Raw genomic sequence first — 51,616 nt, forward strand, 5'->3', positions numbered from 1 at the left:
TTTATATCTTTCCCCTCTCACCCTAAATCTATGCCCGCTAGTTCTAGACTCCCCCACCCCAGGGAAAAGACTTTGTCTATCTATAAAAGGTCAGTTAGACTCGAAACGTCAGCTCTTTTCTCTCCTTACAGATGCTGCCAGACCTGCTGAGATTTTCCAGCATTTTCTTTTTTTGTTTCAGATTCCAGCATCCGCAGTAATTTGCTTTTATACTTTGTCTACTTATCCTATCCATACTCCTCATGATTTTACAAACTTCTATAAGGTCACCCCTCAGCCTCCGACATTCCAGGGAATACAGCCCTAGCCTATTCAACCTTTCCCTATAGCTCAAATCCTCCAACCCTGGCAACTTCCTCATAAATCTTTTCTGAACCATTCTACTAGAAACAGTAATAATCTATTAGAAATAATGACATTATCTTCGAAACAGTAACTTTTTTTTAGATTACTTACAGTGTGGAAATGGACCCTTCGGCCCAACAAGTCCACACTAACCCGCCGAAGCGCAACCCACCCAGACCCATTCCCCTACATTTACTCCTGCCCCTAACACTACGGGCAATTTAGCACAGCCAATTCGCCTGACCTGCACATTTTTGGACTGTGGGAGGAAACCGGAGCACCCGGACACAGGGAGCAACGTGCAACCTCCACACAGTCAGTCGCCTGAGGCGGGAATTGAACCCGGGTCTCTAGCGCTGTGAGGCAGCAGTGCTAACCACTGTGCCACCGTGCCGCCCACAAATAATAATTAGTAACATTCTATTTGAAACAATAACAATCTGTTATAACTAGTGAGCTACTTCAAGGGATGATAGTGTACAGGCAATGCCAAACGTTTAAGAAATGCACGGGAGGACAGCAATAACTGCTTATTCCTGTCCAGCACAAAAATAAAATGAGTAAGAGTGCCAATCCATGTCTGACAAAGGAAATTAGAGGTAGTATCTGATCCAAGGAAGAAGCATACAGATTGGCCAAGAAAAACAATAGGTCTCAGGATTGGGAACAGTTTAGAATTCAGCAAAGAAGGATCAAGGGATTGATGAAGAAGGAGAAAATACAATACAAAAATAAGCTTGAGGGAGCATGAAGACTGGCATCTCTATCAGTATGTGAAGAGAAAGAGATGGGGACAAAGAAATGACTGAGCAATTAAATATATATTTTGGTTCTGTCTTCACAAAAGGGAACACAAATCAGATACCAGAAATGTTGGAGAACATAAGATTTAGTGAGAGGTAGGAACTGAGGGAGGTCAATATTAGTAGAGAAATGGTGTGGGAAAATATGATGAGATTGAAAGTAGATAAATCCCCAAGTCCTGATAATCTACATCTCAGAAAGTGGCTCTCAAAATAACGGATGCATTGGTGGTCATTTTCCAGGATTCGATAGACTCCGGAATAGTCCCTGTAGATTGGAAGATAGCTAATGTCATTCCAATATTTAAAAAGGGAGGTAGAAAGAAACCAGGTAATTATAGACCAGTGTTATGAAGTTGAAGGCTAATATAAAGTTAAAAATCACACAACACCAGGTTATAATCCAACAGGTTTAATTGGAAGCACACTAGCTTTCGGAGCTCCGCTCCTTCATCAGGCGGCGCTCCGAAAGCTAGTGTGCTTCCAATTAAACCTGGTGGATTATAACCTGGTGTTGTGTGATTTTTAACTTTGTACAACTCAGTCCAACACCGACATCTCCAAATGAAGACTAATGCTGTACCTTTAAGAGAAGGTGAAAGCTGTTTTGCACTGAGAGCTTGCAGGCACCTGACATGTAACTGACTAGCAGTCTCAGAGTGTACTGGAAAATTAAAAATATGCAACATTTGGCTGTGAAACAAAGACATGAGTTTTGGTTGCTTTGTTTACAACCATTCAATTTTAACCAATCAGTTTAAATTATGCCCCAGGATACTAAAACCCAATCAATTTTACATTTATTGTTTTGCCAACATTGAACCAATGAGACAATCCAATGTTTGGGGTATAAAGAAACAGACATTTTGAGAGTTTGATTAGATTAGATTCCCTACAATGTTGAAACAGGTCCTTCGGCCCAACAAGTCCACACCAACCCTCCGAAGAGCGACCCACCCAGACCCATTCCCCTACATTTACCACTGACTAATGCACCTAATACTACGGATAATTTAGCATGGCCAATTCACCTAACCTGCACATCTTCGGACTGTGGGAGGAAACCAGAGCACCTTGAGGAAACCCATGCAGACACGGGGAGAATATGCAAACTCCACACAGACAGTCACCCGAGGCTGGATTCAAACCTGGGACCTTGGTGCTGTGAGGCAGCAGTGCTAACCACTGAGCCACCGTGGCGCCCCTAAAATCAGATTCTACCATGGTGGGATTTGAACCCAAGTCCCCAAAACATGCGCCGAGTTTCTGGATTAATAGCCCAGGAATAATACCACTAGGCCATACTGCCCTATACATTTGTGAGAGAGTTAGTGAGAGAGAACAACTGCCATTGTCAGAGTAACTGCCAGCAACACACTCTCTATCAAAGGTAACTTTTTCATATGAAACATCTTAGCAACAAAAGACCAAAGACAACCCAGACAGCAAGAGGAAGACATACACCGGAGACGACAGCTGCTGTCTGGTTTTGAAATTAAGTTGATGTAATTTTAGTATGAGTGGTTATTGGAACAGTATGTAGTTATAGAAGTGGAGGCAGATAACAAGCAGTTAAGAGAAAGGAAGCTTAGAGTTGTGAATAGTTATTGTTTAATGTCCACTTTTAGAGTTAAAGAATAAATTAATATTTTTTCTTTAAATAGTGGAATTTGGGAGTTCTCTGTCACTCAGACTTTAACAGATTATGAGGCGAGGTGAGCTTTTCTGGGTGTTTGGTTTAATTAGCAGAGAGTTAACCGCCATGTCGTAACACTCGTAAGTCTAAAATCGGTGGTGAGGAAAATTCTTGAATCCATTATCAAGGACCTTATGGTGAAGCATATAGAAAGCAGTGGCAAGGTCAGACAGAGTCAGTGTAGATTTATGAAGGGGAAATCATGCTTGACAAATCTGTTGGAAGTCTATGAAGATGTAATGAGTAGAGTTGAAAGGGAGAGCTAGTCAATGTGGTACATTTGGACTTTCAGAAAACGTTTGACAAAGTCCCACATAAGAGACTGCTGTGCAAGATTACAGTGTATGGGATTGGGGAAAGTCTACTGAGATAGCTAGGAAACTGGTTGGTAGAGGGGAAAAGACAAAGAGTAGGAATTTATGGATCCTTTTCAAATCAGCAGGCACTAACTAGTGGGGTGCCACAGGGATCAGTGCTTGGACCCCAACTATTCACAATATGTAGTAATGATTTGGATGAGGGAACAAAATGCAACATGTCAAAGCTTGCAGATGATACCAAGTTGGGTGGGAGGGTGAACTGTGACAAGGATGCAGAGATCCTTCAGCACGATCTGGATAGGTTGGGTGAGTGGGCAAGCCATTGGCAGATGCAGTATAATTTGGATAAATGTGAGGTTATTCACTTTGAAAGCAGAAACAAGAGGGCGGATTAGTACCTGAATGGCTGCAAATTGGGAGGGGGAATGCGCAGAGGGACCTGGGTGTCCTTGTGCACCAGTTGCTGAAGGTGAGCATGCAGGAGAGCAGGTGGTAAAGAAGGCAAATGGCATATAGGCCTTCATTGCGAGAGGATTCGAGTACAGAAGCAGGGATGTGTTGCTGCAGTTATACAGGGGCTTAGTAAGGCCACACCTAGAATATTGAGAGCAGTTTTGGTCTCCTTTTCTGAGGAAGGATGCTCTTGCTCCCAAGGGAGGGCAGTGAAGGTTTCCCAGGCTGATTCCAGGGGATGGCAGAACTGAAGCATGAGGAGAGATTGACTAGGTTAGGATTGTTTTCACTGGAGTTCAGACAAGTGAGGGGGAATCTCATATTAGAAAATTCTAACAGGGCTATATAGGGAGGATGTTCCCAATGGTGGGTGTGTCCAGTACCGGGGGTCACAGTTTGAGGATTCAGGGTAGACCATTTAGGACAAAGAAGAGGAGACATTTCTTCACCAACAGAGCGGCGAGCCTGTGGAATTCATTACCACAGGAAGGAGTTGGTGCCAAAACATTCAACACATTCAAGAGGAGGCTAGATGTAACATTTGGGGAGAATGGGATCAAAGGTTATGGGGAGAAAGCAGGATTAGACTCTTGAATTGGACGATCAGCCATGATCGTGATGAATGCTGAAGCAGGCTTGAAGGGCTGAACGGCCTCCGTCTGCTCCTTTCTTCAATGTCTCTATGTTTCTAAATGGTGACATGTTATTAGAAATATTGACATTCCATTAGAATTAGTAACATTCTATTGGAATCAGCAACATTCTATTAGAAACAGTGGCATTCTGTTAGCTTCACTAATTACTTTTAGAATATCAGTGTTACGCAGAGCATGCATCCGTAATAGATACTGCCAAACCTCTGATCTTGACAGCACTGCAAATCTCCCACTGGTCAGACAATCGGTTTCTCTTTTATTCTTCCTGCCAAAATGGACAACTTGGTTTGCCACATCTGTGCCCACACGCACAGTCCGTGATGCTCCTTTCTTAGCCTCCTCACGTCCACATCACGATCTAACGTTCCTGCCTATCTTTGCGCCTACCGTTTATATGCAAAGTGCAAAAGGCTGAAGCGCTTGTTCTGGATCCTGTGGCACACCACTCATTGCATCTTGCCAACCAGAAAATGACCCACTTATATCAACTTGCTGCTTCGTGTTTACCAACAGGTAACTAAAATTCGGTGTAACTGGGTCATAACTGGTCCACTTCTGCTCCAAAGTCCTAAGTCCTGATCATTTACTTATTAATGGCTTAGATGATCGCATAGAGAGAGAGACAACTATCAAACTTGTTAATGTCTCAATGATTAGTGACATTTTAGCCAGTGTAGAATGTTCAGAGCAATTAACTGAGTGTATTTGGAGGGGTGCAATGTGTATTCATTGTGTAGAAAAGATGGCATGCACAGAAAAATTCTAACTCTACCATAGATGGAATCCATGTCAAACATAATATCATGACCACACAAGGGTGTATCAACCCTTTAAGACCATAAGATGTAGGACTGAACTGCCCCATCCGCGATTCTTTCCTTCTGTGAGCTTCCGAGAAAGAGTTGCGAGCTGTGAGGAATGCGTGCTTGTTGAGCTTCCTTACTTGGCTGCAATTGTCCACGTTTCATACTGATTCACGAACAGGCCACTGAGACCTCAGGCTCCAACAGCAGGTGTCTTCACCTTACGCATCAGCTCAATACTACTCCCTGCACGTCCCGTGAGTTTGCCAAAGGTGTGTGGCTCAGAGAGAAACTTGCATCTGGTGCCCTTGCAGACGGCAGAGGTTGCATGCTTGTATGGAGTCTTGGTGAGTTGCCGCAGTACATCATACTGTGGCACAATGGCTCACGGTGGCTCAGTGGTTAGCACTGCTGCCTCATAGCGTCTTAGACCCAGGTTCGATTCCCATCTCGGGCGATTGTCTGTGTGGAGTTTGCACATTCTCTCTGAGTCTGTGTCGATTTCCTCCCACAGTCCAAAGATGTGCAGGTTAGGGTGGGTTGGCTATGCTAAATTGTCCCATAATGTTAGATGCATTAGTCAGGGTAGGGGAATGGGTCTGGGTGGGTTACTCTTTGGAGGGTGTGAACTTGCTGGACTAAATGGCCTGTTCCATACTGTAGGGAATCTAATCAAATCGTGTGGAAAGTACACACTGCTGCTCCTGAGTGTCAGTGGTGGGGGGAGTGGATGTGATGCCAGTCGATTGGGCTACTTTGTCCCTGGATGGAGTCAAGCTTTTTGAGTGTTGTTGGAGCTGCCCCCATCCAGGGGCAAATGGGGAGTATTCCATCACACTCCTGAGTTGTGCCTTGTCGCTAGTGGACTGGCTTTTGGGGAGTCAGGAGGTGAGTTACTCCCCGCAGTATTCCAAGCCTCTGATCTGCTCTTGTAGCCACAGTGGTTATACAATGAGCCCAGTTGGTACAATGGTAACCCCCTAGGATGTTGATAATGGAGGACTTCGGTGATGGCAATACATTGAGTGTCAAGGGGGTGATGGTTTGATTCTTTCTCTTGTTGGAGATGATCATTGCTTGGCATTTGTGTGTGATGTGAATGTTAGTTATCACACTTTGAGTACTGTGAGCAATTCAAAACACCTTAACAAGGACATTTCCCTAGGACAAAGTGCAGTGTAGATTCTGAAAATTGTTGTTTTGACTCCATGGATTAAATTACAAGGGAAACTGACAAAATGGTCATCAACCTACAACTTCAACTTTGTTTTGCTCTCCCCAGATGCTGCCCGACCTGCTGAATTTCTCCAGCACTCTCAATTTTATTACACAAACTACACAAAATGGATTATGCTTCTGGCAATTTAGAACATTGAGCATCGAATTGAGTAAACTTGTCTATCTGTTAATGTGTGTCTGTGTGTACACATGCAAGCGTGTTTGTGTGTATCTCTCTCTGTTACTGTATCTCTCTGTTACTGTGTGTGTATATGTGTGTGTCTGCTACTGTGTGTTTGTGTCTGTCTCTCTGTTGCTATGTGCGTGTCTGTGTTATTGTGTGTGCGCCTGTGTGTGTCTATGTTACTGTGTCTGTCTCTCTGCTACTGTGTATATCTGTAACTGTGTGTGTGTGTGTGCGCCTGTGTGTGTCTCTGTCACTGTGTGCATCTGTTACTCTGTGTGTGTATATCTCTGTAACTGTGTGTGTCTCTCTCTGTTGCTGTGGTATCTCTGTAACTGTGTGTGTGTCTCTCTGTTATTGTGTATGTGTCTCTGTTACTGTGTGTATGTTCATGTATGTGGCTCTGTTATTATGTGTGTGTCTATTTCTCTGTGTGTGTAATTGAGTGTTTCTCTGTTACTCAGTATGTATCTCTGTTACTGTGATTGTCTTAGTGTCTCTCTGTTACTCTGTGTATGTATGCATGTGTATTTGAATGTCTGTCTGGTTTTGTGTATGTCTCTGTCTGAATGACTCTCTCCATTGCTGTGCATGTCTCAATGTCTTTCTGGTGGTATCTGTTGGTCTGTGTGTATGTGTGCCTCTGTCACTATAGGTGTGTGTGTGTGTGTATCTGTCTGTTAGTGTGTGTGTGTATCTGAGTGTCTCTGTTACTGTGTGCATCTCAGTGTCTCTCTGACTGTGTCTGTGGGTGTGTGTATGTGTGTCTCTGTCGCTATGTGCGTGTATGTGTCTGTATCTCTATGTTATTCTGTGTATGTATCTGAGTGTTTCTGTTACTGTGTGTGTCTCAGTGTCTCTCTGACTGTGTCTGTGGGTGTGTGTATGTGTGTCTCTGTCACTATGTGCGTGTATGTGTCTGTATCTCTATGTTATTCTGTGTGTGTCTGAGTGTCTCTCTGTTAGCCTGTGTTTGTCTGTGTCTCCACGTTATGCTCTTTGTGCATGTTGCTCTGTTATTTTGAGTACGTGCGTGTGTGTGATTCCCTGTTAGTGTGTGTGTGTGTGTATGTGTGCGGGCGCGCTTCTCTGGATTGAGGATTCAGATTATCATCACAAACTCATGGTTTGCAGAGTAGATTTGATGGGCTGAATGGCCTATTTCTGCTCTCTGTCTGATGGCCTTGTTGCCTTGCTTATCTGTGAGCGCATCTGTGACCTTGACTAACACACAGATCACCCCTGATTTCCCCCCAAAACCCATTCAAGTGAGAGCGCTGACCTGTTGGACTGGTCTCGATGAAGAAGAGGACCAGCAGGAGGTAGACTAGGAACATCTCTCCAGCTGTTAATGCTCTGTGAGGCGCCACATTTTCAATCGGTAGAGGAGGAAGGGACCTGAACCAGAGCAGGACAAGAAAAGGCAACATAACCTTAAAGAGACATCTCGTTAGATGGGTGAGAGGGATTGCTATCGGGGAAGGACCAGCACTGAGGACCAGTCGCTGTGATGTTACCCCCCACACCCTCCACGTCCATTCCACACCATTACCTCATAATCACCAGCTAGCATCATAATCATCATCCCACCAATAGGGGCCCAGAGTGACCTCTGCACCAGGTATAATAGGTCAATGGCAATTGGTACTGTCACAAAACACTGCAGCTGGACATGCAATGATGATTGAGCATAGAGTCATAGAGATGTACAGCACGGAAACAGACCCTTCGGTCCAACTCGTCCATGCCAACCAGATATCCTCAACTAATCTACTCCCACTTGCCATCATTTGGCCCATATTCCTCTAAACCCTTCCTATTCATATACCCATCCAGGTGCCTTTTAAATGCTGTAATTGTGCCAGCCTCCACCACTTCCTCACCACTTCATGCACCACCCTCGTGTGAAAAAGTTGCCCCTCAGGTCCCTTTTAAATCTTTCCCCTCTCACCTTAAGCCTATGCCTTCTGGTTTTGGGCTCCCCTACCCTATCCATGCACCTCATGTAGATTGGATCAACTGGATTACTGCTGGATGATGGTGCCTCCTGCGTCGTAGATCACTGGGCCACGTCATGTCAGGAGGGGTGCATCTGTTCCACAGATTTGGCCCATTTCCGAACATCTAGTCCAGAAAATTGCTGACCTGTGTTGCCGTGTACTATTTGACACTTGCTTCCACTAGGATTTCACTGGCTCACTCCAGGGTACACTGAGGTATGATGACTCACATTGGAATTTCACAGATTCTCACTGGGGTAAACAGGTTCCCACTGGTATGCATTTGTTCTGACTGGGATTTCACTGGCTCACACTGGGATGCGCGGACTCAGAGTGGGATATGCTGACTGTCACTAGGGCACACTGACTCCCACTGAGATTTTGCTGGCCCACACTGGGATATACTGATCCACACTGGAGTGCACGATTACACTGGCTCACACTGGAGTATGATACATGCTGGGATACACAGACTCACACTGGGCACACCAACTCACACTGGAGTATACTGGCTCACACTGGGGTACACTAGTTCACACTGGGGTACACTGGCTCAACCTGGGGTACATTGACCCACACTGGTGAACACTGACCCATACAAGAATACACCGACACACACTGGGGTACACTGACCTACAGTGGGACACATTGACCAGGACTAGTGTACACTGCCCCCCACTGAGGTACACTGATCCACACTGGTACTCATTGACCCACACTGGGGAATACTGACCCACACTGGGGTACACTGATCCACACTGGTACTCACTGATCCACACTGGGGAATACTGACCCACACTGGGAAACACTGACTCACACTGGGGTGCACTGACCCACACTGGGGTGCACTGACCCACACTGGGGTGCACTGACACACACTGGAACACACTGACCCACACTGGGGTACACTGACCCACACTGGGATGCACTGACCCACACTGGGATGCACTGACCCACACTATGAAACACTGACTCACACTGGGGTGCACTGACCCACACTGGGGAACATTGACACACACTGGAACACACTGACCCACACTGGGGTGCACTGATCCCCACTGGAACACACTGACCCACACTGGGGTACACTGACCCACACTGGGGTGCACTGACCCACACTGGGGTGCACTGATCCCCACTGGAACACACTGACCCACACTGGGGTACACTGACCCACACTGGGGTGCACTGACCCACACTGGGGTGCACTGACCCACACTGGGGAACACTGATCCCCACTGGAACACACTGACCCACACTGGGGTACACTGACCCACACTGGGGTGCACTGACACACTGGGATACACTAACCCACACTGGCGTGCACTGACACACACTGGGGTGCACTGACCCACACTGGGATACACTAACTCACACTGGGGAATACTGACCCACATTGGGGTGCATTGACCCACACTGGGGAACACTGAGCCATGCAGAAGTGCACTGTCACACACTAGGACACATTGACACACACTGGGGTGCATTGACCCACACTGGGGACACACTTGCCCACACTGGAGTACACTGACCCACACTGGGGACACACTGACCCAGACTGGGGTACACTGACCCACACTGGGGACACACTGACCCACACTGGGGTACACTGACCCACACTGGGGACATACTGACCCACACTGGGGAGACACTGACCCACACTGAGGACACACTGACCCACACTGGGGTACACTTACCCACACTGGGGACACACTGACCCACACTGGGGACACACTGACCCACACTGGGGAGACACTGACACACACTGTGGGCATACTGACCCACACTGGGGAACACTGACCCACACTGGGGAACACTGACCCACACTGGGGAACACTGACCCACTCTGTGGGCACACTGACCCACACGGGTGTGAGTGACATACACTGAGGTTCCTTAATCAGACTGAGGTACACTGACATACACTGGGGAACACTGATCCACACAGGGGTACACTGACCCACACTGGGGAACACTGACCCACACTGGGGACACACTGACCCATACTGGGGACACACTGACCCACACTGGGGTACATTGACCCACACTGTGGGCACACTGACCCACACTGGGGACACACTGACCCACACTGGGGACACACTGACCCACACTGGGGACACACTGACTCACACTGGGATACACTGACCCACACTGGGATACACTGACCCACACTGGGATACACTGACCCACACTGGGGAACATTGACCCACACTGGGGTACACTGACCCACACTGGGGAAGACTGACCCACACTGGGGACACACTGACCCACACTGGGGTACACTGACCCACACTGGGGAACACTGACCCACACTTGGGACACACTGACCCACAGTGTGGACCTCTGACCCACACTGGGAAACACTAACCCACACTGGGGAACATTGACCAGACTGAGGTACACTGACCCACACTGGGGACACACTGACCCACACTGGACACACTGACCGACACTGGGGATCCACTTACCCACACTGTGGACCACTGACCCACACTGGGATACAGTAACCCACACTGGGGAACATTGACCAGACTGAGGTACACTGACCCACACTGGGGAACACTGATCCACACAGGGGTACACTGACCCACACTGGGGAACACTGACCCACACTGATGAACACTGACCCACACTGGTGACACACTGACCCAGACTGGGACACACTGACCTACACTGGGGACACACTGACCCATACTGTGGAACACTGACACACACTGGGGTACACTGACACACACTGGGGTACACTGACACACACTGGGGGCACACTGACCCACACTGTGATGACTAACACACACTGGGGAACACTGACCCACACTGGGGACACACTGACCCACACTGGGGACACACTGACCCACGCTGGGGACACACTGACCCACGCTGGGGACACACTGACCCACGCTGGGGACACACTGACCCACACTGGGGACACACTGACCTGGACTGGAGTGCACTGACACACACTGGGGAACACTGACCCACACTGGGGAACACTGACCCACACTGTGGGCACACTGACCCACACTGTGGGCACACTGACCCACACTGTGGTGACAGACATACACTGGGGTACACTGACTCACACTGGGGACACACTGACTCACACTGGGGACACACTGACCCACACTGGGGACACACTGACCAACACTGGGGTACACTGACCCACACTGGGGACACACTGACCCACACTGGGGAACACTGACCCACACTGGGGAACACTGACCCACACTGGGGAACACTGACCCACACTGGGGACACATTGACCCACACTGGGGTACACTGACCCACACTGGGAAACACTAACCCACACTGGGGAACATTGACCAGACTGAGGTACACTGACCCACACAGGGGAACACTGATCCACACAGGGGTACACTGACCCACACTGGTGACACACTGACCCACACTGGGGAACATTGACCAGACTGAGGTACACTGACCCACACTGGGGTACACTGACCCACACTGGGGACACACTGACCCACACTGGGGTACACTGACCCACATGGGGTACACTGACCCACATGGGGTACACTGACCCACACTGGGGACCCACTGACCCACACTGGGGAACACTTACCCACACTGGGAAACACTAACCCACACTGGGGAACACTAACCCACACTGGGGAACACTAACCCACACTGGGGAACATTGACCAGACTGAGGTACACTGACCCACACTGGGGAACACTGATCCACACAGGGGTACACTGACCCACACTGGTGACGCACTGACCCACACTGGGGAACACTGACCCACACTGGGGAACACTGACCCAGACTGGGGACACACTGACCCAGACTGGGGACACACTGACCCAGACTGGGGACACACTGACCCACACTGGCGACACACTGACCCATACTGTGGAACACTGACCCACATCGTGGAACACTGACCCGGACTGGAGTGCACTGACACACACTGGGGGCACACTGACCCACACTGTGGGCACACTTACCCACACTGTGATGACTATCATACACTGGGGTACACTGGCACACACTGGGGAACACTGACCCACACTAGGGACACACTGACCCACACTGGGGAACACTGATCCACACTGGGGAACACTGACCCACGCTGGGGAACACTGATCCACGCTGGGGAACACTGATCCACGCTGGGGAACACTGACCCACACTGGGGACACACTGACCCACGCTGGGGACACACTGACCCACGCTGGGGACACACTGACCCACACTGGGGACACACTGACCCACACTGGGGACACACTGACCTGGACTGGAGTGCACTGACACACACTGGGGAACACTGACCCACACTGGGGAACACTGACCCACACTGGGGAACACTGACCCACACTGGGGACACACTGACCCAGACTGGGGTATACTGACCCAGACTGGAGCGCACTGACACACACTGGGTAACACTGACCCACACTGTGGGCACACTGACCCACACTGTGGTGACTGACATACACTGGGGACACACTGACACACACTGGGGAACACTGACCCACACTGGGGAACACTGACCCACACTGGGGACACACTGACCCAGACTGGGGTATACTGACCCAGACTGGAGCGCACTGACACACACTGGGTAACACTGACCCACACTGTGGGCACACTGACCCACACTGTGGTGACTGACATACACTGGGGACACACTGACACACACTGGGGAACACTGACACACACTGGAGACACACTGACCACACTGGGGACACACTGCCCCACACTGTGGTGACTGACATACACTGGGGTACACTGACACACACTGGGGAACACTGACACACACTGGGGAACACTGACCCACACTGGGGACACACTGACCCACACTGGGGTACACTGACCCACACTGGGGAACACTGACCCACACTGGGGACACATTGACCCACACTGGGGTACACTGACCCACACTGGGGTACACTGACCCACACTGGGAAACACTAACCCACACTGGGGAACATTGACCAGACTGAGGTACACTGACCCACACTGGGGAACACTGATCCACACAGGGGTACACTGACCCACACTGGTGACACACTGACCCACACTGGGGTACACTGACCCACACTGGGGACACACTGATCCACACTGGGGTACACTGACCCACACTGGGGAACACTGACCCACACTGGGGACACACTGACCCACACTGGGGACACACTGACCCACACTGGGGACACACTGACCCCACTGACACACACTGGGGACACACTGACCCACACTGGGGTATACTGACCCACACTGGGGACACACTGACCCATACTGGAGCGCACTGACACTCACGGGGGACACACTGACCCACACTGGAGTGCACTGACACACACTGGGGACACACTGACCCACACTGGGGTACACTGACCCACACTGGGGACACACTGACCCACACTGGGGTACACTGACCCACACTGGGGACACACTGACCCACACTGGGGTACACTGACCCACACTGGGGACACACTGACCCACACTGGGGAACACTGACCCACACTGGGAAACACTAACCCACACTGGGAAACATTGACCAGACTGAGGTACACTGACCCACACTGGGGAACACTGACCCACACTGGGATACACTAACCCACACTGGGGAACATTGACCAGACTAAGGTACACTGACCCACACTGGTGACACACTGACCCACACTGGAGCGCACTGACACACACTGGGGACACACTGACCCACACTGGGGTATACTGACCCACACTGGGGACACACTGACCCATACTGGAGCGCACTGACACACACGGGGTCACACTGACCCACACTGGAGTGCACTGACACACACTGGGGACACACTGACCCACACTGGGGACACACTGACCCACACTGGGGTACACTGACCCACACTGGGGACACACTGACCCACACTGGGGTACACTGACCCACACTGGAGCACACTAACACACACTGGGGTACACTGACCCATACTGGGGACACACTGACCCATACTGTGGAACGCTGACCCACACTGGTGACCCACTGACCCACACTGTGGACACACTGACCCACACTGGGGACACACTGACCCACACTGTGGAATGCTGACCCACACTGGGGACACACTGACCCACACTGGGGACACACTGACCCACACTGGGGACACACTGACCCACACTGGGGTACACTGACCCACACTGGGGACACACTGACCCACACTGGGGAACACTGACCCACACTGTGGACACACTGACCCACACTGGGGTACACTGACCCACACTGGGAAACACTAACCCACACTGGGTAACATTGACCAGACTGAGGTACACTGACCCACACTGGGGAACACTGACCCACACTGGGATACACTAACCCACACTGGGGAACATTGACCAGACTAAGGTACACTGACCCACACTGGTGACACACTGACCCACACTGGAGCGCACTGACACACACTGGGGACACACTGACCCACACTGGGGTATACTGACCCACACTGGGGACACACTGACCCATACTGGAGCGCACTGACACACACGGGGGACACACTGACCCACACTGGAGTGCACTGACACACACTGGGGACACACTGACCCACACTGGGGACACACTGACCCACACTGGGATACACTGACTCACACTGGGGACACACTGACCCACACTGGGGACACACTGACCCACACTGGAGCACACTAACACACACTGGGGTACACTGACCCATACTGGGGACACACTGACCCATACTGTGGAACGCTGACCCACACTGGTGACCCACTGACCCACACTGTGGACACACTGACCCACACTGGGGACACACTGACCCACTGACCCACACTGGGGACACACTGACCCATACTGTGGAATGCTGACCCACACTGGGGACACACTGACCCATACTGTGGAACGCTAACCCACACTGGTAACCCACACTGGGGTGACTGACCCACACTGGGGGACACTGATCCACACTGGGGGACACTGACCCACACTGGGGGACACTGATCCACACTGGGGGACACTGATCCACACTGGGGACACACTGACCCATACTGTGGAACACTGACCCACACTGAGGACACACTGGCCCACACTGGGGACACACTGGCCCATACTGTGGAACACACTGGCCCACTCTGGGGACACACTGACCCACACTGGGGACACACTGACCCACACTGGGGGACACACTGACCCACACTGGGGGACACTGATCCACACTGGGGACACACTGACCCATACTGGGGACACACTGACCCACACTGGGGACCCACTGACCCACACTGGGGACACAGTCACCCACACTGGCTGCACTGGCTTCCCCTTGACGGTTTATTCTCTCTCAGCGCACGCACTCCCCTGCCGTGTTATACGGCAGTTCTGTCACTGTCGGTGAGTGATTTTAATTCGGTTCCCTTCTCCGTCTGGGCGGCCCTCCCTATTAACGTTGACAGTCTGGTCCGGTCACCTCTCAGCCTCTGGTTAAATGCTGCCATTGACTTGGCCACTTGCAACAACTGCCTTGTCGACTTTGATGCAAAGACCTCTCGCCCCACCACCGGCCTGACCCGCCCTTCAGTCTCCTTGTTCTGTCGTGGTGACTCTTGAGCATTAACCCTGCTTTCCCTCCACAGACCTGCTGAGTTCCTCCAGCGATTTATCAGCCCCATATCTCTCGCCCCATCTGTTTGTCCCTGTCTGGCCTGTCAGTCTATTTCTATATATAACCACATAGAAGCCTGTCTTTGTCTGTTTATACGTGACTCAGTCTATTTATAAGACTGGATCTTGTCCACTCTCACGTACACACAGCCTGTGAATTGGGAAAGTTGCCTGCTACGTTTCGCCACCCAGTGCTACATTTGGAACCCCCCCACCCCCCCAACCACTCACCACTCATTCAAATCCCGCAGCTTCTGTTCTCTCGCTCGCACTTCCTGACGGATTTATCACATGCAGCCTTCCCCCAGCACCGTCCGGGGACTACAGACGTACCTAAAACTTTCAAACATTAAGACGTCAGGTAAGACACGAATGTCTATGAAGATTTGTCCTGAGGGTCTCCCAGCAGGGTAAGGGCTGAGGGGTCGGTGGGGAAGGGGGAGCCCAGAAGCGAGGTACCACCCTTTTGATATGTGGGAAAGAGGTGGGTGGGGGTGGTGGTGTGGTTAAACGTGTTTTTAAAAAGATACACCCCCCTTCCTCACATCTCCCCCTCCTCATCCCTCTGTCACTGGGAGACAGAGCTTGGGAGAGGACTCTCTCTCTCTCCCCCTTACACACAGACACACACACACAGACATAGACGCACACACAGATACACACACTCAGACACACACAAACCGGTCTATTGAACGTGGCAGGGAGAAGGGTGGGAGGATTTAGTTCTCGTGAGGAAATTGTCTGATTTCAAGCTACACTTGGTTTTTGGGGATGTGGAGATGTAGAGACGGTTGCTAAGCGACTGCATCACGTCATTAGATGCACTGGGCCCTACAGGAGCAGACAAGAGACAGAGAGAAAGAGAGAGTGGAAATAATTAGGAAAACAGTTTAATTTCACAGTGGGCAGATAAAGCTCCTGATCCTCTCTTGTCTGCACCAGGCGTGGATTTGGTTAATTCTGGGGTGGAAGAGGAGGGGGGGTTGGGGTGGGGTGTATTGGAGGAGAGGAGGCATTCAGTATTCCTTTCAGAGAACAGGGCCTCCACCCTAGGAATATTTTTTCTTGTCTTATATATATATTTCTAAAAAAAAACAAAGACGAGGGAGAGATCTGGGAGCATGAGAGAGCGGACAAAAGAAACCAGCACCGCGTCTGTTCCCCCAGCAGCTACGTCGGTAAGTCGGAGACTCGGCGCGAAATGTCTTTTCCTCTTGCTATTTTTTTTTTGTTTGTTTTTGGCAATAAAACAAGCAAGGTAAACAGCCCAAGTGTGCGAGCCCGCTTCGCCCTCCCCCGCTCCAAGGGTGAGTTTGTGCTCTCTTGTTCGCTCCCAGCCCTCTTTGTGTCGTTATCCTTGTCTTCCAGGTTTCGTGGGAGTGGTCTGTGGGCGAGGGCCATTGTCGAGGGAGAGCCCCACATCCCACTTCGGAGAAAGGGGAATTCTCGGTGAGCTAGGCTTCTCTGAGGTTGGCTCGGGAGACAAAGACGGAGGACCACAGAGAGAGAGAGAGAGAGAGAGATAACGTGGAGGGGGACAAGGAAGGGGAAGTGTCCAGAGGCCAGGATTATGTATGTGAGCTCTTTACTTTTGTTACTTGTGGCTCGAGGACTAGCAAGGAGCTGTCCAGCCCCTTGTAGCTGCTGGAATAAGGTGTCGGACTGCAGCGATAAGGAATTGGTCGCCCCGCCTTTCGGCTTGCCCTTGCACACCACCAACCTCAGCCTGGCTCACAACAAAGTTCTCGCCCTGCCCCCGGGCTACTTCTCCTGCTACACCGACCTGATGGTGCTCGACCTCCGCAACAACTCGCTGACCGAGCTGCCGGCCGGCCTGTTCCGGCCGCTGGTCAAGCTGACCCACCTGGACCTGAGCTACAACAACCTGAGCCGCCTCACCCGGGAGCTGCTGAGGCCGGCCCGCAACTTGGTGCACCTCCTGCTCAGCCACAACCCCGGGCTGTCGGTGATCGCTCCGCGGGCCCTCTCCGGACTGCCGCGCCTCCAGCACCTGGACCTCAGCTTCGACGGCCTGACCGGGGTCAGCCAGGACCTGCTGGACGGCCTGCCCGCCACCGTCTCCGTGCGCCTGGCCGGCAACCCTTGGCTGTGCGGCTGCTCCATGGAACCCCTCCTCAAATGGGTGGCCAGGAATCTCCACCAGTGCAACTCCGGTGAGTTGGGGGGGGGGGCGAAGGGGGGTGGGGTTCATCACCGAGTTGCCCTAAACAAAAAAACGCGGGACCGACCCCACCACAACATGGACCTGGTCAACTCTGTCCACAGCCGGTGGCCCGGCGTCGACCCCAGTTTGCTGCCAGATGAGAGAGAGAGTTTTGTGAGCTCTTCGACTAGGGCAGGCAGCACGGGGCTCCCCCACCCCCAACAAGTGCCTGCCTCACGGGGGAGCTTGTTTCAATAGAGGTGGCCTGATACAAGTTCATAAAGTAATGAGGGGGGTAGATAGAGTAGCTGTCTTTTCCATAGGATGGGGGATTTCAGGACTAGGGGGCACATTTTTCAGGTGAGAGGAGAGGGATTTTTAAAAAAAGGACACCAGGGGCAACTCTTTTACACAGAGGGTGGTTGGTGTATGGAATGAACTTCCAGCGGAAGTGGTGGATGAGAGCACAGTTACAACATTTTAAAGGATGGATACATGAAAAGGAAAGGTTTGGAGGGATATGGGATAGGAGCAGGCAGGAGGGACTAGGTTAGTTTGCAATTATGCTCAGCATGTACAGGTTGGACCTGTTTCTATGCTGTTTGACTCTGAATAGGAAAGGTTTGGAGGGATATGGGGTAGGAGCAGGCAGGTGGGACTAGGTTAGTTTGCAATTATGCTCGGCATGTACAGGTTGGACCTGTTTCTATACTGTTTGACTCTGAATAGGAAAGGTTTGGAGGGATATGGGGGTAGGAGCAGGCAGGTGGGACTAGTTCAGTTTGAGATTATGCTCGGCATGGACAGGTTGGACCTATCTCCATGCTGTATGATTCTATAATGGGGGCAGCGGCCAGTCATTTAACCTTGTGAACTTGCACGTGCATTCCTAGAAATCATGAGTCTGCCATTCTGCCCTTTGAGAAAGTGAGAACCGCAGATGCTGGAGATCAGAGTGTGGCACTGGAAAAGCACAGTAGGTCAGGCAGCACCAAGGAGCAGGAGAATCGATGTTTCAGTCATAAGCCCTTCACCAGGAATGATGAAGGGCTTTTGCCCAAAACATTAATTCTCCTGCTCCTGGGATGCTGCCTGACCTGCTGTGCGTTTCCAGCACCACACTGTCCATTCTGCCCTTTGAGCCTGCTCCACCATTCAATATGACCATCCAAGGCATTTCCTGCTCCCACTTAGAGTCGTAGAATTGTACAGCATGGAAACAATCCTTCGGTCCAACTCATCTGTAGCAGGGCCACAGGGAAAGTAGAGAGGACATAAATTAATTGGATAATCTTAACAAAGCTGTAACAGCAGACGTGTAGTGGGCTGAATGACTGCTTTCTGATTTGAGTGTTTCCATGATTCTACCTAAGGTCACCTGTGTCATAGAGCTGTACAGCACGGAAACAAAGCCTTTGGTCCAACTCATCCATGCCGACCAGATATCATCAATTAATCTAGTCCCATTTGTCAACATTTGGTCAGTATTCCTCTAAAAACCCTTCTTATTCATATACCTATCCAGATGCCTTTTAAATGTTGTCATTGTACCAGCCTCCACCACTTCCTCTGGCAGCTCATTCATACACGCACCACCCTCTGTGTGAAAAAGTTGCCCCTTCGATCCCTTTTAAATCTTTCCTCTCTCACCTTATACTAATGTTTAGTTTTTGACTCCCCTAGCCTGGGGTAAAGATTTTGGCTATTCACCCTATCCATGCCCCTCATGATTTTATAAACCTCTAAAAGGTCACCCCTCAGCCTTCGACACTCCTGGGAAATTAACCCCAGCCTATTCAGCCTTTCTCTATAGCTCAGAGTCTTCAACCCTGGCAACATCCTTGTAAATCTTTTCTACACACTTACAAGTTTCACAACATCTTTGCTCCCCTTTACCCTTTGATCCCTTTGGGCCTGAAAATGATATCTAACTTCAACAGGAAGGATGTTGATTAAGATAATTGGTGAAAAAGCCAAATTTGACATGAGGCAATGTTTTATCACTTGACATAGTGAGTTCTTGTCCCACCTGAAGGGAGCAGACTCAATCCAACTTTCGGGAGGGAATTAGATTAATACTTTGAAAAGGAAAATAAAATATAAATGGTAGGGGTATGAGGAAAGTAGAAATGATAGGAATCAATTGGATTATTTTAACACCGCTGTAGATATGTGTGGAATGAACTTCCAGAGGAAGTGGTGCAGGCAGGTACACTACAATTATTAATAGATATTCAGATAAGTAGGTGAATAGGAAAGGATTGGAAGAATATGTGCCAAAACTGGGCACGTGAGACTAGGTTAATTTGGGATTATGGTTGGCATGGACTGGTTGGACCAAAGGATCTCTTTCCATGCTGCATGTATTATAGAGATACAGAGTTATGTAACACGGAAACAGACCCTTCAGTCCAACTCATCCATACCAACCAGATACCCTAAATTAATCTAGTCGCATTTGCCAGCATTTGGCCCATATCCCTCTACACCCTTCCTATTCAAGTAGCTATCCAGATGCCTTTTGAATGTTATCATTGTACCAGCCTCCACCACTTCCTCCAGCAGCTCATTCCATGCACACACCACCTTCTGTGTGAAAAAAGTTGCCCCTTAGGTGTCTTTTAAATCTTGCCCCTCTCACCCTAAATCTGTAACCTCCAGTTTTGGACTCCCCCACCCTGGGAAAAGGACCTTCGGTGTTCACCCTATCCATGCCCCTTGTGATTTTATAAACCCCTAGAAGATCAGCCCTCAGCCTCCAATACTCCAGGGAAAATAACCCCATCCTTTTCAGCCTCTCCATATAGCTCAAAGCCTCCAAACTTGGCAACATCCTTGTGAATCTTTTCTGCACCCTTTCAAGTTTAATAACATCTTTCTTATAGCAAGGAGATCAGAACTGAAACCAGTATTCCAAAAGTGGCCTAACAAATGTCCTGTACAGCAGTAACATGGCCTCCCAACTGCTATACTCAATGCACCAGTCAATAATGGCAAGTGTACCAAACACCTTCATCACTAGCCTGTCTACCTGCAATTCCACCTTCAAGGAGGTGATGTTCTTTTTAAAAACAATTATGGAATTTCACGGTTCCATAATCTCTTATGGGTGGTACAGTGGCTCAGTCGTTAGCATTGCTGCCTCACAGTATCATGGACCTGGGTTCGATTCCAGCCTCAATGACTGTCTGTGTGGAGTTTACACATTCTCACTGCATCTGTGTGAGTTTCCTCCAGGTGTTCCAATTTCCTCCTACAATCCAAAGATGTGCAGGTTAGGTGATTTGGCCATGCTAAATTGCCCCATAGTGCCCAGGGATGTGTGGGTTAGGTGCATTAGTCAGGGTAAATGTAGAGAAACAGGGTAGGGGGATGTGTCTGGGTGGATTACTCTTCGGAGTGTCATTGTGGATTTGTTTCCACATTGTAGCGGATTCTATGAAATAATTAGAGTTCATATTGTATTGAGTTCCGCCAGCACAGAAATAGGTCACTACAGGTCAATATTTACTGGCCACATTTGCCACTCTCTTCCCCTCGTACTGACTTTGAGTGGTGGGACCATGTGGAGTACAAATTATTCTGGAGGACTCAAGGGAAACTGTAGCACAGAATTGGAACAAGAGACAGCTATTGAAGTTCTTTGGTCTTGCACTCATCAGGACAGAATGGCAAGAATGCCAACTCTTGAACAACAATTTATACTTCATGGGAAGAGGGTGCCAACAGATTGGCACTTTCATGGAGAACGCACCAGGGAACAGTAATGGACAAATTTCAGTTCAAAGCAGGCAAGTTGTCTCTTGTTTATAGAAATATAGAAAATAGGTGCAGGAGCTGGCTATTCAGCCCCTTGAGCCTGTAGCACTAGTCAATATGATCATGGCTGATCATGCAATTTCAGTATCCCAGTCCTGCTTTCTCTCCACCCCCCTTGGTCCCTTTAGCTGTAAGAGCTATATTCAGCTCCCTCATGAATATATCTAATGAACTGGTTCCAATAGCTTCCTGTGGGAGAGAATTCCACAGGTTCCCAACTCTCTGAGGGAAGAAATTCTTCCTCATCTCCGTTCTGAATGGCTTCTCCCTTATTCTTAGACTGTGAGCCCTAGTTATGGATGCCCCCTACATTGGGAACATTCTTCCTGCATCCAGCCTGTCTGGTCCCATCAGGATTTTATATGTTTCTATGAGATCCCCTCTCATTCTTCTAAATTCTGGCAAACACAAGCCTAGCCGATCCAGTCTTTCCTTATATGTCAGTCCTGCCATTCTGGGAATCAGTCTGGTGAACCTTCGCTGGACTCCCTCAATAGCAAGAATGTCCTTCCTCAGACTAGGAGACCAAACCTGCACACAATATTCAAGGTGTGGCCTCACCAAAGCCCTTTATATAAATATAGCAAGTCATCCCTACTTTGATACACCAATCATCTCACTATGAAGGAGAGCATGCCATTAGCTTTCTTCACCACCTGCTGCGCCTGCATGCCAACCGTCAGTGACCGCTCCACCATGACTCCAGGGTATCGTTGCACCTCACCTTTTCCTAAACTGCCACCAATCAGATAACAATCTGCCTTCCTGGTTTTGCCACCAAAGTCAATACCCTCCATTTATCCACATTATTATCAAGGATTTTCAATGGGTAAATACGCCAGGCTGCTCCCCCCACTCCAAGCTTTCATTCAGCTGCTGTCTGCCAAGGACAGGGTGTGTGAAGATTGGTGGTTTCTGGTATGTTGTCAGCCAGCTATGCTGCAATCAACTTAAGTGGCAGTACCTCTACCAATCTGGGTCCACTTGCCCAACCAATCGCTGCCCCTTTTCTCATGTGGACTACATTGCTGCCCCTTTTGAGGTTTGGCATTCTTGCCATCAGGACGATTTAAAAAAAGCCCCAACAGCATGACTTCAGCAACAGTTAGGAATCGAGATAAGTCAATGAGGGAGACAGTTATATAAAGCAACATTGACAGGATTGGATTTAATCAGAATGAATGGATGCATTCCATTTGCATGAGGTGCTCAAAATAGTGCTTAGTGGAATCTTTGGTTTGTTGTTGACAGGGCATCAAGGCATTGATAGTTGCCATGTGAAATAGGAGGGTGGTGTAATGGTAGTGTTGTAGTGGACTAGTAAGAGGGGGACATGGCTTCAAATTCCACCAGTGCAGATGGTGGAGTTTGAATTCAATTTGGAATTAAAATTGGACCAAATGGTGACTATCTCACCGTCAAACCCATCTAGCTGACCGAGCCACAGATACAAGGGCAAGCTAGCTTTTGGTAAACTGAGAAGGGGATAGATGCAACTCATCACCCAACCTGTTTATGTTTAGCGTCCAAACTGTTGAAGACTTGACTTGCCAGACCGAAGTGTAAGGGTCAGGATCCACCTAACCTCCAGCTTGTATCTTGAAGTTATTCGAGCAAGTGGGGGAGATTCTGCGTCTGAAATCAAAGGGCTCTGCCAAGATTAAGAACAGACAGTTCTGCAGCCTGAAGTTTTCTCAATCCACCTATAAATACATGTGTTTATCTCACGGCCCAGACATCTGAGAGAATGTGTGACTGAGTGACAGAAGATTATTTTTGGAAGCAGCCAGATGTTTTGCATTTCTTTCCATTGCTGGATTCTTGTCATCTGGTGTAATTTCAATTCCCACTATCTGTCTCTGTCTATCTTCAGCTGCCTATTTCTCTCTGTCTCTTTCATTCTGTCTGTCTCTTTCATTTTGTCTGTCTCCCTCTGTCTGCTTCTCTTGGTCTCTTTCCCTCACCCTGTCCTTCTCTGTCTATGTTTGTCTGACATACTTGCTCTCCATTCCTCTCTTTGTTGAAAATGTGTTGCTGGAAAGGCGCAGCAGGTCAGGCAGCATCGAAGGAACAGGAGAATCGACGTTTCGGGTATAAGCCCTTCTTCAGGAATCTTCGGGCTTATGCGCTTTTCCAGCAACACATTTTCAGCTCTGATCTCCAGCATCTGCAGTCCTCAATTTCTCTCTTTGTGTCTCTCACCTGTTCTTTCTCATTTTGCCCATCTGTCTCTTTCCCTCTCTGTTCTTTCATTCTGACTCTGTCTCTCTGTCTCTGTGTCTGTCTCTGTTTCTTTCTCCCTGTCTCTGTTTCTTTCTCCCTGTCTCTGTTTCTTTCTCCCTGTCTCTGTTTCTTTATCCCTGTCTCTTTTCTCTGACTCTTGCATTGTTAATCTCCCTACGTCTCTTTCATTCTGACTCTTTCTCTGTCTTTCACAGTCATTCTCTTTGTCTCTCTCACTGTCTGTTTGTCTCTCTCTATCTACTTCCCTGTCTCTTTCAATCATTCATTCTCTCTTTCTATCTATGTCTGTTTGTCTCTTTGTCTGTCTGTCCCTCTGTCTGCCTGTCTCTCTCTCTCTTTCACTCTGTCTCTCACAGCTATTTGCTCTCTCTCTGTCTGTCTCTCTGTCTTTCACCCTGACTCTGTCTCTCACAATCATTTGCTTTCTCTCTTTTTCTCTCTCTCTGTCTGTCTCTTTCACTCTGTCTCTCTCTCTGACTCACACTGCCAATCTCTCTGTTCCCTGCTTCTCTCAGTGTAGCCAATTCTCTCTGCCTCAATCTCTTGATATTTCTTTCTCTGTCTTTTACTTTGTGTCTATCTCTCACTTTCTATCTGCCTCACTTTACCATTCTTGCCCTTCTATCTCAGTCATTATCTTCACCTCACTGTACTTTCCTCTCCATATCTCTCTTTCTTTCTGTCAGTTTCTATTTTCTCTCTCTTCAAGCATCTGTTTCTCTCTCTTTCTCCATTTCCTCTGAGCTTCTCAATGCACCCTTCACTCTTTCTCTCCCTCTGCTACTTTCTGTATGTCCCTGTCCATTTCTCACTGTCTCACTTTCTCCCGCACACGTAAAATGTATGAGCTATACTCATATGAATATTCAAAGATAGAACTTTGACCCACATAGGTTGGAAATACTTACATTTATTTTTGTGTTGACAATCCAGTTTGATAGTCCCCAGCTTCTGTTATAATCTCCTGTTCTGTAGTGGATGCACTGACCCCAATAGTTTCCTGTAATTGACCTTAATTAAGACGGAGTAACTGTGCAAAGATCATTAATCTCTCAGTAGTGGGGTTGTGACACAGAAGAAAATGAGGACAGTATAACTTAATTGCGGGTACTGGGTGTGAATATTCCCAGTTTAAGGGGTGGGGGAATGGACAGAACTGAATTGTACTGCTAGTCATAGATTGTTGCTGAACAATGGGAGCCAATTATGCAATGAACATATAGGGTTAAGAATTAGTTAGTAACTGTCTTCAGGTTGTCAATGGGCGAAGGTGCAGGCCTCAGAATTCAGGATATTATTTAATTGGAGAGAGTGCAGAAAAGATTGACAAGGGTGTTACAGCAATTGGAGGGCTTGAGTTATAAGGAGATGCTGGGACTTTTCTCCCTGGAGTGTAGGGGGTTGAGGGCTGACCTTAAAGGTTTATAAAAATCATAAGGGGCATGGATAGGGTGAATGATAAAGGTCTTTTCCCCCTGAGTAGGGGAGCCTGAAACTAGAGGACATGGCTTTAAGGTGGGGAGGGAAAGATTTAAAAGGGACATAAAGGGCAATTTTTTCACACAGAGGGTGGTTCATAAGTGTAATGAATGCCAGAGGAAGTGGTAGCTGCAGGAACAATTACATTTAAAAGACATTTGGATAGGTACATGAATAGGAAAGGTTTAGAAGGATGTGGACCAAACACAGGCAAATGGGACTAATATGGTCAGAGTGGATGAATTGGGCCCAAGGGTCTGTTTCCATGCTGTATGACTCTATGACTCTATTGACTGAAGGACTGGTCATGTCTTTGACCAGAGACTGCTACCTTGATCCAACTATTTCCTCAAGGTGGGGCCAACTCCGCAAGGGGAAGACTATCTCCTTGCTTTGAGGTACCTCCATGGGATGAGGCCTTTGAAATGAAATTCCGACCTTTTGATGATGCAATTCCCCTCCAACTGAGGCAGTTCAATTGAGATTAGAGTCATAGAGCTGTACAGCACAGAAACAGACCCTTTGGTCTAACTCATCCATGCTGACCAGAAATCCTAAATCAAAAGAATCCCATTTGTCAGCACTTGGCCCATATCCCTCAAAACCCTTCCTATTGATGTACTATCCAGATGCCTTTAAATACTGTAATTGTACCAGCCTCCACCACTTATTCTGACAGCTCATTCCATATACAGACAGACTCTGCGTGAAAAAATTACTCCTTATGTCCCTTCTAAATCTTTACCCTGTCACCCTAAACCTGTGCCCCCTAGTTCTGGACTTCCCTATGCCAGGGGAAAGACCTTGTCTACTCATCTTGTCCATGCCCCTCATGAATTTATAAACCTCTTTAAGGTCACCCCTCAGCATCCCATGCCTCAGGGAAAACAGCCGCAGCCTATTTAGCCTCTCCCTATAGCTCAAACCCTCCAACCCTGGCAACATCCTTGTAAATCTTTCTCAACCCTTTCAAGATTCACAACATCCTTCCTGTCGGAGAGAGGCCAGAATTGCACAAAATATTCCAAATGTAGCCTAACCAATGTCCTGTACAGCTGCAACATGACCTCCCAACTCATACACTCCATACTCTGACCAATAAAGGAAAACAGACTGACGTCTGTGAAGTTAAAGGATTTCCCTGAGGGTTGGAAGTGATGACTTGAGAAAGCATGACCTTTTGAGATGGTCCAGCACCATCGGAGATAGGACCTCGCTATTTGAGGTGGTACCTCATTGGTTGAGGTGATACTCACCATCTGAGGTTGTATCTCACTGTTTGAGCTTGTACATCACTGTCTGGGGGTGGCAGCCCATGGTCTGAGATGGCACATAATTATCTGAGGTGGTACATCACAGCATATGATCTTTTGCAGTTTCAGGCAAAATCCAAGCAGAAGCCCTTGGGATTGAACTGAACCCTCTGTTAATGCCCACTCTCCCCCTACCAATTCCCCCATCCTACCCTCTCCATTCCCTCAAATCTCGGTAGGCGCTGCAAAGAATGGGATGACCTTGAGGGCATTGCGGAGGCAATATAAAGCAAAAATAAAGTATTGAACCACAGCCAGTTCTCAAAAAGAAATATTTGAGGGCCTGCTACTGAGATCAAGTCAAACAGTAGCCCAGTGCTTGAGAGAAGCCTGCATTAATCAACGAGAGAATGTATTCGCAACTAGGTCACTGAGCGCAAAGATAAACTCACAACATGGCACAGGGGACCAGGGAAGCTTGCCAGCTCAAAGGAACATAACCAGCCCCTTCCATATTCAATTTGTGCCTCATTGACAAGTTGAACAGTAGAAGACAAATGAACAGAAGTATACAGACCTGTTTCCAGACAGTCATAAATCTCAGTGATGAGGCAGCTCCGACACCTCTTGGAGCAATGGTGGAACAAATAAATAAATTCCACTCTCACCACCTCCCCCACACCCTCCACCCCACCATTCCCAGAGATTTCTTCCGATTCATATCGCAGCCGGAGGCAGAGAATTAATCCCAAAGAAAGGCTCATAATCTATCAGGTCCCAGTCCAAACCTTGCTACTAGGAAACTACAACTCAAACCTAATTGGAATCATTATACATTTAGCCCCGACTCTGCTGTCTACCCAGGTCATGATCTTTCGGACTCAAGGTAATTTTTCTGCACTGTTCCCTTAATTCATAGAATTCCTCCAGTGTGGAAAGAGTCATTCAGCCCATCGAGTCAACTCTAACCCTCCCACCCAAACCCACCACCCTACACTACAACCCTCCATTTCCCAAGGCTAATCCACCTAGCCTACATATCCCTGGACACTACAAGGGCAATTTAGCCTGGCCAATCCACTTGGCCTGCATAGCTTTAGACTGTGGGAGGGAACCCACACAGATACAGGGAGAATGTGCAAACTCCACACAGACAGCCCCCACGTGGGGAATTGAACCTGAGTTCCTGGCACTGTGAAGCAGCAGTACTAACCACTGAGCCACCATGCTGCCCCACGTGGCCTCTGCACACCATTTATATCTAGCAATCAGCCTATGTCATCTTGAATGCCTCAACTGAACCTGTCTTCTCATATACATTCAAGACTCTCACTGACAGACAGTAAAAGACTCATTGGGGATTCTTCATCAGCTTGAGCTAATTCAAACTTCTGCCAAGTCCAATTCTCCCACTGCACACCTGCCCTTTTACCCACTGCCTGACTGCTCAATAACCTATCTCAGTAGCAGGCCCTCAAATATTTCTTTTTGAGAACTGGTTGTGGCTCAATACTTTATTTTGGCTTTATATTGCCTCCGCAATGCCCTCAAGATCATCCCATTCTTTGCAGTGCCTACCGAGATTTGAGGGAATGGAGAGGGTAGGATGGGGGAATTGGTAGGGGGAGAGTGGGCATCAACAGAGGGTTCAGTTCAATCCCAAGGGCTTCTGCTTGGATTTTGCCTGAAACTGCAAGCTGATGAAGAATCCCCAATGAGTCTTTTACTGTCTGTCAGTGAGAGTCTTGAATGTATTTGAGAAGGCAGGTTCAGTTGAGGCATTCAAGATGACATAGGCTGATTGCTAGATATAAATGGTGTGCAGAGGCCATGTGGGGCAGCATGGTGGCTCAGTGGTTAGTACTGCTGCTTCACAGTGCCAGGAACTCAGGTTCAATTCCCCCCTTGGGGGCTGTCTGTGTGGAGTTTGCAAATTCTCCCTGTATCTGTGTGGGTTTCTTCCCACAGGTTATTAACTTGTATCGCATGATATAGAACATTGTGCAATGTATTTACGATACAGAAATTCCTCTCTATTTTCAACCTAATCTGTGCTACATAAAGTTTGGTACCGCCAGCTGGTTTTGGGACTGGAGAACTTGTACTTTTGTGTCAATAAGCAATTGCCCAGTTGAGATGACCAGAAGACAGAGGAGCATCAAGCCCACTCTGATATTAAATGAGGATCATGGCTGATCTATTTATCCTCAGCTCCACTTTCCTGCCTTTCCCCTTGGCTCACCTTCCTGATTAAAAATACCTCTCTCTCTCAGCCTTGTATATCCTTATTGACACAGCCGCATCTTATCTTCCCTTCATTGCTCAGACCTTTGAGTACAGGAGTTGGGAGGTCATGTGATGAGGTTCTACAGCACGTTGGTGAGGCCTCTTCTGGAGTACTGTGCATTAAGTTCTGGTCACCCTGGTATGGGAAGGATATTTTTGGGCTGGACAGAGTTCAGAGGATATTTACCAGGGCGTTGACGGGAATGGAGAGTTTGAGTTTTATGGATAGGCTGGGACTTCTTTCTCTGGAGCATGGGAGGTTGAGGGGTGATCTTACAGAGATTTATAAAATCATGAGGGGCATAGATAAGGTGAATGGCAGGTGTCTTTTCCCTCTGGTGGGGGTGGGGGTGGGATGGGGTTCAAGACTAGGTTACATTTCTAGGGTGAAAGGAGAAAGATTTCTTTTTTAAATGAGGGGCAATTGTTTTTAAACAGTAGTTCGTGTGTGTAATGAACATCTAGAGGAAGTGGTGAATGAGGGTACAGTTACAAGGTTTAAAATACATTTGGATACATACATGAATAGGAATGATTTGGAGGGATATGGGCCAAGCGCAGGCAGTGGGACTACCTTGGTTTGGGATTATGCTTAGCATGGACTGGTTGGACCAAAGAGGTAAAAACAATGACTGCAGATGCTGGAAACCAGATTCTGGATTAGTGGTGCTGGAAGAGCACAGCAGTTCAGGCAGCATCTGAGGACAGGCAAAATCGACGTTTCGGGCCAAAGCCCTTCATCAGGAATAAAGGCAGAGAGCCTGAAGCATGGAGAGATAAGCTAGAGGAGGGTGGGGGTGGGGAAAGAGTAGCATAGAGTACAATAGGTCAGTGGGGGAGGAGATGAAGGTGATAGGTCAGGGAGGAGAGGGTGGAGTGGATAGGTGGAAAAGGAGCTGGGCAGGTCGGACAAGTCCGGACAAGTCAAGGGGACAGTGTTGAGCTGGAGGTTAGGACATTGTTGAAGAGCTTCAGGGCAGAGGAAATGACCTGGGAGTTGCAGTGGGAGAGAGACTCCCTGAGATTCTTGTAGCGAGAGGAGGAAAACTTCAAACTTCTTCAAGGTTGGACCAAAGGGTCTGTTTCTGTGCTGTATGACTCTATGAGCTCTTTACCCAACAATGCATCAAATTAGAAATTCTCACCCCATTTTCAAATGCATTCCAATTTTAACTCCTTTGCCAAGGCCTGGCCCTCAGCTCTGCCCAAGACACAACAGTCTTCACCCACTTCATTAATGACCTTCCATCCATTGCAAGGTTATTGATGATTGCATAATGTTCAGCACCATTACTGCCTCCTCAGACACTGAAGTGTTGATGTGCAATAAATTCTGGAAACCTTTCAGGCTTGGAATAAAGAGTGACACTTGACATTCATGGCAACTAAGACCCAGGCAGTAAACATTCCCAAAAAACAGAAAGTCTTAACTATTGCCCCTTGACATTTAGTGGCATTCCCATCACTGGAGTGTTCTGGATTATTGCTTATCCATGGAAGTGGAGAGTATTTCATTAGACTTGTGCCTTGTAGATTGTGGACAATGCATTAAATAGTACCACTGTTTTTAACTATCTCCAGAATTGATTGCTGCCTAGAGTTGTTGACAACTTCACACAGAAAGTGTGGGACTGGAGTTATGTGGAGGCTCAAACTAGGCATCTTTTAAAAAAATCATTAATGGGATGTGTGTGTCGCTAGCTAGGCTGAATTTATTGCCCTGAAGAATGTGATGGCATGCTTGAACTACTTCAGTCCTCGAGCTGTAGAACCACCTGCACTGTTGTTAAAACCTAAAGCAGGGCAGAAACAGCATGATTGTTCAGAGATGGCGTAGTAGTCCAGGCAGGAGATCACTGAGAGCCATGTTAGGGAGGTTGCACAAGTGAAGTGTTAAGGCTTGAGAGTGTGTTTCATCAAACAGTGTAGAGAGAGCTTTACTGTACATCTAATCCTGTGCTGTCCCTGTCCTGGGAGTGTTTGATGGGGGACAGTATAGAGAGGGCTTGACTCTGTATCCAACTCCATTCTGTCCCAGTCCTGGGAGTGTTTGATAGGGGACAGTATAGAGGCAGCTTTACTCTGTATCTAACCCTGTGCTGTCCCTCTCCTGGGAATGTTTGATGGGGGGACAGTGTAGATGGAGATTTACTTTGTATCTAATCCTGTGCTGTTCCAGTCCTGGGGAATGTTTGATGGGGGACAGTGTAGAGGAAGCTTTACTCTCTATCTAACCCTGTGCTGTCCCAGTCCTGGGAGTGTCTGATGGGGGACAGTACAGAGGGAGCTGTACTTTGTATCTAACCCCATGCTGAACTTGTCCTGGGAGTGTTTGATGGGGGACAATGTAGAGATAGCTTTACTCTGCAATTTTGTGCTGTCCCTGTTCTGGGGAGTATTGGCTGACTCAGGCTAGAGGGAGCTTTGTACTCAGTATTGCATTCAGAAACATTTATTATACATTGTGCCAATATTCATCCATTCTCCAAGTATCTAATTACTGTCTGCTGGTGTCAAATGCAGAGTTCATTAGATCAGTAACCTGTTGTGAGTCTTTGATTTGACTTTGCAGAGGAAGTGGATGATGAAACATTTGTATCACTGTGAATTCAGATTGGCTGTAACGTCCTGGTGGTGTTTGTGACTTTAGATTAAGGAGTGACTCACAGAAATGAATGAGCTGCAGTTCCCTCTTATTGTAGCTTGTCTATCTCAAAGCTGACACCACACTTACTCCAATTCAACTCTTGATCTTTGTCTGGTTCGAATGTGTCTCAGTTGGAATGTATTGTTTCCAAGTTTTGCCTGTGTGCAGTCAGTCCCACTGTAGGAGTTCTTTCACTTCATATCAAAGATTCCATAGAATCTGAATTCATTGCACAGCAGGTAAATATTTAGGAGAAACTGGCATCACCATTTTCTCCCCATAGCCTTGTGTCAATCCCAAGCTAATTCCAATCCCCGTTCTATCTCCACTCCCCTGTATCAACCCTCAAACCATTCCCACTGTCCTGTGCTCTCCCCACAGCCTGAGTCAATCCCAAATTAATTACACTGCCCCACTCTATCTCCATCCCCCTGTATCAATCCTCAAACTAACCCCACTGCCCCACTCTCTCCCCATAGCCCTGGATTAATCTCCAAACTAATCCCACTAACCCATTCAGTCTCCCTTGCCCTGTGTCAATCCCACTGACCCACTGTCTCCCCACAACCCTGTATCAATCCCAAACTAATCCCACTGCCCTGCTCTAACCCTACTGTCCCCTGTATCAATTTCCAAACTAATCCTACTGCCCCGCTCTATCCCCATTGTCCTGTATCAATTCCCAAATTAATCCTATTGCCTCATTCAGTCCCTGTTCCCTAGATCAATCCCTAAATCAATCCCACTGTTACCCCCCAGCCCTGTATCAATCCCCAAACTAATCCCACTGTCCCACTCTTTCTTCATTGTCCTGTATCAATTTCCAAACTAATTCCACTGTCCCACTTTCTTCATTGTCCTGTATCAATTTCCAAACTAATCTCACTGCCCCATTCTCTCCCCATAGCTCTGTATCAATCCCAAACTACTCCCACTGCCCTGCGCTATCCCCATTGCCTTTTGTCAATCCTAAACCAATCCCACTGCCTGCTCCCTCCCCATGGCCCTGTATCAATCCCAAACTACTCCTACAGCCTTGCTCCATCCCCATGGCCCTGTGTCATTCACATACCAATCCCACTGCCCGGTCCCTCCCTGTGGCTCTATATCAATCCCAAACTAACCCCTGCTGTCTCCTCCATATCAATTTTAAACCAATTTAAAATTGCTACAATCCCAAAGATATTGGGTGGGGTCAATCAATCTTGAATGAGAGAGCAGTTAAATATGCAACATGGTGACCTCATCCAGATCTCACCACAGTTACGGTCAGCGGCATATGGTTGCTGAACAACTCTCAACAAGTCTTGTCACATGGGTCCCCTGCTCATGAATACCGATCTGGTGAAAATTTGGTTGAAAATCTAACCATGTTGGTCACTGAAGAGCTGAAGGTGAGCCAGGAGAAGCCTAAAGGGAGAACGATTGATATATTAGACTGAGGAACATGGGCCTTTCATCTCAGAACTGAGGGCATTCAGTGGGGAAGTTTATAAAGATTAAATATTATCGGAAAGATAAATGTGGGGGATTTATTTTCAGTTAATCTGTGAGGGTAGAATAAAGGACACAAGATCTAATCAACAGTAAAGAAAATTTAACATATCTAGCAGGAAATCTTTCTCTGTCCAGAGAGAGGTGGCTCAGCAGTTAGCACTGCTGCCTCACAGCACAGGGACCCAGGTTCAATTCCACTCTCAAGCTGTGTGGAGTTTGCACATTCTCCCTGTATCTGTATGGGTTTCCTCCAGGTGCTCTGGTTTCCTCCCTCAGATCAAAGATGTGCAGGTCGGGGGGATTGGCCATGCCTAAATTGCCCAATAGCATCCAGAGATGTGCAGGCTGAGTGGGTTGGCCATAGGAAATGCAGGGATAGGGTGGGGAGATGGGTCTGGGTGTCATGATCTTTGGTGGATTGGTGTGGACTCGATGGGCCAAATGGCCTGCTTCCACACTGCAGAGATTCTAGAACTAGATTGATGTTAAAAATTGGAATAAAGACACTCAATGCAGACATGCAAAGCTTAAATCCACTTGTATATTGGAATATGCAAGGCCTTTGACAATTCTGTGCTTCTTGAAATTCACTGATGCCATCAATGAGACACAAAGCAGGTCATCTTATCATGACCTCATTGCGAATTGTGCCATCTTGCTGTACACAAAATGGCAGCTGCATATATATGACAACAGTGATGTCGCTTCATGTGGGTGAAAGGTTATTGGGGTAGATGGGAATATGAGGCAATGAGATCTTATTGAATGGTGGGGCAGGCTTGAGGGGCTGAGTGGCCTACTCCTAAACCCTATGCCCATTCATTTCAGTGTGCATTGGGTTGACCTGAAAATATGAAAGCTGCTACAGAAATGCAGCATTTATGCTTGTTGTAAGCATATTTTTTACATGTAGGTGGCGCTTAATCAACACAATACAGTAGAAGGTAATTTTGAACTTGAGGACCTCACTGAAAAGAGAAGACATCTTGCCATCTGGAACTATCATCAGGACAAATGCACGAATGTCAAATTCTAGACGGTTCCAATTTATACCACAGAAGGGAGCTGATTGGTTGGCAAGTTGACTCTGATTTGCCACATTGTTGCTATGGTGAAGACAATGTGGAGCTATAGGCTTTCGTAATTTGGCTGTTGGAAATTTGGCATCATTGGATTTGTCCTGATGAAGGCTCAACAAGAAAGTTTGGCAACATGTCTATATTTTCAACAATGTTGAAAATGCTCTTTAATATCATGATAGACCTCATCCAAAAAAAAAGGTTATCTAAGTGTGCAATGCAATCATGATCAGCTGGACCAATGGGCTGAGGAGTGACAGATTGAATTTACTTTAGATAAATGCAAGGTGTTGTATTTTGGAAAGACAAACAAGGGCAGGACTTGCTCAGTTAATGGGAGAGCCCTGGGGAAGGTTGCTTAACAGAGAGACTTAGGAGTCCAGGCACATAGTTCATTTAAAGTGGTGTCACAGTTAGATAGGGTGGTGAAGAAGGCATTTTGCATGTCTGTCTTCATTGGACAGAGCACTGAGTATATGAGTTGGGACGTCATGTTGTGGCTTCACAGAACATTGATGAGGCCACTGAATACTGGACCACAGTTCTGGTCACCCTACTATAGAAAGGATACTATTGAACTGGAAAGGGGGAAGAAAAGATTTGCAATGATGTTACCAGGACTGGAGGGTTTGAGTTATAAGGAGAGGCTAGATAGGCTGGGACTTTTATTTTTCCTGGACCATAGGAGGTTGAGGGGTGGACTTATAGAAGTTTATAAGTTTACTTATAGAAGTAAATCATGGGGGGCATAGATACGGTGAATAGCAAAGCTCTTAATGTTAAGGGCATAATGTTAAGGTGAGAGGAGAAAGATTTAAAATGGAGCTGAAGGACAACTCTTTCACACAGAGAGTAATATATACTGTATGTGAAAGGAACTTCCAGAGGAAATGCTAGATGTTGGCACAGTTACAAACTTTAAAACACATTTGTCAAGTACATTAATAGGAAAGATTTAGAGGGATATGAGCCAAAGGCAGCAAATGAGACTAGTTTAGTTTGGGAAACTTCATCGGCATGGACAAGTCGGACCAAAATATCTGTTTCTGTGCTGCATGACTCTATGACTTTATTACACTTATGACATTTGGAAGGTTCATGACTAGTAGAGGTTTAGAGGGATATAGGCCAAACACAGGCAAATGGGACTAGTTCAGTTTGGGATTTTGGTTGGCATGGTCGAGTAGATCTTAAGGATCTATTTCTGTGCTGTATTACTCTATGACCTTTGGACTGGCACATGAATAGGAAAGGTTCAGAGGGATATGGTACAAATGGGACTAGTTCAGTTTGAGATACCTGGTTGGCATGGACAAGTTGGTATGAAGGGTCTGTTTCCATGCTGTATAACTCTAAGACTATATGGCATTTGAACAGGTACATGATTAAGAAAGGTTTAGAAGGATATGGCCTGGATGTAGGCAAATGGGACTAGTTTAGTTGGGAAATTGGTCAGCATGGAAGGGATGGACTGAGAGGTGTTTCCATGCTGTGTGAATCTGGATAAAATTGAGTTCTTTTGTTCTGTCATAACTTTCTGAGGCTTTTTGTGTCAGATTCCAGGGAAGTGGAGTGCGCTGGTCCACCAGAGGTCAAAGGTATTCCACTCTTCACCCTGACCGAAGAGAGCTTTAAGGCATGCCACTTCTCGTTGACCCTGGATGACTATCTCTTCATTGCCTTTGTTGGCTTCATTGTGTCCATTGCATCAGTCGCCACAAACTTCCTTCTGGGAATTACTGCCAACTGCTGCCATCGCTGGAACAAGGCAAATGAAGAGGAAGAGATGTGACACCTCCCTCCCCAACTTTGGTGGACGAACCAATCGCAAAGCTGCAAGGTTTGACCGGTATTTTGGCTCCTTACATTCAGCCCATGTGAGGAAAGAGTGAGGGAGGAGAAATGGGGATGAGATCATGACGAAGACAACATGTCTTGTCAAGGGAAGAGCTTGGCGTTCACGAAGAAACCCACTTTTCCTTTTATATTCTTTCTGTCTCCGGTAGTGAGAGGCAACCAAGGAAGATACAGATTTGATTCCACCAGCCATGACCCTCTGAGCAAGGCTAGTGAGGAAAAAAGGGCATTTTTCGGTGCCGTTGTACCGAACGATTTGGAGAAGCTGAATTTGCTCTGAGACTCGAAAGCTACTTCTATGGGAGTCTTTGATGACATTGGAGAGGATGATCTTGAAAAGAGAATTCAAGTTTCTTGATGTTATAGCCATCGGAACTGGAGAGTTAAGCCTTATTCTTTATGCTGTTTGTACGATTGAAGATCAGAGTTGACTCCAAATCATTCAACTGTAATCATCACCTCAGTTGTCAAGCAATGGAGGATGCAGTTGAATCTACTCATTTACTAAGTTTTAACTGAGATTGTAATGGTGGAAAGTGACTGAGACTTTGCAACTTTGAAATTCAGATGAGAAGGAAAACTTTGAAATGTTCATTCACTTTTACAATCCGATGTGAGGAAGATCCGATTGAAGATGATCTGATAAGTGAAGACCAGAACTCTAAGCACTGTTTGAAGAAAAATAAAGCTTAAAAAGAAACAAACAAGTTCTTCATTTGTCCTTAATGCTGAGAGGGAGAGGACAGACAGAGTTCAATTCCAGCCTAATTGGTATCAATCTAATTGGCCTTTGGAACTTAGTTGAGTATTCAATGGACAAGAAGCAAAGGACTGTGATTGCAAATAGTTTTGACATGTTTCTCAGCTAGGGTCAAATGTAATTACCTCCAATTACTTAGCGCAGAACCAGGCCATTTGGCCCAACAGGCCAGTGCTGATGTGTCAAGCCTCCTCCCAGTCCCTACTTCATCTCACCTTAGCAACATAACAGATGGTGAGGAAATGTACTGTGCTGTATGGGAGGCTTTCAAAGGTATGGACATCTTGCACATAGCTAACTGTGGGCGATTCAGCGCTTGCTATAAATATTTCACAATAGTCCTAAACTGAATTTGAACTTTGTGAAACTGACGGAAGGAAAAGGCAATTTGTCAATATCATTATCTTCAAATAAATGTTTGGGGAGCCTTGATGAGCAAGGATATGACAATATTAAGACCAATTTTAACAGGATATATCTTGGTGATGCAAACTGTGCAGGCATCTGCTCATTAAAAGCTGACTAGGTCTGACAGTTCCTGATAAACACCTGATTTATGAGTGTGGATACAAAATACAGAGAGCTTCATATCCGTTGGGCTATTTAAAGACAGAAGCAAAATGAGATTGAGAGGCTGCCTTCCCCTCCAAAAAAAATAAATCGGGTAAGGACAATGTTGGCAGGCCTGCCTCAGGAATTCTAACCAGCCTGAGAATATGTGTGTGTGAGAGAGAGAGAGAGAGAGAGAGATAGAGAGAAGGCTGGTTAATATGTCCACTATGGAACCAGGTCACTCAGCATCCTGGAGCAATTTGCCTTTAGGTAGCAGCAGTTTTTATGAGGAGAATGTTCCCTAGCCAATTCATGGGGAGGGGGCATTTGTCAGGTGAAGAATCGCATGCAAGCAAGTTTGGGGCGGTAGCAGAGGTGAACAAAGGAGTAACTTTTAAGCAGCATCTTACCAGAGCAGAGAGAGAGATGGCAATGCTGAGAGAGGGAATTCTTTCAGACTCCAGGCAGCTGAAAGGACGGGTGCCCCAAAGGTGTGACTAAAATTGGGGCTATTTTGGCAGTCAAAATTGTAGTTTACTCTCCTGATCAGTTATACGCTCGGCAGACCTCTGACGTCTTCAAGTAAGGCTGGAATTTATTGTGTGACTTCTGATGCCCAAATCATGGAAAGGATTAAGAGCCACCCTAAGGTGACCTTCCTTTGAAGGTTGTTAGAAAACTATTCAGTGTTTGCAGCAATTTCCGGTGGTGATTTCAAGGTTCCAGATTTATTGGACTGTGTCCAGTAGCAGAATCAGGACTCGTGCCCTGTAGGTGCCATCATTTCAGCCCAGCCTTATCCACACGTGATAATTTGTTGCTTGAAAACTATACCGTGGTTTATCGAAAGGCCTCTCATTGCTCTTTGACCTCATTCAGTTTATCTATCTAAATGGCCTTTGAGCCATTTATACTATTTAAACACCCTTTCACTCCCATTCAGATGATTTGCCTTTGCTTTTATATTCATTCTTGGGATGTGTGCATTGCTGGCTGGGCCAGCATTTATTGCATGTACCTAAATATCCTTGAGAAGGTGATGGTGGGGGGAGTGGATGTGGTGCCAATCAAGTGGGGCTGCTTTGACCTGAATTGCTTAACACTGTACAGGACTTTGGTTAGGCCACAGTTGGAGTACTGTGTGCAGTTCTGGTCGCCTCACTTTAGGAAAGATGTGGAAGCTTTGGAGAGGGTGCAGAGAAGATTTACCAGGATGTTGCCTGGAATGGAGAGGAAGTCATACGAGGATAGGTTGAGAGTTCTCGGCCTTTTCTCGTTGGAACGGCGAAGGATGAGGGGTGACTTGATAGAGGTTTATAAGATGATCAGAGGAATAGATAGAGTAGACAGTCAGAAACTTTTTCCCCGGGTACAATAGAGTGTTACAAGGGGACATAAATTTAAGGTGAAGGGTGGAAGGTATAGGGGAGATGTCAGGGGTGGGTTCTTTACCCAGAGAGTGGTGGGGGCATGGAATGCGCTGCCCGTGGGAGTGGTAGAGTCGGAATCATTGGCGACCTTTAAGCGGCATTTGGATAGGTACATGGATGGGTACTTAATCTAGGTTAGAAGTTCGGCACAACATCGTGGGCCGAAGGGCCTGTTCTGTGCTGTATTGTTCTATGTTCTATGAATGGTGTTGACCTTCTTGAGTCTTGTTAGAGCTTGAATACCATTTGACCCTGTTTCTCCTCAGAACATTCTGACCCCAGTTATCTGTCTAGATGTCCTTCGACCCCCATTAGTTTTAACTGCCTTGATTTTCTTCCCTGGCAACAGATTGCTTAACACTCAAATCTACAAGGAATGTCGCAATATGAGGAACATGAGGCCATTCTGACCCATTGTGCATATGGCCATTTTGCAGCTCAACTCCTGTAGCCTCACCTTTCCCATACAATTCATGAATCTGTGCTCTCCACCCTCTACCCCACCATTGCTTGGCTACATCCAAAGACATTTTAACCCTCTAGTGAAAGGAATAATTTCCAAGGAGTGGAGGAATGCATGATGGAAGAAGAAAATAATAAACTGAGGAAACCTATGAAGAAGGGGGTGAAATTAGGGAAGACAACTGGGATTGAGAATGCTAGTGCAGTTGGGGAAGTGAGGTAAGCATTTCAGGTCCTTTTCCAGCCTCATGTCACCTTGACTTGAAACTACATTGGCTGTCGGTCCCTTCAAAATCCTGGGACTTCCTTCCAAATGGCACTGTGTGGGTGTTCCCTACACTACACAAACTGCAGTTGTTCAAGAATAGGCCTCTCCACCTCCTCAAGCGGCAATTAGACTTGGACACAAATTCTGGTCTGGCCCACCATGCCCCACATCCCAAACAATAGCTTTCAAAAGACACTTCACTTGAACCCATTTTCTTGTCAATTTCTATTTTGGTTTGATGTTGAATTTTTCTTCACAGTCCTTGGAACTCAAAAAGCAGCAACGTCCCAGAAACAAGCCATGTTTATGAGATCCTTGGCTAAATAGCGGATGGTTCGGACACTGAGGATTTTCTTTTTCCTTTCAAAGAATCCTACAGTATGGAAAGAGGCCATTTGGCCCAACAAGTCCACACAAACCCTCTGAAGAGCCTCCCACCTTATCCCCATAACCTCACATTTCCCATAGCTAATCCACCTAGCCTGCACATCGCTGCACACAATGGGGTGATTTAGCGTGGCCAATCCACCCTAACCTGCACATCTTTGGGTTGTGTGAGGAAATCAGAGCACCTGGAGGAAATCAGAGCACCCAGAGGAAACCCACACTGACTGCAAACTCCACACAATCGCCTGAGGTTGGAATTGAACCTGGATCCATGGTGTCGTGAGGCAGGAGTGCTAACCACTAAGCTACTGTGCTGCCCTCGGACTCCAGGGAATTGAGGGACACAGGAATGGGCAGGATCAGTGACCATCTTATGGAATTGCAAACCACCTTGAGGGACCAAATGGCCTATCCTTTATCCTATTTCTGGTACCCACAACTGCTCTTTAAAAAAAAAACAATTTTTTTGGGATATGAGGATTGATTGCAAAGCCAATTCATGTAGCATGGGAGAGAGGGGTTGGGTGGGTGAGTGTGGAGGTAGGCAAGGAAAAGGCTGAATTCTGGAATCAATTTGGGGAAAAGTAGGGTAAATGCCAACAGGTTATTAGCCATTCAGACTTCCCCCACAACTCCCTCTCCCTTAGAAACATAAAATCCCTACAGTGCTGAAGCAGGCCATTCGGCCCATTGAGTCCACACCAACCCTCCGAATAGTATCCCACCCTATCCCTGTAACCCCAGACTTCCCATGGCTAGCTCACCTATCCCTGGACACTACAAGGCAATTTAGAGTCATAGAGATGTACAGCGTGGAAACAGACCAACTAGTCCATGCCGACCAGATAGCCTAAATTTATCTAGTCCCATTTGCCAGCACATGGCCCATTACCCTCTAAACCCTATCTATTCATGTACCCATCCAGATGCCTTTATGATTTTATAAAGCACTAATAAAGTCACCACCAGCCTTTGACGCTCCAAGGAAAACAGCATCAGCCTACTCAGCCTCTCCCTATAGCTCAAACCCTTCAACCCTGGCAAAATCCTTGTAAATCTTTTCTGAACCATTTCAAGTTTCACACCATCCTTCCAATAGGAGGGAGACCAGAATTTCTCACTATATTCCAAAAGTGGCCTAACCAATGTCCTGCACAGCCACAACATGTTCCCAACTCCTCTACTCAATGCTCTTACCATTAAAGGAAAGCATACTAAATGCTTTCTTCATTATCCTATCTACTTGAGACTTACTTTCAAGGAACTATGAACCTGCATTCCAAGATCTCTTTGTTTAGCAACACTGCCCAGGACCTTACTATTATTGTATAATTCCTGCCCTGATTTGCCTTTCCAAAATGCAGTACCTCACATTTATCTAAATTAAACTCCATCAGCCACTCCACCCATTGGTCCATCTGATCAAGATCCTACTGTATTCTGAGGTAACCTTCTTTGCTATCCAATTGCCAATCCACCCTAACCTGCACATCTTTGGACTGTGGAAAGAATCCTGAGCACCTGGGGGAAACCCACACAGGCACGGGGAGAATGTGCAAACTCCAGGCTGGAATCGAACCAGGATTCCTTGTATCGTGAGGCAGAAGTACTAATCACTGAGCCACTTTCTTCTCACCCAAATGTTCTGGAGTGCAACGGGTGAAATGCGATTGTGAAACCTTGAAGGGCAGGAGCACTACAGGAGATGGCTACAATCAGCATCAGCGCCATCGCAACCTCTGAAGCAGGTCTATTAGTGCCCGGACTCCAGCCTGGTTATCATGCTGTCTGACATTTCACATGGTGAGATGGCCTCACTGGGATTTTTCCCTAAGCCATTGCCTCCTCCTTGAGTGCAGGCAATTAGCATCTCCATAGGAGCATCCTGAAAGCTGTTTGTTCTCAGTTCTTTTAAAAACTATTTTTCCCTCCTTAATGTACCAAGGCCTCCCTCCACTGCTCCCCGCAAACCCTCCCCTCCCCCCACCACCCCACACTGGCAGCGAAACTGTGGGAGAAAGGCTTTTCAAATTTGTAGATTAGCTTTTCCTGCCTGCGCTCGAAAAAGAAGTAATTGAATTTGCACTTTGATATATTTACACTGTGTACACATTGTATGGTAGCATTTATAGAATCATATGGCACAGAAACAGATCCTTCAGTCCAACTCGTCCAAACTGACCAGATGTCCTAAATTAATCTAGTCCCATCTGCCAGCATTTGGACCACATTCCTCTGAACCCTTCTTATTCATGTACCCATCAAGATGTCTTTTAAATGTTATAATAGTACCAGCCCCCACCATTACTTCTGGCAGCTCATTGCATACATGCACCACCCACTGCTTGGAAAAGGTTACCCTTTTTAAATTTTTCCCCTTTCACCTTAAGCCTATAACCTCTACATTTGGACTCCCCTACCCTTGAGTCAAGGCCCTGGCTATTCGCCTAATCCATATCCCTCATGATTTTATAAACTTCTAGAAGGTCACCCCTCAGCCTCCAATGCTCCAGGGAAAATAGCTCCAGCCCATTCAGCCTCTCCGGCTAACTCATATCCTCCAATTGTGGCAACATCCTTGTAAGTTTTTCTTGCACCCACTCAAGTTAAACAATATTTTTTTCTAAATCAGGAAGACCAGAATTGAATACAGTATTGTAAAAGTGGCCTAGCCAATGTAGCCACAACATGACATCCCAACTTCTACACTCACTGCCTGAACAGACAGGACCATGGATTTGTTTGGAGGCTGGAGGAGGCCATTTGGGCTGCTGTGTCTGTACCGGCTGTCTGAGTGTAAGCATCAAACTCCTACCTTTCTTCCCGTTACCATTGCAGCATTGCATTCTAACACAAATTAATATTCAGTGGGCTCTTGGTCGAATGATCATATGATGTCTGAGGGAGGATACTGGAAGTCTGGGAGAAGTCTGGGCGGCACGGTGGCACAGTGGTTAGCACTGCTGCCTCGCAGCGCCAGAGATCCGGGTTCAATTCCCGCCTCAGGCGACTGACTGTGTGGAGTTTGCACATTCTCCCCGTGTCTGCGTGGGTTTCCTCCGGGTGCTCCGGTTTCCTCCCACAGTCCAAAGGTGTGCAGGTCAGGTGAATTGGCCATGTTAAATTGGCCGTAGTGTTAGGTAAGGGGTAAATGTAGGGGTATGGGTAGGTTGCGCTTCGGCGGGTCGGTGTGGACTTGTTGGGCTGAAGGGCCTGTTTCCACACTGTAAAGTAATCTAATCTAATCTAAAAGCACAGAGCTCTGAACGCGACATCTCCTGAATTCGGGCAAATTTTACAAAATATCGTTCCCTCCTTGACATCGCCATCCAATTCTTTCTGCATGAAACAACTCCCAGAAAACATCAAATGTACCTTCGTTCCGGCTGAATTTAACTTTGTTTCTCCCTCATTTGCAACTTTAGATGGTTTCCTTACCTGCTATTTTAGAGGACTGTCACAATACTAAAGGAGGCTTTTCAGTCCATTCTATCCCTGCTGGCATCTGAACAGGCAATTCATAAAAGTGAATCCTAGTGTTGTTGATAGACCTAGAGATGTAGGTACAGAGTTCCTTGAAAGGGGCATCACAGGTCGACAGGCTGTTGAAGAAAACTTTTGGAACACTTGTTTTCATCGGTCAGAGAACTGAGTATAGGATTTGGGATATAATGTTACAGCTGTACAAGACATTGGTAAGGCCACATTTGGAGTACTGCATACAATTCTGGTCACCTTGCTATAGGAAGGACATTATTAAACTGGAAAGAGTGCAGAAAATATTTACCAGGATGTTACCAAAACTGGAGGAATTCAGGTATAAGGACAGGCTGGATAGGGCCAGGATCTTGTTTCATTCTGGAGCAGAGGAGGTTGAGGGGTCCCTGGTGCTGTGAGGCAGCAGTGCTAACCACTGAGCCACCATACCACCCATGTCTCACTCCTTCTTCATCTGCCCCAAAATATCCTTCTACTCTTCTGCCCTCATATGTTGAGCTAGTATTGCTGTTATTCATCTCAACTGATGCCTCTGGTAGTGGATTCCAAGTGCTCACTACCCTTTGGGGATTAGTGATTGGCAAACATATGGTTCCTCCATTCTGGGCTTACCCATATTGTCTCTTTGTCAACCTTATCAAACCCTCCCATGTTCCTAAGACCTCAAATGGTCACCTCTTAGCCTCTCTTCAAAATGAAAAGACCCTCCAGCCTGTTCAGATCTTCCTAATTATGATTTTACAGTTCAGGTAGAGAACAGAGTTATAGAGTCATACAACACAGAAACAGAAGCTTCGGTCCAAACTGTCCATGCCGAACATAATCCCAAACTAAAGTAGTCCCATTGCCTGCACTTGTCCCATATCCCTCCAACCCTTCCTATTCATGTATATATCCAAATGTCTTTTAAATATTGTAACTGCACCGCCATTCACCAATTCCTCACCACACGAACCATTGTTTAAACAATTGCCCCATATTTTAAAAAAAATCTTTCTTTCACCCTAAAAATGTGACCTAGTCTTGAAAATCCCCACCCGAGGGAAAAGACACCTGTCATTCACCTTATCTATGCCCCATGTAATTTTATAAATATCTGTAAGATCACCCCTCAACCTCCTGTGCTCCAGTGAAAGAAGTCCCAGCCTATCCATAAAACTCAAATTCTCCATTCCTGGCAACATGGAACATAGAAAAGTACAGCACACAACAGGCCCTTTGGCCCACGATGTTGTGCCGAGATTTAATCCTAATGTAAAATATAGTAACTTAACCTACGCTTCCCTCAACTCACTGCTATCCATGTGCATATCCAGCAGTCACTTTAACGTCCCCAATGATTCTGCAACATCACGGTAAATCTCTTCTGAACTCTGTCTAGCATAATAATAACTTTTCTATAACAGGATGACCAGAATTTAGTGCATAGTACTCTAGAAGAAGCCTCATCATCCTGTAGAACCTCAACACACGACGTCCCAACTCCTGTACTCAAAAGGTCTGAACAATGAAGGGAAAATGAGATGAGGCTGGATCAATAAGGATATACAAGGCTAAGAGAGACAGATTTTTTTTTAATCAGGAAGGGGAGTTAAGGGGAAAGACAGGAAAGTGGAGCTGAGGATTAGTAGATCAGCCATGATCATCATATCAGAGTGGATTCGATGGGCTGAATGGCCCACTTCTGCTCCTCTGTCTTCTGGTCATCTCAACTGTGCAATTGTTTATTGACATGAAAGTACAAATACTCCTGTCCCAAAACAAACCGAAGGTACCAAACTTCATGTAGCACAGATTAGATTGAAAATAGGTGAATTTCTGTATCATAAATACATTGCACAATGTTCTATATCATGTGATATACATTAATAATCTAGCTTCAGAGTTTCATATGTGTTTAGATGGCATGATTATTGGCACAACTTCATTCAAGGGATGGAAACACTGAATGAACTCTGCTTCCTCCTAATCCGTATGTCAGTCAATAAATTGGTGATTCCCGGTTTTATTTCAGGGGGTCTCCAAATCTGTCAACAATGGCAAAGCACGCAGTCTCCTGGGTGAGCCAGTATAATTTCTTCAGCCACTGCAGTGAGTGGAGGCTAGCTGAATGATGTTACATAAAGCGCGTGATTTCCAAATCTCTTCAAGACGTGATGGGCAGGGAAGAAATTACTCAATCATTGCTGTCCTGACTGAGACTAGATTTGTGATGCTCAATGCACTCTTTTCAAGACCCATACATCAATGCAGCTGTCAATATATATCAGCTGGTCCCAGGGATATGCTTTCCGGTGACAGACCCCCGCCTGATCCTGCTAAAACAAGTCACTCACAAAATACTAATAACTCGTACAGGATCTGCAAGTGTAGAGTGCAACACCTTTACAAATGTCTATGCACTTAAAGCCCCATTGTGTCTTTGAATAGGCTCTATCCATGGGTGATAGAAGGTCTGCAATATTTGGGGCAGAGCTATCCACAAAGTCATTGTTCTATTCAGTTACAGTTGCTTTTGACATAGATCACTAGCACCAACCCCTCTCTGTCCAACAGACCATCCCTTTCATTTGGAAAGTTAGCCAAATACATTTCAGATTTTTGTTTTCAGTGTATAAACATTGGCATCATCTTGTGGGTCTTTTTCACGCTGCCATTTCCATGTAATTAACTTGTAAATAAATCTCATGGTTTTTGCCTGAAAATAATGTGCGTGATGTTGCCACCTTACAAAGGTAAACCAGATAGGGGCAGATGTTATGGCCTTTGCTGAGGAGTCCCACTGAGGCCAGTCTTCATCAAGAGAATTCACACCACACTGTTCTCATTCCCATCACTGTATGAGATGATGAAGTTTCTCCTGATTTCCCCATCGGGATTCTTGGTGACAATGTTACAAAGATGGCCTTTGGATCTTCTCTTCCTTACTGTAGGACACATCTCTGCATTCAGTCAATTCCAAACTGGGGCTTTCTAACCTTTTCAAACGGGTGGGGGCACATTTTAGTTTATTTCTCACTCGATAGGGGGCAGGAGGGAAGAAGAGGTGGTGTGCAAATTTCACACATCCCCCTCTATCCCTCTCCCCCCCCCCTTAGAATTAGTGGCCCAATCCTCACTTCCCATTCTACCCAACATGAACTAACTCTTCTGTTCTAGTCCCCCAGCATCTTTGAAGATTTTGTTTAAAACAATCAAAAACAGCCGGGGAATTGGCAGTGTCCTTACCTCTGAGCCAGGAGACCTGAGTTCAAGACCCACCTAATCAAGGAGGTGCATAATAGCATTTCTGAACAGGTTGATTAGAAAACAAAAAGGTGCATTAGGAGATCTTTCAGTCCTCGAATTGCTCCTCTCCATCTGGATCATACCCCGTTCCAATTTAAAGCCCTTTCGTCAAGCAATTGATGTTGAGGCATTTTAGACAGCAAGGTGGTGCTGATTGGTTCGATGATTGTTGACATGGGAGATGCAACAAGAGCAGTTAACTGTCAATCTTCACTCACAGTTGGTAAGCAGATTCTGATTTGTCATGGTGCTGCCAAGGGCATGCAGCAGAGGGCTTTCAGAAAAGGTGCACCGTATGCTTATATTTAGCTTCCTGCACGCGCAAATGCATCACTCTACAAACCTAGCTGATTTGACATTTGTTTCTGTTGTAAACCTTAGCAGAGTCTGGATTGTTTAATAAATGATACACAATCACAGATTCACATCAAATGTGGAACCTTCTTCAAGTCTGTTTCTTGTGTTGCAGCTCTGATGAGTACAAGATAAAAAGCTTCTTGTCTCCTTTTTATGACAAATTCTGTACTAACGAGCATTTAATTTTGTTATTAACACATCACCATCAATTCTTTCCCGTTCCATTTCTTCTCATGGCTGATCATCCAATTCAGTTCCACGTTCCTGCTTTCTCCTCCATGCCCTTTCATCCCTTTAGCCCTACGAACTACTGTATATTCTCAAAGTAAAATCTGAAAAATTTGATTTTTATGTAAGGTTACATTTATGGGGTTGACCACTACATGGATACTACTTCTGAGGGAATGAAATTCACGCTACTGTCCAAAATACCGTATCCTGAGCAAAAGCCTTCCTTCTGCCGATTTCTGATTACAAACTGGCAAAACTGTAATATCTTACCTTCTAGCTCAGCAGGCAGTTTTTCTGCGAGCTTAGTTCTCTGCCGAAGTGTTAAGTTATGCCTTCTGATGTGTTGTGGTCTCTGCTGAGCAGTACTATTGAAGCCTGCCTTCATCGAAGGAATTCACAGCACGCTGTTCCTGTCTGGATACTATCCCATTCTGTTCACTTCAGTTCAGAGGAGAGTAGACCTGCACTCTTCAGAACAGCATAGAAACAGGCCATACGGCCCAACTAATTCATCCCATCTAATTCTACCTTCCTAACCCTCGACTCGTTTCACCCTCACGTGCCAGTCGGTTTTCCCAGAAAACGCATACAGATGTTTTCCTTCCATCACTTCCGTGGGAACCTTGTGAACCATCCAGACCTTGCCTTAAAATCTGAAATTCCATCCTTCTTTCATTCGTTTCATGCTTGAATTCAGATGGCTTCACAACTAACATTTTCCATTTTAATGATTTTCAAGGATCCACTCTAACTTTTTTCTCCAACTGTGGCCGCTTGAGAGGTTTATCTCTGTTGGCACACTTGTGTTTTAGTATTTTCTGAAGTTGGTTCGATATCAGTCTTCAGCCTAACCATTAACCTCAACTAGGTATAGGACTGTATTCCATGAATGCTACGGGGAACCTGAGCTCAGCTGAACTGCAGACAAATGGAGGTTGTCACCTGATTCTGACTTGATGCAGCTTGAACTTTTGTCAAATTGGTATGAATTATACATAAAAACATACACAATAGCACAAAAACATTAATTTCCTGATCATAACACTTATGTACAGGATAATACCTTGACTCACAAATGTTGATCTGTTATCCATGAAGAACTAGGGTTGACTTTTACAAAGGATATGTGGAAAATTCCAGACTTTTTGGCCAAAAATAGGGTTGACTTTTACATGAGATCGACTTTTACTGGAGTATACACTATATATCTACTTAAGAGTCATGGAGTCATAGAGATGTACAGCATGGAAACAGACACTTTGGTCCAACTCGTCCATGCCAACCAGACATCCCAACCCAATCTAGTCTCACCTGCCAGCACCTGGCCCATATCCCACCAAACCCTTCCTAATCAAATACCCATCCAGATGCCTTTTAAATGTTGCAATTGTACCAGCCTCCACCACTTCCTCTGGCAGCTCATTCCATACATGTACCACCCTCTGCGTGAAAAATTTGCCCCTTAGGTCTCTTTTATCCAAAACAATGCAATAGCATATAAAACAGCAATTGCTGCTCCAGGAATTCGAGGAAATCACCTCCAACACCTAAAATACCTCTTTTAAAAAAAAAGGAACAGCTGTTACAGCCAGAAGTTTTTCCCGTCCTCCATCTTGCTTCTTGAAATCATTCAATGTTTTGGTCTCAATCACTTTGTGTGGCAGAGAATTCCACAGGCTCCCCACTCTCTGGGTGAAGACATTCCTCCTCATCTCAGTCCTACCCGGTCTCCTTTCGACTGTGACTCCCTGGTTCTGGACTCTCTGGTCATCGGGAACATCCTTCATCCGTTTACCCCTGTCTCCTCCTGTTAGAATATTATGGGTTTCTATGAGATTCCCTCTTCATTCTTCGAAACTCCAGCAAATATAATCCTAACCGATCTCAATCTCTCTCTTCATTCACCTGTCCTGCCATCCCAGGAATCATCTGGTATACCTTTCATTTCACTCTCTCTATAGACAGAGATATCTTCCTCAGATAAAGAGGCCACAACTACACACAGTATTCCAGGTGAGGTCTCACCAAAGCCCTGTACAATTCCAACAATATATGCCTGTTACTGTATCGATAATATAATGATAGCCCCTTCAGAAACTGCTTTGCTGACACCAAAGCATTTGGGGATGTCCTGAAGTCATAACAGGTGTTGAAAGGAACATGACATTTAAACATTAATCTTCTCCTTTCAGTCCTCTGCTAAGGAACAGGAGCCAAAGTTTTATCCAGTGAGTGTTACCAGTGGCCTAATTGCTAAAAGGTATCCCTGTGGTCCCTTAGCCTTGGCCAGGTCAACAGTCTTTCTTCAGCTTGTCATTAAAGATCCTCTGGGATCTCAAGAGGAGCTTATTAATTAGAGTTTGGGAATGCCAGGATATCAATAACTCACTTTAACTTCTCATTAGAGGTTTGAGCAAACGTTACCAAGTAACAAAGGCCTGTCAATTAATTACCGCTCATATTAATGAGAAAATCAAATGCGGATTGCCTCTGGAAATAGTGACCCACTGGCGATTGCACAACCCATACACACAACTAATCCGGTGCTGATACACAATAAAATGTGTTCGGGTTGAGTAATGGCATTTACACAGATGAAAACCTCATCCCTTTTTAAAAAAAAAAAAAGATGTTGGGGGGTGGGTGTTTCCCATGAGCCTCTCAGATCATGCAGACCAGATATCCTTTATAGATCTCGTCCCATTTGCCAGGATTTGGCCCACATCCATCTAAAACCCTTTGTATACATATATCCATCTGAATGCCTTTAAAATGTTGTATTCATACCAGCTTCCACCACTTCCTCTGGCAGCTTACTCCATGCATGCGCCACCCTCGGCGTGAAAAAGGTGCCCCTTAGATCCCTTTTAAAGTGCTCCCCTCTCACTTTCAACCTATACCATCTAGGTTTGCACTTCCCTTTCGCCAGGGAAGACACCTTGTCTATTTATCTAACCATGCCCCTCATGATTTTATAAACCTTATAAGGTCACCCCTCAGTCTCCTACACTTCCGGGAAAACAGCCCTGGTTTATTCAGCCCCTCCCTATAGCTCAAAACCTCCAACTCTGGCTATTTCCTTGTAAATCTTTTCTGTACCTTTCCAAGTTTCACAGCATCCTTCCTGCAGCAGGAGGATCAGAATAGCCCATATTATTACAAAAGTAGCCAAACCACTATCCTCTACAACCACAACATGACCACCCAACTCTTATACTCAATGTACAGACCAATTAAGGCCAGCATACTAAATGCCTTCTTCATTATCCAGCCTACCTGAGGCTCCACATTCGAGGAATTATGAACCTGCACTCCAAGGTCTCTTTGCTCAGCAACACTCCCCGGGACCTTAACGTTAAGTGTAAGTCCTGCTCTGAAACTCCATCTGCCACTTCTCAGCCCATTAGCCTATCTGATCGAAAACCCACAGTTGTCGAAGGTAACCTTCTTCGCTGTCCACTACACCACGGATTTTGGTGTCATCTGCAAACTTAATAACCATACTTCCTATGTTCACATGCAAATCATTTATATAAATGATGAAACACAGTGGACTCAGCACTGATCCTTGAGGCACACTGGTCAGTCCTCCATTCTGAAAAGCAATCCTCCGTCACCACATACTGTGTTCTACCTTTGGACCAGCTTTTTATCCTAATGGCTTGTTCTCCCTGTATTACATGTGATTCAACATTGTTAACCAGTCGACCATGAGTAATCTTGTCAAAAGCGTTATTTTGTCCACACAGATCACATCCACTGCTCTGCCCTCATCAATCCTCTTCATTAGTTCTTCAGAAAACTCAATCAAGTTAGTGAGACAATTTCCCAGACACAGTCATGTTGACTTTCCCCAATCAGGCCTTGCCTTTCTAAGTACATGTAAATCCTTTCCCTCAGGATTCCCTCTAACAGCTTGCCCACCACCGATGTCAGGCTCACCCGGTCTATAGTTCCCTGGCTTTTAGAGGTTTATAAAATT

The 51,616-nt window shown here is 46.6% G+C and overlaps 1 protein-coding gene across 2 annotated transcripts; it reads left to right on the forward strand.

Annotated features, from left to right (window-relative positions):
• The first annotated feature begins 16,332 nt into the window (after positions 1–16,332).
• LOC122544322 (leucine-rich repeat-containing protein 55-like) lies at positions 16,333–38,117 on the forward strand. 2 transcript variants are annotated; one of them, XM_043683489.2, is made up of 4 exons: positions 16,387–16,437; positions 17,177–17,254; positions 17,445–18,250; positions 36,101–38,117. In XM_043683489.2, exons 3-4 carry the CDS (start codon positions 17,647–17,649, stop codon positions 36,334–36,336), a joined length of 840 nt encoding a protein of 279 aa, XP_043539424.1. In that variant the 5' UTR covers positions 16,387–16,437; positions 17,177–17,254; positions 17,445–17,646; the 3' UTR covers positions 36,337–38,117. The 2 variants fall into 2 exon arrangements, with proteins under 2 accessions (XP_043539425.1, XP_043539424.1); XM_043683490.2 differs by lacking the exon at positions 17,177–17,254 and having other exon boundaries at positions 16,333–16,437.
• Positions 38,118–51,616: the final 13,499 nt, after the last annotated feature.

Source organism: Chiloscyllium plagiosum, unplaced genomic scaffold, assembly GCF_037043375.1.
Source record: "Chiloscyllium plagiosum isolate Xiang-an unplaced genomic scaffold, Cpla_swu_hap1 HiC_scaffold_44, whole genome shotgun sequence".
Taxonomy (NCBI): domain Eukaryota; kingdom Metazoa; phylum Chordata; class Chondrichthyes; order Orectolobiformes; family Hemiscylliidae; genus Chiloscyllium; species Chiloscyllium plagiosum.

Coding starts and splice junctions, on each gene's coding strand:
- LOC122544322 (XM_043683490.2), top strand. CDS start 17,647: ATGTATGTGAGCTCTTTACTTTTGTTACTTGTGGCTCGAGGACTAGCA. Junction 18,251..36,100: donor TCTCCACCAGTGCAACTCCG/GTGAGTTGGGGG, acceptor TTTTTGTGTCAG/ATTCCAGGGAAGTGGAGTGC.